At 47.6% G+C, this 72,089-nt stretch overlaps 3 pseudogenes; 1 reads left to right on the top strand and 2 right to left on the bottom strand.

The window, feature by feature from the left end:
- Positions 1-25,771: 25,771 nt before the first annotated feature.
- Positions 25,772-29,482, bottom strand: LOC149353941 (uncharacterized; annotated as a pseudogene).
- Positions 29,483-42,583: 13,101 nt separating this feature from the next.
- On the top strand, positions 42,584-49,029 carry LOC149353940 (uncharacterized; annotated as a pseudogene).
- Positions 49,030-52,956: 3,927 nt separating this feature from the next.
- The window catches only part of LOC149353939 (uncharacterized), a 22,383-nt pseudogene continuing 3,250 nt past the window's right edge, over positions 52,957-72,089 (bottom strand).

Here is a 72,089-nt window from a genome sequence, read left to right as displayed (position 1 = left end):
CCGAGGTGGTTGAAATTTCCGGTGCCCTCCACTACGGCGCCCCTCATAGCCTCTGTCGCTTTGGCACGTTAAACAGTATAAACTAGCCAACCACAAACACATCCCCGCACCTCAAGCGAATGAGCCCCATCAAACCCATCATGTGCAAGAGATATGCAGAACTGAAGCACTTTATACCTCAGCATCCGGGTACATACCTAACAATTCTGGTCAAAAGCATTTTTGAGCGAGAAATCTTTTATGAAGCCAATTTCTTAATGGACGCAATTTTTTCACAATAACAATCAACATATCCGCAGGCCACACGACAGCAGTCTTGTATTTTTTTTTCTATTGACGTTTTACTATCGTCAAAAGCATTCCCCATTGGATTTCTATTGCATTCTTAACTCTTCGATGTGATCAGTGGAACAAACACTTTAAAAGAATCAGTTTGCTACACGTGAGAAGACTGGAACATTACCTTCAACATTTCTACAGCAGTATCTTAGAAGTTTACAAATTTTCAAAATTTTTGTCGTAGAATATTGGACACGTTCCAGCTCCTGTCAAACACCGCTCCAAAAACATCACACTTGACCGATAGGGTTGGGGGACTGCTTTGCTCAGCTAGAATGCCAAGGACGCCATACACCGCAGCAGACACAGGACAGTGGGAGGCGACTACACAGGGCGGTCGTCAAGGGCCAACCCCATTTGGTCGCCAAGGTCGGCTACGCAACGACCTAAGCGGTCCTAATGGCCGCGAGATCGAGCAGAGGCGCCACCTCGCGGCGCAGCGGCAAACCCTCCTTACTGTGGACGCCAGCTCGCGTCGTCTGCTAGTCAAGTTTATTTACGTGCGCGCGTGCGGGAAAAATTCCTCGTGACTGTTGTTTGTTTCGCGTTTCGGTTTGCGATTACTTACATGCCTGCCTCTTACGCTGCAATGAAGACAATAATTTTTATGTCGAGTAGGTAATGCCTGATCATGACATGCTCCGTCGGTCGTCAGTACTGCAGGTTCTTTGCCGCGCGCCGCCTCAACACAGCGACGATTGCGTTAAGTTCCGTGCCAAACCACAACGAACAGGTAGCTGCCGTCTATATAACTGAATGCAGCGCCAAGCGATTGCACATTGCCGTCAACAGTATAATGGGGCCATTCGGTGCCCTCCACCTGCAAGGTCAAGTTGAGTTTCTATTTTATGCGAAGCATATTACTAGAGCTACACTACAGCCCGTCGAGCGCGGCGGTGGAGCTACCATTGACCTTGAGCGTGACCACGTGACACCACGTGACAACATGACGTCACAGCAGAGGAGAGATGGGGTGCCGGCTCGCGCGGTGGGCCGCGGCGGTGGAGGCTCAACATCAGAGGCGCGGCGGCTGACCACGTGACAACATGACGTCACAGCAGAGGAGAGATAGGCTGCCGGCTCGCGCGGTCGGCCGCGGCGGTGGAGGCTCAATATCAGAGGCGCTGCAGGTGACCACGTGACGCTACAGCAGCGGTATAAAGCTGAGCTCGCCTCGCTCTCCGGGCACTTACGAGGCGGCCAGGTGTGGGGATGCCGCCTAGAAGCAGGGCTGATTTGAACGAGAAGCGAAAGCTTCATCGTGCCACAGAGACCGATGAAGAGCGGGATGAACGTCAACCAAGGAAAGCCATGTATTACCAAGCCTAGCCATCAATATGCTTCGCATCTGATTAGGCTTAACCTTAGCTAAGCCTCAGCCATTTTTTGCTACGTTAATCGGATTCGGAACACGTTTATATAAGTTAGCAAATTTTGGAGGTGCGTGGTCGCACCTTCTCCCTTTGCGTGTGTGTCTGCGCGCGCTTATGTTAACGCGTGTGTTTGCGTGTGAGCGATGTGTGTATGGCACTTGCTTGTGTGTGCGTGTGTGTGTTTGTGTGTGTGTGCGTGTGCGCAAGTGTATCTGGTGTGCATGTTTGCGCACATGCATATGTGTGTGCGATTGTGTGCGTGTTCGTGTGCGCGAGTGTTTGCGTGTGGTTGTTTGTGCGCGGAGCGCGTGTCTGCATGTATGCGCGGGCGTGTGCGTGTGTCTGTGGGCGCTTATATCTGTGCCTGTACGCGTGTGTGTGAATGCCTGTGTGCGTGTGCATGCGTGTGCGTGCGCACGTATTTTGAAGGTGATAGCTTCGTTACGCCAGCCACTTCGCATCGTCGAGTGTGGTCGCACCTCAGCCGTATGCCCGTGGCTGCAGCTGCCTGCCGGAGCCGCCACAAGAGCAGTTGCCCAGCAACCACTGCAGCTGCGCTTCCCCGCTCCGCCACGCCGTCTGGTTTGACGTCACCTAACCGTTGCGATCGCCATGGGGAGAGCATTGGGTGCGCTAACTGGTATGACGTCATCTAGCCGCCTGGTGGGGGTACTTATATACAGAGGCAGTCGATTTCTCTGTAGACGAACCGTTATGGAGGATGATGGGCCGTCAATGGCACTTAAGCGCTGGAATGAAACCAAGCGTCGACGGCGTGCCGAGGAGACAGCAGAAGAGCGCATCGAACGCCTAGAGAAATGCCGTGAAGGGGATGCAATTAGGGCTCTTACCGAGGGTGAGTTCGTGAAGGGAGCCAGACGTGTGAACCGTAATAAGACCCTGAAGAAGGATCGAGCTTTGGCGGCTCGAGAAGCGTCGTAATAACGACATGGTTCCGCGAGCATGTGTAGCCCTGGAAATTGGATCAGCGACGACAGAGGACGATCTGCCCAGTACGGTAGTGTTCACTCCACCCACCATCTCAACCCCTCTAGGAGCCTCCTCCTATCAGAAGCCGATGCAGCAGCAGAACGGAAAAGCGAAGGCGAGTTCAAGCCTCCACCCATCAGCCACGCAGCCACCTTGTAGCCTTCAGGCGCCAGGACCGACCACAAACACTCGGACCATCACCAAAAATTGCGACGGCGAAACAAAATTTAAACACAACATGGGAGCCGATCATTCTCGGGGCGAAAATGAAATAATTAAATGTGAAATCAATGCCGCTAGAACTGATTTATCAACTCGCATTGCACCACCACTAATTTTTTTCATACGGATATTGCAGACCCAGACCCGTTAGAACGAAATTCCATTTTGCTAACTTCTTAAAGATATTCCAAGGGCCTCGGAGGCCAGACTTGCCAAGTGACGCTTCTACCAAGTTGGAGTTATACCAAAGCTAAAAATGTTATCGTCCCCAAAATACCACCAGAAATCGAGCGATTTTCAATTGATGTTTCTTTGAATGAACCTGACCGGAGAAGTGTTCGATGTCAAAGCACCGCGGTGGTGGATGGGGTGACGGCTGACGGCCCTGCGAGGCTGGAGGCTCTCCCGGACATGCAGCCTCCGTGGACATCGGCGTGCAGATCGGTAGCAGTGGCCGGCACCACCTCCCTGACCCCCGTGTTTGCTGTCACAGAGCCGGACCGAGACGACTAGGCCCCTGTGGGGCTCGGGCCGCTCAGGTGGCCTTTTCGCAGAGTCCGCGTTGCAGCCGCGCCTCTCGAGGCAGGAGCCCAGTCCTGGCTTGGCGCCGCCACGCAGAGAAGGAGTCGCGAAGTGCGGCGAAATAAGTGAAGCTCCCACAGAGGGTCCAGGCGGAGCGGTCTGCAGAGTCCCTCTACATCAACGTTTTTAGATCCCTTTCAGTTTGCAAGCTCCCCCGCGCCGCGCCCGAGAAAGCGGCCCCCGTCCGCTTCCACTCACCACGCGGCGCTGCTGTCGCTGTCGGCCCGGAGGCGCCGGAGCGCTCGCGCTTGGCAGTTGCTGTGACAGCCTGTTCTCATCCGCGATAACATTGGGAGCGAACACGTCGAACTCAAATTTGCTGTACTTTTGGAGCTGTCACGTTGAAACTTCAGCCTCATGGTTAAAGAAATGTTTCACCTGGCTAGTAAGGGTGAGATAAAGAGCAGGCTGATGCCAGTTCGCAAAAAACCAATCGTATGCACTGCGCTTTATCGCATCACGTTTGCGACGTTTAGCGCTGATGATATGCGTATGTTGGAGTTGAGCTATCAATAATTCTTCGGGAGAATGCACGAAACATTAATGAAAGGATAAAACTAGCGATGTTCCGCTTCTAGATCAGTCACGAAATTCCGCGCTATATTATCAACGAAGCACCGCACATGCGAGCAGCATTTTGCATGTTCTTTAGAATTCCAATTTCAGAGAACACAAGTATAAATGCAGACACACTTAGCTAGATGCAGGGAGGGAATAACTATAGAAGAGCTTTTTATTTGCAATGATAGCACAGACAGGAGCAGCGTACTGCACTTTCATTTTTAGAATGTTAATTTCATTGAACACAGACAAGCATTAAATGCAGACACACTAAGTCGGAAGCACGGAGGGAATGGCTACTTGAAGGCGAGCTTTTTTATTTGCAATGACAATATTTCTCTGTTCTCTAGCCGACGGTTCACGTCTCTCGCCTAGAAGTAGATGCGTGTCACTATGACAAAATGCAGCACTTGGCATGTAAAAGTGGTCATATGCTCTGCACATCCAAGCCGAACAAGGTTTTGCAATTCAAGCTCGTCTAGCAGCTCCCAAGAAACGTCCCTTTCAAAAACGGGACCTTTCTTCAAAGAAATCGGGATTGCTTTGTTTACAATGTTGGTAAACTCTAGCATCCTTTTGGTGGGATGCTTTAAGCACCCTTGCTTGAAGCTTTTGTATACTGTAAGATAAGCGTCACTGCCAACAACTGGCACAGGACAGCTGATATCTTCCATGCTGATATCTGCTGGCTGCTCCAAATCAGGCGGCGGTGACCATGGCGTAGACGCGAAGGGCCACGCTGGTCGGGCAAACAGCGTGGCGAGCGCCACCGCACGGAAGGAAACGGAAAGGCGACAATCCGCGCACCGCAGCTTTCAAACTGAAAGGGATCTAAAAACGTTGCTCTACATGGCCACTCGTCGAGAAAGAAGGAACGCTAACTGCAGTGGCTGCTTTCGAATCGGCGAATCCTGAGCGTAGAAGCCGCACCGCGTGCCCGCGAGCGATTCTAACTGCTTCTCTTCCTCCTCTACTTCGTGGCGCTTGCGCGAAATGGAGCAGTGCAAGTCTTAGCGGCACTCAAACGATCGACGAGCTACGAAAGAGCCGTACCTACGGCAGAGAACACGGTGTAAAACAGTGAAGGTATTTTTTGCAGAGGTTACAAAGTACTATGCCGGCCTGTTTCCTGTAGGTTCCATCAGGAACGTAAAAATAGCCCCCCAAAAAGCCGTCCCAATAGCTTATACACGTAGAAATCTGATATTTTGCATGTTATTTTTGTCGTTCAAAGTATGTTGTTGTTGTCCCCTCTAGGAATAGCGCATACTTAAAATAGTAGATTATTCCCAAGAGGGAAAACTTAAAACGTAATATTTGCGAGCAGAGTGACGGAGAACAACGCCACCAAAATAACTTACAATACGCTAAAGATCTTTGCCTGCACACAGTGACGACGACGGAAGCTGAACCACACGCCTATACAGGGAGGCAAACTGGGCTCACATTATGGTTTGTTACGCTGCGGTTGCGAAACAAGAAAGTAAGAAGTAAAATTGGCGTTTATGCCCGTTGCGTAAAATGTCGATTTAAGTTATAGGAGTGGGTCGTCGCACCACGCCGTCATCCGTAGGTCACAGTTGCCGCTTCCTGAAAGCCGAACATAGTCACCGGTTGCAATTAGTACTGTCTGTTCAGACAAATTGTTATCGTGATAAACGTTATTTAAAAGATATTTTTTAAGTAACAGCTAATTTTTATAATGAGACCGTCGCAGAAAATTATCTTTCTTTGGTATAGAGGGATCATGCGCGTGGCTGATTTGAGAGACGCCTAGCCCCGGCAAGGAAGATGGTTTGGACTCCGCTTTAGGTTAGCAGGAAGAAGAATATATTTTGCCAACACGAGAAGAATGTGAGACAGGTAGCACAATGCCTTCCTCCAGTTTCAGCCGACTCGTACGCAGGAATGACGACAAATAGAGGCCAGAGGAAAGAGGCGCATCTATGTTGCGTATCTTATTGGGGGGCATTCGCCGTGGAAAGGCCTATCGATGTGTAAATAAAAGTTTTCTTTTTTTGTCTCTTCTCTTGCTGTGAGAACTCCTATTCCCACCGAGGGCGAACCGTCCGCTTTGGTTCGATGCCAGAGCAGCGAAACTCTAATCGAAGCCTCCAGTCTGCACCGAAGCCAGTTTTCGAGTCATAGCAGAGAGGCCTGCGTAAACTTGTGGCCCTTGTGATTATGAAGAAAACCAGCTTGCGTGGATGTTGCGTTCTGTATATGTGTGTTTATTTTTCTCTGTGCGTGCGCGTGTGCTGCAAGTAAGTTACAACGTATGAAGCGTGGAAGACGGTGAGGAACTGTGAGCGAACCAAGAGAGGTGATTTTTGGGGATATGTGTGCGGATGTTGGACTATGCGCTATAGCTATTAGGTGAATAAGTTCACGGCTTATGTTCGGCCATTTTTGTATTCGGTTACTGTTAGTCAGCGGACATTGAAACGCCATTAAAAATAATTTGCCGCTGGAACACTAACAGATGAAACCAAGAGAAAATAAGATCGAACGTCTCATGTTGCGATCATGTTCCCTCCGCGGCGCAGCAGCCCTTGTGATCATTTTGTTATCAGTTTCTGCCCAGCGTTTCTTCTTCGGTATTCCGGCTAGGTACGAATTCAAGGAGCTGCGAACGGAGACACAGTCGCGCATAAAGGCACTTTAGCTTCATAATGAGATATTCGGTACGTTTTTGGAAACCAAACATTTGCGTTCACGGTATTCAGAAAACTGCATATTCTTATACTGAAAAGGGTTGGACTCCGAGAATTGCCAGCAGGAAGCTCAACTTGACCACAAAATAGGACCAAGCTTACCCGATGTCATTCAGCAAAGAAAGTGCACAAAAATGTCAGCAAAGCTCACCTCACTCCTGTGTAGATTGTTTTTATCCAAGCCGGCTTTCAGGTTTTGCATTCTCAGGCGACTAGTCGACATGCGTCGTTTGGGTCAGCTCTGCGGACATTGTTAGGAGGATATCAGTTTAAGCTTTGGAAATCTATTTTATGCCTTTCAGCTTTGGCGGAGGACTCCCCACAGACTCTGGAACGCCTACTATTTCCATTTGTAGGGTATGCGGAAATTTTTAACCCTAACGTTGTGGTCATGCACAACACCCGCTGGCAGTGCTGATGACTTTTTTAAAGAGTCGTGACGCTGAAGGCGTCCTAATGCCAGGTGACGCGAAAATGACTTTACCTTGGTATTGGTAGTTTTGACTACCGTATTTAAGCTCACAACACACGCTGTTTCTGATAAGACACCTCAAAATGGCCTAGGACATCATTCATGGGCATGACTGTTTATTATTTGAAGTATCATCTTGTTCAAAAGTTTAGGAGACCACGGGTCTTGTTAATTGACTCTTCAGTGAAGCTCGAACTGCAGCGTTGGCATTTCAGAAACTGAAAGGAGGAGGTAGAAGTCATTTCCACCTTGCAGAGATTGGAGGCGCTGGCTTTGCTATCCAGCCACCTTGTAAGACGCAGGTGGAAGACCGGCATCTGGAAGCTTTTGAAAAGGATTTTGGACTTCAGGGTTCGTCCTTCAATCGATGCTGTTCGAAAAATAAATCAGTAAAACAGCACTATACGAAACCACGCTTTCATCACGATTAAAATTTCATTGACATGCCTGCTTGCACCGAAATAAAGTTTGGTATTACTCTAAGAATTTTCGCTCCAATGCGATAAAAATGCAAAAGGCCTCAGGAATTCCATGTTTTAGGCAGGTTAAGGAGCCTTCTAAGCTTTCGACTATATTCAGGCTCGTAATTGCCCCGCAATACTTTAGGGCGCAGATGAGGCAAAGTGAACGTAATCTTCGAGACCCAGCTAGAAGCGTAAATTTCTTTCATTATAAAGCAGGCCATTTTTTCTTAGCCGAACCCTGTGGCCAGAGCATGATTTCAGCTGCGAAAAATATAATATGCCTTACTAAAGGAAGCCTGAAAGCGAATAAAGCTCATACGACTAAAAAAACCAAACTAAAGATGGTAATCAAGGGCAGGCGGGGAGGATCACGTGAAAGTGTTCATCCTATGCCGCAAACGCACTATTGATATCCACATCGGCGCTGACAATGGCGCCGATGTGGACGTGCTACGAAGCAGTCTTTTTATTACGTGTTAAAGCCCCTATGCTAGGAGGTAACATCATGCAGCATTGTCGACCAGGTGCAGCGCCCTTTGCATCACGAGCCACCGGCCCGGATTGATCACTTGACAGCAGCAGAAAGCCAGCATTTTCAAAGCTAAATTTGAAGCTGTAACTTTCAGCAGCATCTAGCCGGCCCATAATAAACAGCACTGATCTACTACTGCACTATAAAGAAGGCTGCGGACAATTGCACCTTTTCCTTCTCAGCGTGCCTTGTTTCCTTTCTTTCAAAGTGGTTTACTGGATTCCCAAGGCTGTGTAGTCTGTAGCTTTTTGGCAGTAACCAAACCACTGTACAAATAGTAATGTTATAGGGAAAAAATTTATATTGTGAAAGCTTAATATTTTACACAAGGGTGTGGCGATCCGCCGTGGAGCGACTAATAAATCAGGTATTTGGTGCATAGCACAAAGAAATTTTTATAATTTGTAACTTCGCTACAATAATTGAGCTCATTTTTAACAGTTATCAGCACAGGAAACAGTCTTCATTTCTTGTTGCTGCTTTGCTGAGAGAACGAAAGCCAATAAAATGCGTGAGCGCAGTGCTCTTCAAGCATGTTTTCTGCATTTTCACAAAACGCCGTCATGTTACCACTTAAAAGTCGAGACAACTGATAACCAAATACGTCACTTTTAATAAAGTACAACTCCAATTCAAAATACGCTATTTTTAACAGAAAATTAAAGGTTGTGGAAAAAAAATGCTCCAAAGTACCGCCTTCACCATACGGGCGGAACATGGCGGCGCGGAATCCAGAGTGACCTGCATGAAAAGAAAATAGAGAAGTGCATGAGATGAAATAAAAAGGGAAACAACCACTGCGAAATCTGCTTCGCCTAAGTCTGGAATTATAATTTTTTTTTATTTACTAGAGATACTATCAGTCCGGTCTGGACCAAGATAGGACTGATACAAGGGTAGTACACATTACAAAGGCGGAACACGACAAACAAAACACCAGCACCATCCTGTCGGTGCGAAGTTTTAACATTTCAAAAAATTGGAACTGACCTCTAAGCAAAAAACAAACATGCGCCCGACCTCTTTAAGTCAATTCTACAATCTACGTGCAGAGTAAATAAAGTTTGCTGGTAGGAAGGAAAATAAAATTGCAGGGAATATTTGTATACTGCAGAGTAGTTTTTATGTGAGGCGCACACACAGACCACGTACTCATCACCATTAGTCAATTTCATTCGGCTTCAGGAAAAACCGGAATTCAAAATCCCGAATGCCAATGGTCACGAAGATTTTATATTTTTATTTTAAAATCAGGAGATCGTCAGGTCAAAGTTGATGATGTCAACTGTTAACTGCAGATACCTCCTCACCTGAATTCTAAAAAAAGGGTGTCATGTTGTCCCCTCTTCCGATGCATAAAACACGGAGGAGGCTCTCATCCACCAAAAATAAATGCCGCTTTGGCGATATGTTTGCCTTAATTCCATCCGGCATAGTATATTTAGTTTTGGAAATGTAGCGCGAGCGATGATAGTCTTGGCGTTTACACAATGTTCGCATATTAAAACAACGTGCTAGAAATACCCCCCCCCCCCCCAACAGACCATTACAGGGACGCACGTGACTCTAGAGGGAACGTAAACGCAATCCCGTATAGCTGGCAGCATAAGACGGAATGTAACCGACGATAGGACAAATGTGTGTTCCACATGGTTCATAGTTTTCCACGCTTCATTACGTGGGAGAAGGAAATACGTGCCTCATACTACCTCTGCCCCAGATCCCGCATAGCTTCTGAAAAAAGTGCGAGTCAATGCTATTAAATGGGCTACTACAGAGAAAAGCGAAGAGCGCTCGCCAGAAAGTGGCAAGCAGGACGAAGTACAAATAACATTAGAAATACCAAAGCATGCAAACCACATTTTGCAGAGAACCAGAAGTTCAAAATGTAATCTAGTTTCTTTTACTAGTGCCTATTTTTAAACATGTGACGTCGAAAACGCCATTTAAATCTGGTAATTTTACATTACATTTTTCTGTGCCTAATCTATTTTTCCTTCTTAAATCCAGACAAAAAGAACTCGGCGTCTTCCTTGTCGCCTATTCAGTCGAATAAGATACTCTAAACTGCGAGAAACTCCGTGTCGGTGGAGCACCCTAGTCAAACTTTGGGCAATGCAGGACGTGCGCTTGGCGTTTCTCCAACTGATAGCAAAAGTTCAGGGGCACTTTGGCTCTCTAACGTGCTGCAAGGCAAAAGCCTTTCCTTGCGCACTGGTTTGCAATCATTTCTTCCCTTTTTATGATTTTTTTATTTTAGTTTTTTTACCTTTTCTCTTTTTAATGCTTTAAATTTTTGCATTACTTTGTTTAAACGTCATTTTATCTTTCCGTTAGGGAAGGGAGGAAGATGGGAGTGAACGAAGACATCGTATTCACAAGATGCGCCTTTGTTTATTTCAAAACATCGAGCTGGCATGGCGGAGTGGTTAGCGTGCTCGTCTCGCACTCCGGAGACCCTGGTTCTATTCCCCCAACTTGACGAATTTCCTCCACGGCTTTGTTTATTTATTTTACTTGGAGCATCCCTATATCGTTCCTTTAATCGGTTTCATGGTTACTAGCCAAAGTACCACTGGCCATGTTTGAACTTCGCGCACTGTGACGTCACGACCATTTCAACCAATTGAGAAGCGGGACATTTCTGTCGACAAGGCCGGCTTACAACAATGATGCATTAAACACTTCCGCCTTAAAATGTTAGGAAGCCACCGCTGCTGACGAGCCGCCAGGCTGGCGAAGAGTGGGAGAGTTGTCATTTGTTCCCTCTCGTAGGTTTGTCACTGTAAGGTTATGGTCGTTATGAGAAGGATGCAGGCGCCTGCGAAATGCCACACACGCAGGAGGGCGGGGGAAATCAGTCGAGATCACCGTATGCCACGTCCCGCGGGACCGCTCTGCCACGTTGCGCCCGTTCGAGCACTGTCAGCACCTTGGCAATGGTGGTGGTGATAGAGGCGGTGCACGGCCCAGCCCATAACGCCTTCCGCGTGGGTGACTACGCGGCAAGGCCAACACACACGTCGCTTTCCACGTTTGCCGTGCAACGGAGCCTGGGCCCGTTAATACACACGTTAATAAATCACGTCCACTCAGATATTTCCGAAGAGCAATGTCCTGGTGAACGAAAAATTAAAACTGTCCGCTAGCCGGATTCTTAAGCACAACCTCTTAATGGCGGTCGTAGAAAAAAACGCTAGTACCATTATATGGCTTTCACCGTAGCAGAAGCAATGGAGTGGCAGGTTTTTACACATTTGAAAAAAGAATAAAGAGAATCTACCCGTCCTGACAGGATATTTCTTCTTAATCCGGCACTAAGAAACGAAAACGAACATTGCCGATGTATCACAGGCACTGACTTCCTCATTCTTAAATCATCGCTCACAACTCGAAGCCATCGCTTGGCACATTGAACTTTCATCGGTTGTCGCTTATCACTTATTGGTTCCCAGTTCTTTACTGATCCGTTTTCATTGTCAGCGTCTTTTTTTCTGCCACATAATCTAATAGGAGCTGATCCTCTCTAGAGCTATACGAAAGTACTCCTCCTAGATAGTACTGCTGGGCCATGTCCTGGTGTCGTGCCCAAAATTCAGAATGTCACGGAGGTCGGCGCTGAAAAAAAAACTTCTTTTCCGCTACTTTTGTTCAGTACTTTTCTTCCGGTTTCTACATTCCTAGTCCTGTTCGTTGATGGCATGCGCACCGTCGGCTGTCATTTTCCGCCTTTTCAAATGTCCACGGCTCCTTAGTGACTCTTCTCTAATCTGCCCACAACGCACTGCAGATGTCCCACTAGCCCCTCATCGCTTATTCATCGGCATGCATGTCGGCAGCATCCAACATAACATTACACTTAACAAAGGAAAATATGCTTTTGCAAATAGCGCCGCATGCTCTGTCTTCAAGCACTCCGAGACAGGCGATAAATAAGAGCGCTGGTGAAAGGGCACAAACCGAAGTGCTCGAATTGTCCTGCGGAGTGCGAAGTAGTGCAGTGAAGTCTGCGCAGACCAGCGGAAATTCATGGTTCAAAAGACTGCCTGCCAAACCGCCCCGCTGTTTCGATTAGGTTGACCTGAATCTTCCGTCCTCCAGACTAGCATTTAACGAATGAAACACCATAGCATCGGTTTCTCTGGTTGTTCCCTGTCCATTACAGATTTTGGTTCCCAACACCAAGACGTGTACTTTCTGCGAGCGTGGCTGATCGGCCAAGTTGGGAATTCACGACAACTAGGAATACAACACTGCGCAAATTTAACACGGAAAGACGGAACACCACCCTTAAGAAAACATCTACCGACTCTGCTTACAAACCCTAGTGACTTTCGAAATTATGACCTTATACCTGTCTCAAGACTTTCTGGTGATTTTCCTAATGAAGTCCTAATGGCTTTCCAAAATGAATTAGTCATCGTGGTTCCAGAGTGTTCTTAATTAATTCTTTTCTGATTCTTGGTTCATGACTCTGTCATGACCGACCTGTCTCGTCCAAATACTGAGATCAGTATTGCAAAACAAGTAGAAAAATAAAAAAGTCAAGAAAAAGCAAAAAATGAAATAAAAACTTGCGACAGTATGCAGATTCGGACCGCCGACCTAAAACTCTTGATCGCACCGCGCTAACAACTACACCACACCACATTATTTCTTTATTGCCTGTCTTTGGCTCATGACATTGCACAACAAAAATACACATAACGCTATATACATACGACACTGTCGTGGTCAGCCAGCACGAGACTGGCTTCGTCAGCTTAAAATTCCCGCAACATACACAACGGCTCCAGTCTTGAGAGCCACTCGGGAGGCTTCGCAGCTGCTTTTTGGATTGCAAGAAACCAGTCCATGCTTTCCCGAAAATAAATTCGGGCCGGTCGTGCGTCTTTGTCACAATGGTAGCCTGCCATTCTGGAGCGCCATATACAGTGGAGGCCCAAGAGCATTATGAGATCAAAAGGTGCCCCATCGTCATTATCAGTGCTTAAATAGCGAATTCCGTGCGCGTCAAGTGGTAGCTATTTCTTTATGGTCCTTTGTAACACGTCCCAAAAATAAACCCATTCCCAGCAATGCAAAAAAACATGGTCTATTGTTTCAGGCTGTTTACAAATTAAGCAGTTCGATCCCCACGGTAAAAAGAAATCCTTTCCCTCTAGAAACGTTTTAACTGGTAACGTCCCGGTGTGTAACTTAAAAAAGAAAGTCTTTACTCCTGCTGGCACCGCATTTTCTTCACCCTTTTTAAAACATCCCCTCCCGGGCCTCCACTGTACAGGGCCCTGTACATGGGCTCTGGGAAAACAATATCACAAAGATCATTGTACAACTTTTTCCTTTTGCTTTTCACAAATAATCGGTGGAAAAACGTGCCGAAAGAAACCGAACGCTTGCTACAATCTCTTTGTAGTAACCAAAAGTTCCACCAGAGAGCTCTTCTGTGGATACCACAAACTCCGGCAGCAATCGCCGCAGCTTCACTTGGCACACGGTGCGCAAGAACGGGTCTGTGACGTCGCGAAAAAAAAAACGGTTCACCAGCTGCCTTAAAAAGAGGTGCCCTAGCCCTAGCCCCCCGTCTTTTACCCGCCGGAACAGGTTCGTTCTGCTACAACGTTCCCATTCGGACGCCCATATGAAAACTGCAAAAATCCTGTGTAGCTTCTGAACGTTCACACGCGAGCAATGCAAAACCAGCATCACATACCAGAGTTTGCTAATAAAAAAAAGATTGCAGACTGTAGCTCTGGCGAAAATTGAAAGGCTGGTGCCTTTCCATTTCCCAGCTCGGTCACGTGCGTCTTTAGTTTGCTCTTTCCAATAGTCCTCGCTATCGCGATAAGCATCGAGCGGAACGCCCAAATACTTGCCCGGGGTCGTCGCCCACGGTACGTTGGCGAAATGGTCCGGGTGGGATGGCCACCATCCATGCAAGAGCCCAAGGCACTTGGACCAGTTAACCCCGCTACCTGTGACTTCGCTGAACGCGCGTACACACCCGACAGCTTCACTTATGCTCCCCTGATCAACCGTAAATACTGCAACGTCATCTGCATAGGCCAGCAGCTTAACTTCAGCTGCTTGTAACCTAAAGCCATTAATACTATTGTTTTCTATGATTTTCATGCGCAGCGTTTCGATGTAAATACAAAACAAGAGAGGGCTGAGGGGGCGGCCCTGACGCACCGAACGCTGCACGCTAATGGGGGCCCCCAAACTCTTGTTAACAATCAGTCTCGTCGTGCAGTTTCGATACGCCAGGGCTACACCCTTACGGATAACTGAAAAGACGTTCACATGGTCTAAAACGGTAAACAAAATTTCATGAGAAACACATTCAAATGCCTTTTCAAGATCAATCTGAAGCATCGCTACTCGCCCATTGATGTCGTCACAGCTTTCAAGCACACTGCGCGCTTTGTGAACGTTGGAAAAAATTGAGCGCCCTTTGATTCCACATGTCTGGTGGGGTCTAACAATATCCGATATCACTGTCTGCAGTCTACGCGCCAATACCTTCATAAAAATTTTGTAGTCCACATTAGTGAGTGCTATGGGTCGATACGCTGTAACCAATTGTAATTTCTCTATATCATCCGTTTTAGGTATGAGCACTGTATGGGAGATCCCAAAAAATGGAGGCAATACGTTTATTTTATAGGCTTCATTGAAAATTGTACACAGCACTGGGGCAATTTCGTGCTTAAATTCTTTATAAAATGCCGCACTGAATCCATCTGGTCCCGGTGATTTTCCTTGGCTTAACTGATCTATCGCGTGCTCTACCTCGCTGTGAGTTATTGTTAGTTCCATTTTCTTTTTGCTTTCTTCGTCAAGCCGTGGCATTGCACCAAGAAACTGATGCGTAAAGGCTACTGCGTCTACAGGAGTCGATGAAAAAAGCCTCTGGTAGTATTCATTAAAGGCTTCTTTGATGTGCTCAGTGTCTGCCGATAAGATACCCCCCCCATTCTATTTTATCGATGTGATTTCTTTCAGCGCGCGCTTTTTCTAGACCAAGAGCACGTTTCGATGGCGCTTCGCCAGCAGCTGTGTCTTCCGCCCTTGCCCTCACTAGTGCTCCGCGATAACGCCGTTCTTCCATAAGCTCTATGTTTTGTTTTGTTTTCCTGACATCTTCTATTCATTTCCCAGGCTCTTTGCATTCCTGCTTCATCAGCGTTTGAAGCAGTGCCCTTAGCTCAGCTTCGTCTTGTTTTTCCTTATAACGGATACATGTCGCCCTTTCTATTGCTTTGATTTTTAAAGATTCTTTACTTAGCTCCCACTGTTGCCAAATCTTCAGGTTCTTGCGCGGGTTAATTTTCCCTATTTCATCTTTTACTGCTCTGCAGTAGATTTCGTCTTGAAGAAGCGCGTTGTTTAGCTTCCACATTTCCCTCGAAAATTCCTTGCTTCGGTTCACACTTCCCAGGCAGCACTCAACTGAACAGTGGTCTGAGAAGGAGACTCCCACAACTTCATAATGGTTGCAAACAGGGGCAAGGTCGACTGATGCGTAAATGCGGTCCAGCCGTGCATGGCTTGAGCCCTGGAAATGAGTGAACTGCACTGTCCGCGCACCCTCAATAAGTTCAGCCACATCCTCAAGGTTTCCGTTCTCGATCATTCGCATCAACACTTCAGTGCTCCTGTCTCGAAACCCCCGGATGCTTGACCTATCGCGCGCATTAAGAACACAATTGAAGTCGCCTAATACAATGAGCCGCCTCTCCGTACAAAGGCGCTCTTGGAGGCTTTGGAAAAAGGCAACCCTTTCCTCAACCACATTCGGCGCGTACACAGTAACAATGCGCCACTCATTGCCGTTCAGACAAAAATCAAGCACAATACACCGGCCATACACACACGAAAAATAAGCCTGCACCTCTAGCCCCGGCATCTCCTTTACAAAAAGCACGCAGCCCAGCCGATGTTCCCACTGCTTGACTGACGACAGCATAAAATCTAGTCGTGAAACGTCACACCATGCTGTCGGTTCCTTCGTTACCGTCCACTTTCGTCTCCTGCACGGCCAATACATCTATATCGCGCTCCGTAATAAGTCGGTACACCTGACCTTGTTTTTTCCTTGCCGCCAGGCCCCTCACATTCAATGTAGCGACTCTAAAGGCGGAGGCGGGAGCCATTTTTACGCAAGAGGAAGGAACCAACAGCATGGTGCTTACCTTCCACTTCTAGCGCGCCGCTAGACGCCACTCTTGCCACCGGTATCATCCGGCGCAAGAACATCAGTCTGCTCGAGTAGTACCTTGCCTGCGGAGGAGTACCCTTTGTCAGCCGCATGGTTTGGGCGTGGCCGTAACGACGAACGCCGGGCTTGAGTCGTCTTTGCAGGGGGCTCCTCGACGCCGGGTGCTACCACTTTGTCCCCTTCAGGGCTCGCCTGGTCATGGGAACGCTTCGCCGGGGTGTTAAGGGGGGGGCGTGACGCTTGTTGTGCGGGCGCCGGTATTCTCGTGGTGGTCCTCGTTCAGGTCCTTTCCCTCGACGACTACGGGCTCTGATGGGCACGCCCCGTTCTCTGGAGTCTCGTTAGAGACGCCGAGGGTGCCTCCTGTCGGCTGTTGGCTCTCTGGTTCGTCGGCCGCTTTGGTGTCGTCACTGGGAGTCCCTGACGTCGCAAGTGTGGAAGCCGACTTGCCCGCCTCGTCCGTACCAGTGGCTGCTTCCTCCGCCTCGGCGATGTCCATGAGTTCCGCAGTGTCGTTCGCCTTTCCGAGCCCGGTAGCTGACGTGTAGGTACGGACGCAGTCCGCGTCCATGTGTCCGTAGCGCCTGCACAGGGAACACCTGGGCACCTTGCAGTCGCGGCGAACGTGACCCGTGCCGTGGCAACGCAGGCACTGCATCGGTGGCCCAGGGACAACAACGAGGGCCAGCTCACCGGCTACTCGGACCTGGTGTGGCAAATCATCCACCTTAATTCCCGGCTTCAACTTCAGTAGCACGGTCCTGGTGGTCGAGCCTTTCTCCTTCAAGCCTTGGACACGCCAATGCTCCCGCGTCACCTCCGTCACGTTGCCGAACGCCGCGAAAGCAGTCCGGATGTCGTCGTCCGCCACACCGTGCAGCATCCAATGCAGGCGCAGCTTTACCTGCTGATCTTCAGGGTCGAAAATAATGCACCGGCGCCCTTTCACTTGTAGCTCTTTGCAGGCAGCAAGTTTCTTCGCAGCTTCTGAGGTGCTCATCGTCACCGCCCACACGTGGTTAATCTGATACGCCCCCAACGCCACGACGTCGGGGAGCGCACCAGCGCTGGCCAGGGCGTCTCGAAAATCTTCCACCCTGTAGGGCCTCGCTCTCACGTCTCCGTGAAGAAACACCATGTTAAGAACAACACGTCCTGTAGGCAAGGTAGGCAAAACAATTTCGTACTCCTGATCTGCGTCGGCAGCTAACCTGTTTCCGCGGCCAGCAAGTGCCGCTATCGCCGCTCCGCCGGAGCTCATGATCCTGCGTCCGTCACGCTCGGTGGCCGGAAGCTCGAACTACACCACGCCACCACAGGCTCATTAGCCAATTTATCTGGCGTGATATATGTGGCCACACTTATTTCCTGCTCTTTCCATTCTGTGTAAATGTAGCAATATGCTCGCACAGGAAAACAACGTTGTTCAGAAGCTCCTTTCAGGCCTGTTAGGCGTGCCAACGTATTCCGAGCCTTGACGTGCAGCGAGCTGGCCACATCAAAGCGCTTGGTAAACTGCAGGTATCAGAACGACAGCTGTCCGTTCTATCTTAGCGCTCCTTATCCTTGGTACAGACCACACCGTTGTGCAAACGGCTCTTCGGGGCATTAATTACTGGAATAATGCGCTAGATGCCTTCACAACCTGCGAGCATGGTAGCTACACAAATCTTTCTAATCCAGTTGAACATTTGAATACAGTAAACACACATGATGGGGTCACTGAAGATCGAGAGACTGCGCTGTCTTATTTTTTTATCTCGCACATTGGTACACCGCATGCTTCTCACTTGGGTTTTATTTTGTTGTGCTCATTTTGCACTGCTCGGAGTTGTATTGAAAACAGCGCTCGCTTACGCTTGCAGCTTGGCGCACTATATGGAGCCTGTGATTGTGGGAACCTTTCATATTACGTTCTTCGTTGCTGTACCCGAGTGAGTGTCTTCCAGCCTATATTTTACATTTTGCAAAAAAAAAACTTGTTCCCTTCACTTCTGCTGGTAACACGTAATTCAGTCACTCAATTTAACGTCATCACGCGATGCGTTCATCGCATCGGATAGCGATTAGAGGAAATGACCACTCATCTCGACACTAAAGCACGAAAAGAGTCGAATGTTTTGTGCAATGTTTAATAGCTGTGGAGAAGCATAATTTATTTTTTCAAGAAAACTATCACTAGCCAATGCCCAACATCTCTTTTTGCACAATTCCGACACTGCCATAAAATCACAAATTATAACCCCCCCTCACCAATTGCCTCCTGCGCTTGATCCATTTATTTCATGTATGTCTATGCGCTTACCACAAAGGAATGCATGAAAACAACATGAGAGTTCTTGATGTGTAATGGCATGAGAGAAATTCGTGTGAAATCACATCCGCATCTTCTCTGGTATATTTCTGCATATGGCTTATCGGCAAGGAAGGACACTTGAGATGGCTGATCGCCGATGACATAAGGAAGTCTTCTGTATTATTGCAAAAGTGTCTCTGCAGTGTTTTTATTGTTGAAGCACATCAGTACCTAGCTTCGTGGTGACTCTATAATGCGTCACAAGGAATGCAAGAACATGACACCAGAAACTGAACGCTCTTCGTCACCTCCGACTTATACAAGGAGGATTGATAACCTTGTTGTAGCAGCGTCATTCCGCCCCGTAACCGCACAACCACGTTTCACAAGACATTCTTTGTGCGCAACGCTAGCGAGTGTAATGGCCTTCCCAACCATCTGGGGCTAACCGGTGATCCTGCACTACTGAAGACTGCCATCCAAGAAGCTGTCTCATCATAACCATGTATATCTCAATCCTGTCACGATTTATTGCCGTCCAAACGCCCAGCCCTCATGTAAAGTCCTATATGGGGGAACAAATAAGCAACGTATGTGCTAACATGGCCTGTAAGTAACATCACTGATGAAATGTTCATATTTGGTTCTTATAACGCTAAGCCGCCACCACAGAAGCACCGTGAAATCATATTTCACCAAGAACATATTGGGCACCCGAGGAAGAGGTAACCGTGGTTTCCAGGAAAAAGGTTTGGTTTATTAGCGTTTAACGTCCCAAAGCAACTCAGGCTATGAGGGACGCCGTAGTGAAGGGCTCCGGAAATTTCTGCCACCTGGGGTTCTTTAACGTTCAATGACATCGCACAGTACACGGGCCACTAGAATTTCGCCTCCATCGAAATTCACCCGCCGCGGCCTGGATCGAAACCGCGTGTTTCGGTCCAGCAGCCGAGTGCTATAACCATCGAGCCACTGAGCCACAACATTTCTTCATGCCAACACAAGGAACCCTCACGAATGCCGTGAATAGGATACAGTGGATGGTAGAGAAAATCCATGTCAGTCCATGCATCCTTGTTAACATGTGCCAGCGTGCCGGCAATTCATGCACACCGAAACACCTACACACTGTCCCTTTTTGCAACATCAGCTTAATGTGCGTATACGAAATCACATGCTAGGACATGAGTAGTACCATGCAGGTTATTCTGCTTCTCACCAGAAAGGCTGGAGCTGTTGGGAGTCCCGGCATGGAGGTAGGGAGTGATGGAAGTGCCGCTGGGAACGCTGGCTGCAGGCTCGTTTGAACATGTGTGGGAAAACCCTTTCGTTCGACGTCTGGAGCTGGTTGGTGCTGATCCCAACTCCTCCCGAAGAGCACCTGTGCTGGTCGTCTGCGTGCACCATGTCAGTTTACATAACAAGGAGCATAATGAATAATATTGACAACTATAATTTTAATCTATTATTCGATAATGTTTGAGCACTGCGATTGTTCGGAAAAGTTAGTGTTTCAACTTCTGGCTTCAGGGAGGTTGAAAATTCTAATAAAAAAACAAATGGAAGGAGTTTTTGCAACAAGGAATGCTTTCAGAAAGCCTGCTTTTATAGGAGCTAGATACTTATTTAATTGGGAAAGCCAACCCCCTCCGCCGCGAATTATAAAACTGCCACGCCACAGCAGCGCTGCCGTACGCGCTTTAAAATAACTAATTAATTTCAAGCGCCATAGCTGCTGCCGAGGAGCGTAGTAGTAGGACTCGCAAAGTCCAAAGGTCGGGAGTTTGATTTCCGAGAAATTATTCCAATTTTCTTTAGTGCGAGCCCTTCACTTCATATACATCGATACCTTAATGGCATAGAGTCATGTTGCCACCTTGTATTTATCAGTTGTTCTAATGTTTTAAGGAATATACAAACACAACGCATCAGGCGTGATTTAGCCACCTTTTCGATCAATTCAAATTTTTCGCTGCCTTTTCTTGAGAGCGGAACCCTAAAACACAAAAGTTACCAAAACTGTCACGCCGAAGAAGCAAACCCGTACACCCCTGTGCGTGCTTGTGCGTGCATGTGTACGTACGTGCGTACGTGCGCGTGCGTGTATGCACGCGTGTGTTTGTGAGCTCGTTTTGCGTGCACGCCTTTGTGTGTTTGTGCGTGAGCGCGAATGCGTATTACGTGCCCACACGTGGAAAGCTTTGTTTTGGTTTGGTTTCTTGGGGTTTAACGTTACAAAGTAACTCAGGCTATGAGGGAAGCCGTAGTGAAGGGCCCCGGAATTTTCGACCACCTGGGGTTCATTAACGTGCACTGATATCGCATAGTACACGGGCCTCTAGAATTTCGCCTTCATCAAAATTCGGCCGCCGCGACCGGGATCGAAACCGTGTCTTTCGTGTCAGCAGCCGAGCGCCGTAACCACTGAGCCACCCCGGCGGACGCGTATAAAGCCTCCACGCTGAGGAGAAATTCATCTCGCACCAACGAGTCTCCACTCGCCCAAGCACGTGCCCCTCCGCCCCCACATCCCCCCTCCAAAAGCTGCAACCACCCATTCTACCTCTCTAGGAGCCTCCCATGAGAAGCCTATGCAGCAGCGTAACGAAAAAGCGAAGGCGAGTTCAAGCCTCCACTCATCACCCACACAGTCACCTCCATCCTGCAAAAGCCAGGACCCAAAAGAAGAACTTGCAGCATCACAAGAAAATGCGACCGCCGAAGCAAATTTAAAGACACCATGGGAGGCGATCATTTTAAAAACGTAACAGAAGAAGTAAATGTAAATTCAATACTTCTGGAAGAAATATGTCATATCACATTGCACAACCACCTTTCGAATTTTTTTGCGGATATTGCAGAACCAGAGGCGGTAGGACGAAATTGAATTTTTCTAATTTCTTAAAGCTATTCCCAGTGCCTCGCAGGAAAGACTATCAAGTGGCTGTACTTCAATATTACAGTAATAAAGAAGCTAGAAATAAGATTGTGACCAAAATATCAGAAGAAATCGAATGATTTTCAATTCTGGTCTCTTTGCATGAAACTCACCGGAGAAGCCTTTGATGACAAAGCACCGCGGTGGTCGATGGGTGGTCGCGGTGGTCGAAAGAGCCCGCCAGGCTGGGCTCTTTCCCCGACATACAGCCTGCGTGGACACGGACGTGGAGATCGGTAGCAGCGGCCGGCACCACCTCCCTGACCTTGTGTTTTCTCTCGCAGCACCGATAAGCCACCGATACGAGATGGCTAGGCCCCTGTGGGAGTCGGAGACCGGTGGCCGCTCAGCTGGCTGCTTTGCAGAGTCCACGTTGCGGCCACAGCTCCCAAGACAGGAGCCTAGTCCAGGCCTGGCGGCGGCACGCCAAACAGATGTGAGGAGGCCCGGCGACACACGCGACGCTCCGACTAAAGGTCCACGTGGAACGGTCTTCAAGGAGTCACTCTGCATGGCTACTCGCAAAGAAAGAAGGAACGCCCAGTACAGTGTCTGCGTTGGAATCGCCGAATGCTGAACGAGGAAGGTGCTACGCGTGCGGACGAGCGATTCTAATGCTTTTCTGCCTCCTCTTCTTCGTGGCGCTTGCGCAAGGTGCCGCAGCGGCAAGTCTTAGCGGTGCTCAAATGAGCTAGGACCTACGAAAGAGACGTGCTTACGGTAGAGAACATGGCGTAAAACAGTGAAAGCATGTTTGCAAAGTTTACCAACTACAATGCCGGCCTATCTCCCGAAGATGAAATTGTGCACGTAATAATAGCAGATCAGAAAGCTATCACGATATCTTGTACCCGTAGAAATCGAAAATATTTTGTTATTTTTGTCGCCAAAAGTATGCTGTTGTGTTCTTTAGGATTGGCGCATACCTAAGATGGTGGTTTGTTCGCAAGAAGGAAAATTTAAAGCGATATTTGCGAGCAGATTAAAGAAGAACAACAACACGAAAAAATAACTTGCATTAAGCCAAAGCACGTTGTCTGAACACAGTAACTGGCACGCACGCTGAACCACATGCCTGTAGAAAGGTCTGTGAGAAAGGCCAGAAAATTTCAGTGAGGTAAACCGGGCTCATGTAACTGTTGGCTACGCTGCGGTTCAGAAACAGGAAAGGACAAAAAAAAAATGACGCTTTCGCTCGTTGCGCACATTTCGAAATTTAGTTACAGGAGTGGATCATCAATCCAGATCGTCATTCGTAGCTGACTGTTCCCGTTTCCGCTACGGCGCGCGAGCGCACGCACGGCTCCAGCGTCCTCTCCTTTCATGTCCAATAGCAGATAGACGATACGCTAGCGCGGTTGTCCTTCCGCTGGCTGACTCCGCATTGGTCCTGCACAGCCGAGCTGAGCGTCCTCATCGCTTTAATGACACGAATAAGCAATTATGCCCGAATCTAAATTTTCCCCACATGATGGGCTTGCCCTCAATACAATGGTCTAACATCATTCCCGCTGAGAGTTGTTAATCGATTCGGTCTCGCCCCACCATCAACTGGCGGGACTGATAAGCATAGTTTGCAGACCAACCGCCTCTTACAGGCAATGGTCCCGTGTCCAATCAGAGAACATGGACTATTTCTTCTCCAAACGCGAAGCTTCCCTAAAATCTCTATAGTCTGACCGCCTTCGGGTTGTTAAACCCGATGAGACAAACTTATCTTTTATAGCTGTATCGTTCCGGTCGATTGGACGCTAATGAGGAATTGCTCCGTAAGTAACAGAGGTTGCGTGAAAACGCTGCGCATCGTGGGTAAGTAAAACACCGGCTTCGATCGAGCCCTCTTTACGTAGCGCTGCACCGTGCATACCTTTCGTGCCGCATAAAGAATCGAAACGTGTAGAATGCACTGCTGACAATGAACAGTTCTGTCCTTACGCAGAAGCTAGCCATATAAGACAAACAATTCAAAGCTAAGAATTGTGTCGTGCGGAGATAAACCATTTTTACACTCTAGAATTCTTTGTGCTTAGCAAGCGAGAATGTGCTGATTTTTTGGACCCTTGCTGTAAGCTAGGTGTGTTTTAAGCGCAAAAATCACGCTTCCTCACGGGATGCCTAACGTTCACAAAGCGTTAGCGAAGGCAATTTTTTGAATGCTTGTTTTAGGCGTGCTGTGCTTTCGGCGGTGAACGATTGCCATCCATGACTGCCGATATACCGAACGCTAAGCACGAAACAGAGTAATTTTACTTTATGCGGCACTCTCCTGGTGTGTAGGCCGTCCGGCTTCGTGAGCCCGTTTGAATGCGGGTGGTATGCAGTAGTGTTGCGGTGGGTCGTGTGACTCAGCTGGAACACCTCGTGCATGAGCTGTGCTGTAAACGCGGTGCCTCTGTAGGGGATTACGGAGGACGGGGCGCTGTGTCGTAAAATGATGCGGTGTATGAAGAAATGCGCGATTTCCGAGGATGTACTGCGGGGCACCACCTTGGTTTCCGCATAGCGCGTCAAATAATCAGTCGCAACTATAATCCACTTATTGCCAGATGGTGATACAGGGAATGGGCCCAGAAGATCAATGCCGACTTGGTCAAAAGGTGTGCGAGATGGTTCAATTGGATGGAGTAATTCTGCCGGCTTTAACGGTGGCTACTTACGACGCTGGCACTGACGGCAACCTCTGACGTAGCGATGGATGGTCGCTGCCGGTTTAGGCCAATAAAAGGTCTAACGCACTCGAGCGAGCGTGCGTGCAAATCCTAAGTGACCAGAGGTGGGCTCATCATGACACGTGGAAAGGATGTCGTCGCGGGGGTCTGATGGCACGACTAGGAGGTAGGTCCGGTCACCGTTACGTGAGTTTTATGCGAAGCATATTGCTAGAGCTACCACTCACGCCGTCGCCGTGGGACCCCCACGTGACACCATGACGTCACACCACGTGACACCGTGACGTCGCACCACGTGACACCGTGACGTCACACCACGTGACAACGGATGAGAGCCGGCCTCCACCTCGCGCCGACGAACTGTGTTTCAACCAGTGCGGACAGTGGTGTATCGACTCTGGTGCAAGAGTTAAACTGTGCTTCAATCAGTGTGGACGGTAGTGAGTGTAGTAGTATGTCGACTCGTTTGGAGCGTCGGAATGCCTATAGACGACAAAGGCGCGCCATGGAATCCTCCGAAGAACGAGAGCACCGGCTGGAAGAGCGTTGTTTCTAATACAACCACTTGAATGTCCTTGTGTCTCATACTATAAAGAGAAGTTTATTGACTTCCAAACGATCAGGACAAAAATCTCTGCCTCTCCCGTAACCGAGAGTACAGTAAGCATGAAATGTTTACGGGCCTAATGTCATCTCGGAGGACACCCGAACCGCACCGTACAGGAAGGGAGGAACGCCACCACCCGTTCGGCGCGATGCCTTGCCCTTTGAACGCAGCGCTTCTCCCCCGGGCCCCTGTGCGCCTGCGCGGCTTTGCTTCGATGCGCGAAGCCCCTAAGAGATCACGTATGACAACGAAGTGTATCATGGCATTTATGTGCTTTTATGCGAAGCATATTGCTAGAGCTACCACTCACGCCGTCGCCGTGGGACCCCTAGCCGTGACACCACGTGACACCGTGACGTCACACACGTGACACCGTGACGTCACACCACGTGACATCTAATGAGAGAGCCGGCCTCCACCTCGCGCCGTCGCCGTGGGACCCCTAGCCGTCACGCGACGTGACACCGTGACGTCACGCCACGTGACATCGGATGAAAGAGCCGGCCTCCACCTCGCGCCGTCGCCGTGGGACCCCTAGCCGTCACACCCGCGCATTCCCGCGCATTTCGAACGCGCGTTCACACTCGGTGTAGGTGAAACGCTCGCTCCACCGGGCAGGCAGACGCGGCTTCCGTGGCAATCCAGGCGCTCACCCAACGCGCGTCTCGGGGTTAGTCGGCGTTCCGCTGTAGCCATGCCGTTGTCTTCCCCCACGACGAAGGCTTCTAGTGGTTGTATTAAAATGACCAAGTATTCAACCAAGGAAAGCCATGTATTACCAAGCCTAGTCACTAATATGCTTCGCATTCCCCAGGCTTAGCCAAGCTGAGCCTCAGCAATTTTTCTTGTACAGTACGCCATTGCGAATGCAAAAAAGGAGAAGTGGCGGGAAATGGGCCGAGGTACGTTGCAAGCATGGCCCTCTAGGTGATCCATGACAGACCCCAGGTCAGCGTCAGCACGCTGCCTTGCCAGCAAGTCCGAACTGCTGATCACGCATAGGAAACGATTGTCGTCCTCTGTGCTATCATCTGCATGCTCGACGGGTGCGCGCGACAGCGTGTCGGCGTCTTCGTGTTTACGTCCGGACTTATAGAGAATTGTATACTCAAATTCCTGAAGGCGAAGGCTCCAGCGTGGTAGGCGGCCTGATGGGTCCCGGAGGTTGGGCAGCCAGCACAAGGAATGGTGGTCTGTGACGACTTTGAAATGGCGACCGTAGATATAAGTCCGAAATTTCATCGTGGCCCAGATGACAGCGAGGCACTCCTTTTCTGAGATGGAGTAGTTGATTTCGGTGCGCGAGAGTATGCGACTCGCATACGCGATCACACGTTCCGCGCCTTCTTTATGTTGAACGAGGACGGCACCAAGCCCAATATTGCTAGCATCGGTGTGTATCTCGGTAGCAGCCTCCTCATCAAAATGAGCAAGCACAAGGGTAGTGTGCAGCCGTCATCGCAGCTCTGTGAAAGTAGCCTGTTGCTCGGCAGTCCAGACGAACGGTGTATCTTCACGCGTTAAATGGGCCAAGGGTTCAGAGATCTTGGAGAAGACTGCGATGAAACGGCGGTAGTAGGCGCACAAACCCAAGAAGCGCTTGAGCGCTTTCTTTGTAGGAGGACGACGAAACTCGGCTTCGGCGGCAGTTTTCTCGGGATCGGGTCTTACACCGTCGGCGCTGACAACATGGTCGAGAAACTTGAGCTCTCTGTAGCCAAAGTGGCATTTCTCGTTTTTAAGTGCCAAGTCAGCCAACCGCAGGGCATCCAGCACGGTCCGTAGGCGTTCAAGGTGTTGGTCGAAGGTTTCTGAAAACGCCACCACGTCATCTAGATAAACTAAACAGTTTTGCCATTTGAGGCCAGCCAGAACAGTGTCCATCATGCGCTGGAACGTCGCCGGCGCTGAGCAAAGGCCGAAGGGCAACACCTTAAATTCATATAGGCCGTCGGGTGTGATGAAGGCAGTTTTTTTGCGGTCACGTTCATCAAACTCAATCGGCCAATATCCGCTCTTTAGGTCGATCGACGAAAGATACTTGGCGCGGTGAAGTCTGTCGAGTGATTCGTCGATGCGAGGCAGTGGGTAGACGTCCTTTTTTGTTATGGCGTTCAGCTTACGATAATCAATGCACAAGCGCAATGTCCCATCCTTCTTCTTTACCAGAACAGCAGGCCACGACCACGGACTCTTAGAAGGCTGAATAATGCCGGCTGTAAGCATCTCCTTCACCTGCGTTTGGACGAAGTCGCGTTCCTTCGGAGAAATGCGGTACGGCTGCTGTCGTAAGGGGCGAGCTTCATCGAAAGCGATGATTCGATGCTTCGTGACCGCCGTTTGCCGCACTTTCGAGGAGAATGCGAGGCAGGTTTTGTATTGGAGCAGTAGGGCGCGTAGGTCGTGCTGTTGAGTCGCTGATAACCCGGAGCTAATATCGATGCGATCCAGGGACGTGTCTGGTTGTACCATGGCCTCGGTCGCAAAGCACTCAGTAACATGTGCCAATTGGTCTGCCCACGCGATGGCAGTAGCTCGGAAAAGGCGACGAGGTTAGTTCGTAAAATTGGTAATCAGGAGCTCCGACCGACCGTTATGGAGGTGGGCAAGGCTTCGGGCCGAGCAAATGCCGTGTGTCAGTAGCAAGGAGAGGTTTGCTCTCGGCGACTGCAGGTCCATCACGTCGTCTATTACCGCATTCAACGCTTGCAAAAAATTCAGGAGACACTTCGACCGTCAAAAGTGCGTAGAGGCGAAAGCGTTTTCCGCTCCACTTTGACTTCCTCTGTGACACTGGGGACGTCACCAGTGTCACTTAGGCAGTCAAAGTGGTGCGGAAACACATAATTGATGACGAAGTAATGACAAATTACTAATTAGTTGCTAATTACTGATTAATGACTAAATGCTAATTAAATGATAATTAATGACGCTTAAACTTCGCGTATAGTAGTGGAACGCGACAGCGTGTTGTAGCGCTTCCAGGCAGTCCACGGAACGGAAGGCCACCACCCGTTCGGCGCGATGCCTTGCCCTTTGAACGCAGTGCTTTTTGAGGAAAGGAAATGGCGCAGTAATTCTCTGTCATATCGGTGGACACCCAAACCGCACCGTACAGGAAGGGATGGAGTGAAAGAAGAAAGAGAAAGAGGGGCCGTAATGAAGAAAGGGAAAATTGTATTTGAGGAAAAGAAATTATACGCAGTAGCTGTCTCGCATATCTAGGTGGACACCCATCAAAACGCGGACACATCTGCCGACACGGCTGTCGATACGGCTGCCGACACGGCTGCTGACACGGCTGCTAACGACAGTATGAGGCATTCAATGCTTTCGCCTTAAAAACACTGGCGCACGGCGGGATCAAAACACTCTCAGTGGAGGTGTCGGAGGTGTCGTCGGCTTTCGCTGTAGAAAACGTAACGATTCTGTTCCGCAGGTCGATGATGGCACCATTCTCACGGAGAAAATCTACGCCCAAAATCAGGTCACGATAACAGTCGCGGAGCACCAGGCAGCTCACTATGAACGTCGAGTCGGTGATCTGGACCCTAGCCGTGCAATGTCCAAGCGGAGTAATGATACGGCCCCCCGCCGTCCGGATCTGCACACCAGAGCAGGGAGTCGTTACTTTCTTTAGAAGCGCTGCCAATTTGCCACTAATAATTGAATACTCCGCTCCTGTGTCCACCAACGCGCTAATGCTGTGACCATCGATAAGCACCGTTATGTCCTGTGAGAATTGGTCCTTTACTTTACCCAGTGTCGTCGACGTAGTCAGAGCTCTACCATCGGATGTCGGCGGCGTCAGGGGGTCTTTACAGCGTCGATATCCAGCGACCACGCCCCCAGAGGTCGCTGTCTTCAGTTTTCCTGGCGAGGGCTGGGCGAGCGGTCCGCCGTCGCTCGCGAGAAGTTATCAAATTCTGTGAAAATAATGATCGGCGAGGCGACGTTTATCGGGACTGACGGCGCGCCGTGGACCACAGGGGCTGCTGGGTCACGCACTCCTCAATCTCAGGGGGCCTTTGGCCAAATCGGGGTCGTGGCGCATCGGAGGAAAAACCCTGCAGGCCAAGCTCTCGATATGGGCACCGGCGGAACAGGTGGCCGGGCTCCCCACAATGGAAGCACAAACGCCGCCGGTCAGGGCAACGCAAGACGTCTGCTCTGCGCAGGGATCGTCGATCACTACTCGGGATGTGCTGCACTGGCTGCACGGAGGGTAGCGGGACGTCATGCGGGGTTTGAACAAATGCCAGTGGATTTGGGGCAGGGCGTCGTAGAGCGTCAGCATATGTCGGGCGGCAGTAGTCTGTCTGGATGGGTTGTGGGAATGCCGCTGGATTTGGGGCAGGGTGTCGCAGAGCTTCAGCGTACGTCGGGCGGTAGTAGTTGGTCTGGATGGGCTGTGGTTCGCCGCGTAGTAACGGAGTCCTGATAGCCTGCTGCTCCTCTTCGTGGATAACGCCCATAAGGGAGTTGGCCGTTGGCTGCGACATACCACAGATATTCGCTAGCTCTTCCCGGACGACAGCGCGGATCATGTCACGGAGGAAGTCGGTATTGCTGTTTAACGCCGGGAGAGACTCCGTAACAGAAGCAAAAGGAGTGGCCGGTCGTACGCGGTGGAACGCTGCCGGAGGACTTGCTCCATCGTGACAGCCTCCGCTATAAATTCGGCAACAGTGCTTGGGGGGCTGTGCATGAGGCCGGCAAAAAACTCTTCTTTAACACCACGCATTAGGTGGCGCAGCTTTTTGGCTTCCGTCTTGGCTGGGTCAGCCCGTCGGAAGAGACGCGTCATGTCTTCGACGTACATCGCAACCGTTTCGTTGGGCATTTGCATGCGGGACTGCAGGGCGCGTACAGCTTGCTCCCGGCGATCAGCGCTGACATACACGGCGAGCAATTGACGTCGGAACTCATGCCATGATAAAAGAGTGTCCTCACGGTTCTCGTACCACGTACGAGCACCGCCCTCCAAACTGAAGAAAACGTTCCTCAGCTTGGCGGCGTCATCCCATTGGTTAAAAAATTCAGGGGGGCATTTTGTTGACCTAAAGTGTGGTGAGGCGAAAGCCTTAAGCGCGGTGTTGCTTCTTGCGTCACTGATGTGTTAAGATTTTAAGCTTCGCATCTAAGAGTTAAATGCGACAGCGTCTTGCAACGCTGCCAGGGAGTCCATAGAACGCCATCACCCGTTCGGTTCTACGCCTTGCTCCTCGGTGAATTGGTTTTTGAGGAGAGGAAATGTATCTGTCTCGCATACCTCGGTGGACACCTGAACCTAGATGTAACGGGAAGGGAGGAAAATGGGAGTGAACGAAGACACCGTATTCACTAGACGCGCCTTTGTTCACTCCAAATCATCTAGGTGACATAGCGGAGTGGTAAGCATGCTCGTCTCGCACTGGGGAGACCGGGGTTCGATTCACGAACTCGACCAATTTCCTATTTGGTTTTATTTATTTATCTGGCCTGATTAGAAAGAATAATTACTCCATTTGGGTGATTAAGCAATTAACCGAACCACTTACTTACTTTGCGCTTATTTTGCTTATCTTGCTCCCACTTACTTTGAGCATTACTATACGCTCCCTTTAATTAGTTGTGTGGTTACTAGCCAAAGTACAATTGGCCCCTGTTGATATTCGCGCACTCTGACGTCACGACCGTTTAGACCAATTGAATGGCGTGACATTTCTGTCGACAACTCCTGCTTACAATGATGAGGCATTAAAGGCTTCCGCCTTAAAAGAGGCGACACGTTCAAACTGAAGGAGCCAATCTTCCACGTCTTCCAGCTGAGTCCCGTGAAATGACTTTTTTAGCCGTGGGTTCTGGACGGTGTAGTACGCGACGCCTTGCATGACTGGTCGAGGGGCAGGCGCCGAGGTAGAGTCAAATAGTCCATGCTCAGGGGACAGTCCTAGATTTCGGCGACTGACCCGATGCACTGGCGTGTCGACAGGGAGAGGTCTGGGGACCTCGGTGTTAGGAGGGGTGTGCGACATATTCCAGGGCGATTTACCCAGCGCACTCCACCACAATATTATCGGATAGTTGCGACATGTGTACTTACTGCTGTATAAGACTGTTTCTTTAAACTTCCACAACTTTCCGCCTGAAGGTGATGAGATGCGATAGGGTTAGAAAAAAAATTTGAATATTTGGAAATGTTGCATAAATTGCGAAATTCGCTGAGTGCTAGCGAAACATTTTCAGTTTTTTAGCAGTCTGTCTTTATTTCTCCCGCTTTACACTTTCCTTCCCTGTCCGAAATTCGGCAACGTTCCTAGCGCGCTGTCGCAGTGTGCCATTTTTGTAACCGATTATCACTAAAAAGTTCTACTCAAATTTATAATTCGTTTTACTCCGCTTTCGTATTGTAGCCCTGAGCTTTGATCCTACATGTAAAGCCTGACAACATTCTCCACTTAATTTTCTTTGCAAGCGTATATGTGATGACGCGGTAAAGTGCACATGAGAGGGTTAGCTGTAGGACTCGTTAGGTGATCTTGAGCAAGATGCTTTTTGAAAGTTTATCTTGTACTGTCTTAAACGGTGCTTGGGTTCTTCAGAAAAGTACTAAACAAATTTCGTGCTTTATAAGTTTATTTTCTGGTAAAGCTAACAACTTTACGTACTCAATATTATTTCATAATGCAAATGCTAAAGGATGTTAAAATAAGCTGACGTCGTCTTCTCCTACTTTCATTAGCTGCGCTGTCCATAGGTAGCAACACGTTATTATGAAACTAAAGTGTGTCAACGGACACAAATGATTAACTTTTATCTTACAACTTTCAGGCCCATGGTAAGATTGTAAAGGCGACGACAGTGAACAAGCGCATATAGGCCACTTTTTGGGACTTTCAAATCCGCTTCTTATTTAGTATACACATGATAAAGCGTGTTGTTGTGGAGGCGTAGTCGTTCCAGGCAACATAGCGCATAATGCGATCTGGCGGCATGTAGCAGTGCGTAAGCACGCACTACGAGCCGTTAAGTACGAAATGGTGAGAGTAGCCGATCAAACAATCGAGGGATTTCTTAATTTTTTGCATACTACTTGTACTATAAAGCACATTCCAAATTTTCAAAAAAGCTAGCTATTCTTTGCGGCACGTTGCTATGCTTTACTGCACGTTCTTGGTGAAGCATGATTTTACGGTGTTTCTGTGATGCGGGATTAGCGTTATAAGAATCAAATATGAAGCTTTTATCTGTGATATTACTCACAGGCCCTGTCAGCACATACCTTCTTTCTTCATTCCCCGATATAGGACTTTACATGAGGGCTGGGCGTTTGGACGGCAATAAATTGTGACAGGCTTGTGATATACATGGTTATGATGAGACAGCTTCTTGGTTGGCAGTCTTAAGTAGTGCAGGATCACCGATGAGCCCCAGATGGTTGCGAAGGCCATTACACTCGCGAGCGCTGCGCACAAAGAATGTCTCGTGAAACGTGGTTGTGCGGGCACGTGGAGGAATGACGCTGTTAGAACAAGGTTATCAATCTTTCATGTGTGTGTCGGAGGTGAACATGAGCGTTCAGTTTCTGGTCTCATGTTCATACGTTCCTTGTGACGCATTATTATGAGTCACCACGAAGCCACCACGATGCCAGGTATTGATGTCTTTCAACAATAAAAACTGAGCAGAGTCTCTTTTGCACTAATACAGAAGACTTGCTTACGTCAATGGCGATCAGATATATAAAGTGGCCTTGCTTGCCGATAACCCCCATGCAGAAATATACCAGAGAAGATTCAGAAGTGATTTCACATGAATTTCTCTAATACCATTACACATCAAGAACTCTCATGTTGTTTTCATGCATTCTTTGGGGTACGCGCAAAGACATACATGAAATAAATAGAGCAAGCGCAGGAGGCAACTGGGGGGGGGGGGGGGGGAGTTATAATTTGTGAATTTATGGCAGTGTCGGCAGTGTGCAAAAAGAGATGTTGCGCATTGGCTAGTGATACTTTTATTGAAAAAATAAATTATGCTTGTCGACAGCAATTCAAATATTACACAAAGCATTCGACTCTTTTCGTGCTTTAGTGTCCAGATGAGTGGTCGTTACCTCTGATCGCTATCCGATGCGATGGGCGCATCGCGTGATGATGTTAAATTGAGTGACTGAATAACGTGCTACCAGCAAAAGGGATGGGAACAAGTTTTTTTTTTTTGCAAAGTGTAAAATATAGGCTGGAAGACAGTGGTGTAAAGCAACGAAGAACGTAATATGAAAGGCTCCCTCAATCGCAGGCTCCATATAGTGCGTCAGGCTGCAAACGTAAGCGAGCGCTGTTTTCAATATAACTCCGAGCAGTGTAAAAAGAGCACAACAAATTAAAACCCAATATTCCAGCATGCGGTGTACCAATGTGCGAGATAGAAAAAGAAGACAGCGCACTCTCTCGATCTTCAGTGACCCCATCATGTGTGTTTACGTTATTCAAATGTTCAGCTGGATTAGAAAGATTTGTGTCGCTACCGTGCTCGCAGGTTGTGAATGTATCTAGCGCATTATTAGACTAATTAATGCCCCGGAGTGCCGTTTTGCACAATGGTGTGTTCTGTACCAAGAATAAGGAGCGCTAATATAGTAGAACGGGCAGCTGTCGTTCTGATACCTGCAGTTTGCCAAGCGCTTTGATGTGGCCAGCTCGCTGCACGTCAAGGCTCGGAATACGATGGCACGCCCAACAGGCCTGAAAGGAGCTTCTGAACAACGTTGTTTTCCTGCGTGAGCATATTGCTACATTTACACAAAATGGAAAGAACTGGAAAAAAGTTTGGCCACATGTATCATGCCACATGAGTTGGCTAATCAGCGTGGGGGGGCGTGGTGTAGTTGGTAGCGCGGTGCGATCCACAGATTTAGGTCGGCGGTCCAAATCCGCACACCGTCGAGAGTTATTACGCTTTTTGCTTTTGCTTGACTTTTTTATTTTTGTACTTATTTTGCAATAGTGATGTCATTATTTGGACCGGATTTTCCAACCGCAGGTCGGACATGACAGAGTCAAGAACCAATAATCAGAAAAGGATTAATTAAGAACACTCTGGAACCACGGTGGCCAATTCATTTTGGAAAGCCATTATTACTTCATAAGGAAAATCAACAGAAAGTCATGAGAGGTATAAGGTCCTAATTTCGAAAGTCACTAGGGTTTCTAAGCAGAGTCGGTAGATGTTTTCTTAAGGGTGGTGTTCCGTCTTTCCGTCTTCCGTCTCCTAAATTTACGCAGTGTTGCATTCCTAGTTGTCATGAATTTTCAACATGCCCGATCAGCCACGCTCGCAGAAAGTACGCGTCTTGGTGTCGGGAACCAAAATCTGTAATGGACACGGAACAACCAGAGAAACCGATGCTATGGTGTTTCATTCGCTAAATGCTTGTCGGCAGGACGGAAGATTTAGATCAACCTACTCGAAACTGCGCGGCGGTTTAGCGGCCAGTCGTTTTAACCATGAATCTCCGCTTATCTGTGCAGACTTCACTGCACTACTTGAGAACCAGTAAGTGATAAGCGACAACCGATGAAAGTTCAACTGGAGAACAATGTGCTACGCGTCGGCTTCAAGTTGTGAGCGATGATTTAAGAATGATGAAGGAAGTGCCTGTGATATATCGGCAATGTTTCTTTTCGCTTCTTAGTGCCGTATTTAGAAGAAAAATCCTGTCAATATGGGTAGGTTCTCTTGATTCTTTTTTCTAATGTGTAAAAACCAGCCACTGCATTGCTTCCGCTACGGTGAAAGCCATATAATGGTACCGGCGTTTTTTCTACGCGCGCCTTTAAGAGGCTGCGCTTAGGAGAATCCGGCTAGCGGATAGTTTTAATATTTGTTTCACCAGGACATTCCTCACGAATAAAAGTGTGACTGCATGAATCCTTTTCTATCGGCCCATAAATAGTGGCTAATCTGTTTTGGGCAGGAGAGTGTTGGGTATACAGGCTTTGCTCTGAATTGCTCTTCGGAAATATTTGAGAGGACGTCATCTATTAACGTCTCTTTTAACGGGCCAGGCTCCGCTACCCGGCATGCGTGGAGAGCGACGTGTGTGTTGGCCTTGCCGCGTAGTCACCCACGCGGAAGGCGTTATGGGCTGGGCCGGGCGCCACCACTATCACCACCACCACTGCCAAGGTGCTGGCAGTGCTTCAGCGGGCACAACGTGGCGGAGCGGTCCCGCGGGAGCCGGCGGTCGGTGATCTCGGCTGCTTTCCCCCGCCAACCTGCGTGAGTGGCATCTCGCAGACGCCTGCACACTTCTGTTCACGACCTTAAACTTACTGACAAACTTACGAGAGGGAACCAACGACAACTCTTCGACTCCTGGTCAGCCTGGTGGCTCGTCAGCAGCAGTGGCTTCCTAACATTTTAAAGCGGAAGCGCTTAATTCCTCATCGTTGTAAGCAGGCCTTGTCATCAGAAATTTCCCGCTTTTCAATTGGTTGAAATGGTCCTGACGTCACAGTGCGCGAATTACAAACATGGTCACTGGTACTTTGGCTAGTAACCATGAAACCGATTAAAGGTTCGATATAGTGATGCTCCAAGTTAAATAAATGAATAAAACCGAGCAGGAAACTGGTCAAGTTGGGGGAATAGAACGAGGGTATCCGGAGTGCGAGACAAGCACGCTAACCACTCCGCCATGCCAGCTCCATGTTTTGAAATAAACGAAGGCGCGTCTAGTGAATACGATGTCTTTGTTCACTCCCATCTTCCTCCCTTTCCTAACGGACAAATGAAAAGAAGTTTAAACAAAGTAAAGCAAAAATTTAAAGCATTAAAAAGAGAAAAGGTAAAAAAAAACTAAAAACTAAAAAAATAATAATAAAATAGAAAGAAATGATTGCAATCCATTGCGCAAGGAAAGGCTTTCGCATTGGAGCACGTTAGAGAGCCAATGTGACCCTGAATTTTTGCTAACAGTTGCAGAAGCGCGAAACCAATGTGCTGCATTGTGCCCAAGGTTTTACCAGGCTGCTCCATCGACACGGATTGTCTCACAGTTTAGAATATCTTATTCGTATCTTATTCGACTGAATAGTCGACAAGGAAGACGCCGAGTTCCTTTTGTCTGGATTTAAGGAGGAATAATAGATTAGGCACAGTGGAATGAAATGTAAAATAACCAGATTTTAAATGGCGTTTTCGACGTCACATGTTTAGAAATAGGCACAAGTAAAAGAAACTTCTGGTTCTCTGTAATATGTGGTTTGCATGCTTTGGTATTTCTAATAATGTTATTTGTACTTCGCCCTGCTTGCCACTACCTGGCGAGCGCTCTTCGCTTTTCTTTGCAGTAGCCCATTTAGTAGCATTGGCTCGCACTTTTTTCAGAAGCTATGCGGGATGTGGGGCAGAGATAGTATGAGGCACGTATTCCCTTCTCCCACGTAATAAAGCGTGGAAAGGTATGAACCATGTGGAACACATATTTGTCCTATCGTCGGTTACATTCCGTCTTATGCTGTCAGCTATACGGGATTGCGTTTACGTTCCCTCCAGAGTCACGTGTGTCCCTGTAATGGTCTCTTAGTGGGGGGAGCGGTATTTGTAGCTCGTTGTTTAAGTATGCGAACAGTGTGTAATTGCGGAGACTATCATCGCCCACGCTACATTTCGGAAATGAAATATACTATGCCGGATAGAATTCAGGCAAAGATATCGCCAAAGCGGCATTTGTTTTTGGTGGATGAGAGCCTCCGCCATGTTTTATGCATCGGAAGAGGGGAGAACAAGACACCATTTCTTTTAGCATTCAGCTGAGGAGGTCTCTGCAGTTAACAGTTGACATCTATAGCTTTGGCTTAAGGATCTCCAGATTTTAAAATAAAGATATAAAATCTTCATGCCCAATGGCATTCGGGATTTTGAATTCCGGTTTTTCCTCAAGCCGAATGAAATTGCCTTATGGTGATGAGTACGTGGTGTGTCTGCGAGCTTCACAAAAAACTACGCTGCAGTATACAAATATTCCATGCATTTTTTTTCCTTCGTACCCGCAAACATTATTTAGTCTGCACCTAAATTGTAGAATTGACTTAAAGAGATCGGGGCCTCTGTGCCTGTGTTAATTATATTTACAGACTTAGGCGAAGTGGATTTCGCAGTGGTTGTTTCCTTTTTATTTGAACTCATGCACTTGTCTATTTTCTTTTTATGCAGGTCGCTCTGGCTTCCGAGCCGCCATGTACCGGCCGTATGGTGAAGGCGGTACTTTGGAGTTTTTTTTTCACAACCTTTAATTTTTGTAAAAAATAGCGTACTTTATTTGGAACTGTATTTGATTAAAAGTGACGTATTTGGCTAGCAGTTGTCTCGACTTTTAAGTAGTAACATAACGGTGTTTTTGAACTTGTAGAAATCTTGCTTGAAGAACAATGCACTCATGCATTTTATTCGCTTTCTCTCTCTCAGAAAAGCAGCAACAATAAATGAAAACAGTGTCCTGTGCTGACAACTGTTAAAAATGAGCTCAATTACTACAACGAAGTCACAAATTACGAAAATTTCTAGGTGGTATGCACCAAATACCTGATTTATTAGTCGCTCCACGGGGGATCGCCACACCCTTCTGTAAAATTTAAAATTGCATAATATTAAATTTTATTTGCTATAGCATTACTATTTGTACAGTTGTTTAGATAACGCCAAAAAGCTAGAGACTACACTGCCTCGTTAATCAATTCTAGTGAAGCACTTGCCAAAGAAGAAAGCAAGGCAGACTGAGAAGGAAAAGCTGCAATTGTCAGGAGCCTTGGTCAAAGTTTAGGGGAAACCGCCAAGGTGGAGTAGATTTATGATAAGAGAGTAATTATTCATTGGCATCCACCCGAGCGCAGCCATAAGGCTACAAAGAAAAGCTATACAGCTTTCTCCGAAACTTTGTAGTTAAAGAAAAATTCGTCCTGGTCCGCGGTTCGAACCCGGGACCACCGCTTCACCGGAGCAGTCGCTCTACCAATTGAGCTAACCGGGACGGCAAGCTTATGGTAGGGCGAGAGCGAATTGATCAATAACTCGAAGTGGGAACAGTGTTGGTCAAATGTTTAGGGGAAACCCCCAAGGTGGAGTAGATTTTTAATAAGAGAGTAATTACTCATTGGCATCCACCCGAGCGCAGCCATAAGGCTACAAAGAAAAGCTATACAGCTTTCTCCGAAACTTCGCAGTTAAAGAAAAATTCGTCCTGGTCCGGAGTTCGAACCCGGGACCACCGCTTCACCGGAGCAGTCGCTCTACCAATTGAGCTAACCGGGACGGCAAGCTTATCGTAGGGCGAGAGCGAATTGATCAATAACTCGAAGTGGGAACAGTGTTGGTAAACTAAACTTTTGACCAACACTGTTTCCACTTCGAGTTATTGATCAATTGATCAACTTTGTGTCAGCAGAATACATGTTTTCACGAAGCTGCTGCGGTGCTCTCCGTGTACGGATAATGAAAGAAGTTTATGTCTGTTTACAATCAAGCAGAATTAGGCGGGTGCCTTTAGAATTTGGAAAATGTCTGGGACATAGAGGTATTGCGGAAGGATTTGCATCACCGGAGGATGCATACCGGCAAGGTAGCCAAAGCAAGACGCGATCTTCGGTGCAGTAAAGTACCCCGTGAGGACTCCAGGCTGAAATTGGTATCCTGCATAACAAATCTTGTTTGTCACGTGACACCTATATTTTAGCTGCCGCTCAGAGATGCACTCGGCCGAACAACTCCAAAGTACTGCGCCCATATTTCGCCAGGACCAAATTCGAACCGTGCTTGAAACGGGCAAATCTGGAACAAAAAACGGAATGTTGAACAAAAAAAACTTTGTGTGTAAAAAATACTCAGTGGGAAGATTTGGTTCCCATGACGCTTTCTACATTAAATTACTGAATGGCCATTAAGTGCTGGCCACTAGGCTACGTCCTTTCCATCCGACTTTAGGCAAAAACCTACACTATATTCAAGCTCAAGCTTGGTAGATGACCGTTACAATATATGGACAGTGGAAGCGCACGATTAGCTCGACCAAACCAACGCGCACACCACATCTGTCGCCGACCATGTTCGAATTCGCGATTTCCGATTATAACGCTTGGATATGTGGTAGTCATTTGTTGTCTCCCTCTCTTGCATAACACATGGCATTCTTGAGGCCTTTTGCATTTTTATCGCACTGGAGTGAAAATTCTTTGAGTAATACGAAACTTTATTTCGGTGCAGGCAGGCCTGTCAACGAAAATTGAATCCTGATAAAAGCATGCTTTTCTATAGTGCTGTTTTACTAATTAGTTTTTCGAACAGCATCGATTGAACGACGGACCTTGAAATCCAAAGTCCTTTTCAAAAGCTCCCAGATGCCGGTATTCCACCTGCGTCTGACAGGGTGGCTCGATAGCAACGCCAGCTCTTCCAATCTCTGCAGGTGGAAGTGATTTCGACCTCCTCCTCTCAGTCTTTGAAATACCAACGCGGCAGTTCGATCTTCACTGAACAGTCAATTAGCAAGACCCGTGGTCTCGAAAATTTTTGAACAGGATGGTATTTCTAATAATAAATGGTTATGCCCATGAATGATGTGATAGGGCGTTTTGTGGCGTCTTGCCTGAAATATGGTGTGGTGTGAGGTTTAAATACGGTAGAAAAAGATGTCCGCTCCTGGTTATACTACCAATACAAAGGTAAAGTCATTCTCGCTCGCGTCACCTGGTATTCGGACGCCTTCAGCGTCACGACTCTCTAAAAAGGCATCAGCACTGCCAGCGGGTGTGTACGTGACTACTACGGTAGGGTTAAATATTTCCACATCGCCTACTGATGGAGATAGTGCGTGCCCCAGACCCTGTGCGAACTCATCCATGAAAGCTGAAAAGCATAAAACAGATTTCCAAAGCTGAATATGATATCCTTCAAACAGAATGTCCGCAGTGATGACAGAAACGACGCGTGTCGACTAGTCGCCTGGGAATGCAAAACCTGAAAGCAGGCTTGGATAAAAACAATCCACGCACCAATGAGGTAGGCTTTGCTGACCTTTTGTACACTTCTTTTGTGGTCAGGTTGAGCTTCCTGCAGGCAGTTCTCGCAGTTCAGTGTTTTTCAGTATAAAAATATGCAATTTTTTGAATACCGTGAATGCGAATGTTTGTTGCAAAAAACGTACCGAATATCGCGTTATGACGCCAATGTGCTTTTAAGTGCGACTGCGTCTCCGTTCGCAGCTCCTTGAATTCCTACCTAGCCCGAATCCGGAAGAAGCTGGGTAGAAACTGATAACAAAATCACCGCAATGGTTGCTGCGCCGTGGAGCGACAATGAGCGCTACAAGAAACGCTCGATCTGCGCACCACGATGAGGTGGAACTCGGATAACAGACCTCCTTTCTCCAGGTTTTGTCTGTTAGTGTTTCGGCGGCAAAATTATTCTTAATGGCCTTTCAATGACTGCTGACTAACAGTAACCGAATACAAAAATGGCCAAACATACGACCTAAACTTATTGACCTAATAGTTCTATCACAAAATCCAACATCCGCACAGATATTCCCAAAAATCAGCGCTCTTGGTTCGCTCACAGTTCCTCACCGCCCTTTGGGCTCCTGGCCGCAGGGCTCCGCAGGGCTTACGAGGTAATGAGGCCGCTGACGCGGCTGCCCGAGCGCTTACTCACCGGGCTCCTCATCCCAGCTCTTCTAGCTCGGAGACTAACCAGCCGCTGCTGCGATTCAGGGAAATATTAGCACATTATAGCGACAACCACCGTCTTTTCCCGGCCCCTGCAAAGGGGCTGAGTAAGACGGAGGACCGAACTTTAAGGCGCCTGCAGACAGGCACTCTACTCTGTCCTGCAATCATAAAACATTACGATCCGAACACGGATGGGCGATGCCCGCACTGTGGGGAGACCTGTGATATCTTCCACATGGTGTGGGCATGGACTCAAAATCCCCACCTCCCCCCTTCCCCTGCCCCTTCCAGAGAGGCATGGGAGACTGCTATCCTCCACTGCTCCTCGCTTGAGTCCCAAATGGATCTGATGAAACGGGCGAGAGACGGGGCCCCGTCATGCGGTTTCCCGGACTAGGGAAGCAGACCATGTAGCGGGGCCACTCTGTGGCTACCAAACTCTATTTCATAAAGTAAAAACTTTCACCACCAACTCCACCATAACCGCCCTTTGCGCTTCTTCTATGGTCAATTACTTGCAGCTCATGCGCAGGCACAAAGAAAAATAAACACACATATACAGAACGCAACATCCACGCAAGCTGGTTTTCGTCATCGTCGCAAAGGGCGGCAAGTTTACGCAGGCCTCGCTGCTATGACTTGAAAGCAGGCTTCGCTGCAGAATGGGCGCTTCGATTAGAGTTTCGCTGCTCTTGCTTCGAACCGAAGCGGTCGGTTCACCCTCGGTCGTAATAGGAGTTCTCACACAGGGAGAGGACGCTAAAAAAATAAAACTGTTTACGAATCGATAGGCTGTTCCAAGGCGAAGCCCCCCAATGAAATACGCAAAGTAGATTCGCCTGTCTCTTCTGGCGTCTATTTTTCGTCATTCCTGCGTACGACTCCGCAGAAATGACGAGGCATTGTGCCAACTGTTTGAAATTTTTGCCGCGTCGGCAAAATATTTTCTTCTTCGTGATAACCCGGAGCGGAGACCAAACCATCTTGCTTGCCGGGGCTGGGCGTCTCCGAATTCAGCCACGCGGATGATCGCTGTGTACCAAAGAAAGTTGATTTTCTAAGATAGTCTAGTGTTAAAATTAGCAGTAACTTTAAAAATAGATCCCAAATAGCGCTTATCACGATAACAGTTTGTCTGAACAGATAGCACTAATTGCAACCGGTGACTATGTTCGGCTTCTAGGAAACGGCAACTGTGAGCTATTGATGACGCGTGGTACGACGACGCACTCCTATAACTCAATTTAGGATTTTTTTCTTTCTTTCTTGTCTCTGAACCGCAGCGTAGCGCACAATAATGTAAGCCTGGTTTGCCTCCGTGTAGAGGTTTGTTATTCAGTGTGCATCGCTGTTACTGCGTGCAAAGAAAGACGAATAGCTTATTGTAAGTTTTTTTTTTGTGGCGTTGTTCTTCCTCACTCTGCTCGCAAATATTACGTTTTAAGTTTTCCCTCTTGGGAATAGTCTAATATCTCAGGTATGCGCTGTTCCTAGAGCCGACAACAACATACTTTTAACGACAAAAATAACCTAAAAAATATCCAGTTTCTACGTGTATAAGCTCACGGGACAGCTTTTTGAGGGGCTATTACTACGTGCACAATGTAACCTTCAGGAAACAGGCCGGCATAGTAGTTTGTAATCTCTGCCAAATTACCTTCACGGCTTTACACCATGTTCTCTACCGAAGCCACATCTCGTTCCTAGCTCCTCGATCGTTAGAGAATCGCTGAGAATTGCCACTGCTCCATCTTGCGCAAGCACCACGAAGAAGAGGATGCCAAACAGCAATTGGAAGCGCCCGTGCGCACGGGTAGCACCTTCCTCGTTCAGAATTCGCCGATTCGAACACAGACACTGCTGTGGGCGTTCCTTCTTTCTCGACGAGTGGCCATGCAGAGTGACTCTTTGAATACAGCTCCGCCTGGACCTTCTGTCGGAGCGTCGCTTATTTCGCCGCGCTTGGCGACTCCTTGTTGGCGTCGCGGTGCCAAGCGAGGACTGGGCTCCTGCCTCGGGAGGGGCGGGTGCAACGCGGACTGTGCGAAGGGGCGAGCTGAGCGGCCGACAGTCCCCGAGCTCCACAGGGGCCTAGTCGTCTTGGTCCGGCTGTGCGACAGGAAACACGGGGGACAGGAAAGTTGTGCCGGCCGCTGCTACCGATCTGCACGTCGTTGTCCACTGAGGCTGCTTGTCCGGGAGAGCCCCAGCCTGGCAGGGCCGTCAGGCGTCCACCCATCGACCACCACGGTGCTTTGACATCGAAGGCTTCTCCGGTGAGATTCTTCTAAAGAAACATGAATCGAAAATCGCTCCATTTCTTGTGGTACTTTCGTCAATATCACAATTTTAGCTTCCCTATTACTCCAACATGGAAGTACGCTCGTTTAGCAAGTCTGGCCTGCGAGGCATTTGGAATAGCTTCAAGAAGTTCGCAAAATAGAATTTTGTACTAACGGGTCTGGGTCTGCAATATCCATTGAAAAAAAATTCGTGGTGGTGCAATGGGAGTTTACAAATCTGTTGTAGCTGCATCGATTTTACATTTAATTACTTCCTTTTCGCCCCGAGAAAGATCGCCTCCCATGTTGTCTTTAAATTTTTGTTTCGCCATCGCATTTTGTGGTGATACTCCAAGTGTTTCTGGTGTGTCCTTGCTCCTTAAGGCTGCGAGGTGGTGCGTGGCTAATAGGTGGATGCTTGAACTCGCCATCGCTTTTCCGTTCCGCTGCTGCATCGGCTTTTGATAGGTGGAGACTCCTAGAGGGGTATAGAGTGTGGGTGGAGCTTAGGGCGGATACATTTCTCCGTAGTCTAGAAGCTGCACACGCGCGGGAACACACACACACACACATACACAGCCGCCGCGGTGTCTCAGTGGTTATGGTGCTCAGCTGCTGACCCGAAAGACGCGGGTTCGATCCCGGCCGCGGCGGTTGAATTTCTTTGGAGGAGAACTTCTAGAGGCCCGTGTACTATGCGATGTCAGTGCACGTTAAAGAATCCCAGGAGGTCGAAGTTTCCGGAGCCCTTCACTACGGCGTCACTCATAGCCTGAGTCGCTTTGAGACGTTGGGGTTACCCCAAAAAACCACACGCACACACGCACACACGCACACGCGCACACACGTGCACACGCGCACACGCGCACACGCACACACACACGCACACACGCACACACACACACGCGCGCACACGCGCACGCACGCACACACAAATTGGCTGTGGTTTAGCTCTGGTTAAACACAGCTGGGAGTGATAGCTTTGCACCACTGGCTACGCCTAGTGAACATTGCCGAACTGGCACATCATTCTCTGTCGTCGCTGATCCACTTTACAGGGCTACACATGCTCGCGGAACCGCGTCATTATTACTACGCTTCTCGAGCCGCTTAAGCTCGACGTTTCTTGAGGGCCTCATTACGGTTCGCACGACTGGCTCCCTTCACGGACTCATCCTCGGTAAGAGCCCTGATTGCATCCCCTTCGCGGCATTTCTCCAGGCGTTCGATGCGCTCTTCTGCTGTCTCCTCAGCAAGCCGTCTACGCTTGGTCTCATTCCAGCGCGCATGGGCCATAGACGGCCCATCATCCTCCATAACGGTTTATCTACTGACGAACCAACTGTCTCTGCATATACATACCGTGTACCCGGCGGCTAGATGACGTCGCGCCAGATAGCGCACCGTACGCTTTTCCCGAAGGCGAGCGCAACGGTTAGGTGACGTCATACCAGACGGCGCTGCAGAGCGGCGAAGCGCAGGTGCGGCGCTTGCTAGGCAACGGCTCTTGCGGCGGCACCGGCGCGCAGCTGCAGCCAAGGGCATACGACCGAGGTGCGACCACTCTCGACGAGGCTAAGTGGCTGGCGAAGTGAAGCTATCGCTTCAAAATGCGTGCACACACACACACGCGCACACGCGCACACAGGCATTCACACACGCGCGCACAGGCACAGATATATGCGCCCGCAGACACACGCACACGCACCGCGCACACGGGCACAAACAACCGCGCGCAAGCACACGCGCACGCGCACGCGAACACGCACACACACACACACAGTCGCACAAACATATGCATGCGCGCACACACGCACACACAGATACACATGCGCACACAAACACACACGCGAACACACACTCGCGCGCACAAGCACGTGCCACGCGCCCATAGCTCAGACGCAAACACATGCGTTACATACACACGCGCAGACACACACGCAAAGACGTAGACACATACGCACGCTCATGGACACATACGCGTGCACACGAGCACGCATGCACACGAAAGCATGCAGACATAGGCACACACGCTCATGCGCACAAACACACGCGCACACACAAAAAATAGGGCTCGAGCAAGCTTTGCCAATTAAAACTTCGTGCGTGAGGAGAACTATAGTAATCATGTTTAGAGGAATGTTTGCTGATGGTCACAGCTTGCTTCCTTTAGAAATGAGTGCTCCTCGTTTTGCACGCCGCATCAGCAGTTGGTGGCGCATATCTTGGGGCCGCGGCAAGCACCCAGGCCCATCGCGGCTTCTGTTTAAAGAAATTCAGTTTTTAGATCACCTACTGTTGTGCTGCTTTGGAGTGGTAGTTTTGCATTTGTGGTCTTTTAAAGCGACAACTTTAAGGGTCCCGTTCTGCAGAAAGCCCAGTGAAAAATACGGATTGGTCGAAAAGGAGGCTACTTCACACTTGTTGCCGCGGGTTTCCGTATTGCTTTAAAGTTTTGAAAACTGGTGAATACAAGGTGGCAACATGACTCAAGCGCCAGTAGCGTATCGAAGTATATGAAGTTAAGGATTTGCGGCAAAAGAAAATTGAGGTAATTAGTCGGGAACTGAGCCGCTAAACATTCGACTTTGCCAATACCACAAAGTCCTAGGCCTATCGGGGGCAGCTAATCTTCTTGCAATGATTGCTGTTTTAGAGCGCGTACAGGAGCGCTGCTATGGCATAGCGGTTTTTTAAGGGGGCTTTTGTCTAACTCCTTTAAAATTGAACCTGTCTCAAATCGTTCCTTGTTGCAAAAACTCCATCCATTTCTTTTTGAAGGATTTGCACGTTTCCTGGTCAGAATTTAAAAAGCAAACTAATTGTTCTTAACTATCAGACTGGTCAAACAACACCGAAAATCAATGAAAACTATCGACGAAGGCACTCTCAGAGTTTGTTGCACTATTGCGTAGTGCGCTCGTCCTTCCGGAAAGCCCCAGTTACCTTTAATAGGGATGTCCCATATATTCTTGGTGAAATAATAATTTACAGTGCTTCTGTGAAGGTGCCTTAGCGTTTTGAGAATCAAATATGAACCTTTCATGCGTGGTGTTGCTCACAAGCATCGTTAGCACTTACCTTGTTTATTTATTTAACTCCAAAAGTGGGACTTTACATGAGAGTTGGGCGGGTGGATGACGATAAATTGTAACATGCTGGTGGTATACACGACTATGATGAGGAGCTTCTCTGATGGCAGTCTTCAGTCGCGCAGGGTCAACGATGAGCTCCACATGGTTGGGAAGGTCATTCCAGTCATGAGCTATGCGCAAGGACACTGACTCGTGAAACGTAGTTGTGTGGGCACGTGGCGGAATGACACTGTCAGCGCAAGGTTATCAATCCTCATTCTCTAAGTCAGAAGTAACGGTCAGTTCGGTGGTGTTTCGTGTTTCCTACTGCCGTGCGTTAAACTTGCGTACTGTTGTATTCCTAGCTGTCATGAATTGCCAACTTGCCCGATCAGCCACGCACGCAGAATCTACACGCGTTGGTATGAAGAACCAAAATCTCTGATTGACATGGAGCAGCGACTGCAGCCGATGTTATGGCGTTTCCCCCTCTAAACGCTAGTCTTGAGCACGGAACATCCAGGTCAATGTAGTCGAAGTTGCGCGGCAGCTTGGTGGGCATACTTTTCAACGGTGATTTTCCGCCTGTATGCGTAGTTTGTGCGGTGCTACTTCCGTCTCCACGAGACTACTCGCGCACTACTATATGTGCCTATCAAAGAGCCCTTTTATCGCCTCTCTCGGAATGCGCGAAGGCAGAGCATGCGGCGCACATTTACAAAATCATATCTTGCTTTGTTCAGTCTAATGCTATGCTAGATTCGGCCAACATGCATACCGATGAAAAAACGATGTGCGGCTACTAGGACAGGTGCAGTGATTTGTTAACTGATTAAAGGAAAGACACTTAGGTGCCGTTTACGTTTGAAGAGGTGTGAATTATTTCCAGCGCTGCGCATGCCATTGGTGAACAAGACAAGGAATATGTGGACCGGAGGAAAGTTAGATGTAGCGACAAAAAGTTCCTGAAGAAGTTTTTTGCAGCGCAATCCACCCTGACGTTCTAAATTTCGGGCACGACACCCTTACATGACCCAACACTATTGCCTAGGAGGCGTACTTATGTATAACTCTAGAGAGGACAAGTTCCTAATAGGTTTTGTGGCAGAAAAAAAAATACTGACAATGAAAATCGATCAGTGATATACTGAGAACTGATATGTGATAAGCGACAACCGATGCAGGTTCAATTGGAAAAATATGTGCAAAGCGATGCTCGTTGATTTAAGAACAATGAGGAAACCGAACTGCGATATATGATACGATGATCTATATTAGATGTTTAATTTCTCTTCGTAGTGCCGGATTTACAACAAAAAATTGCCGGATAAATTGCCTTAGCAATGGCCACCTCGGTAATCCGCTGTTTTTCTAGTCTTTGCGCGCGTTCTTCTCGCGATTCTTCGGTGCGTTGCCTTCGACTGGTAGCACTGCGGCACTCCTGAGCAGTCAGGTGTTGAGATTCATCGGTGAGCGATGACGTGGAACCACTCTGCAAGGTAGAACGTTGTCGCCGAGCTGCACCCTTAGCACGACGCTTTGCAAGACGTTGTTCAGGCTGTTAAGGCGTCTCTTGTGCACGTTCTCGCTTTCTGGCTTGTTACTGTCGCTGCCACTTCTCCTTAGAGGGCTGCATAGCAAAGCATTCACGCCAAAGCAAGCGGGCATTTATAGACGCTTAACAGCGCGGAAGGATGGGCACCGCCATATTTGGTCACGTGACCATTCCGTCACGCTACCAGGGAGTCCACAGAACGTCATCGCCCATTCGGCTGTACGCCTTGCTCGTAGGTAGATTGGTTTCGGAGGAAAGGAAAAGTCACTGTCTCGCATATCTCGGTAGACACCTGAACCTCGCATTAACAGGAAAGGAGTAAGATGGGAGACGCCCCTTTGTTCATTCCAACCCATCGATCTAGCATGGCGGAGTGGTTAGCATGCTCGTCTCTCACTCCGGAGACCCTGGTTCGATTCCCCAACTCGGCCAATTTACAACCTGGTGTTAATTATTTATATGGTCTCGCTAGAGATTAGGCTAATTGCTTAAGTATTATTACTCAATTATTCATTAAATATCATTCAAAACAGCTAAATTAATTCAACAGTACGCATTACATCCGTATCACAGCTGGGTTGTTTAAGAGTCACTTGACGTTCGTACACAAGCTGCGCAGCAGCGTTTCGCACTGCGAGGCAATGCTGCTAACGCCGGCTTCGAAGGCCAGTAGTGGCTGACCTTCTAGGGGCACCATCTGTCGTAGACAGAGCCAACTGCTCTCGCCGCTGCCGTGCGCTGTCGTGCTGGCGGAGCGCGGCTGAAGCAACCGCGCGCTACCTGCTCGGCTCAGCGGCTGTTCAAGGTGATCTGTCAATACCTTCTGGGGCTACGCGATTGGGCGAAACCTACAGTATTATTGATAACGCAATGAAATGCGGTCAATTCGAGTATGTTTTTTTATTACTCATTCGAGTGTGTTTTACCTGGCCACTCAGCTGCTTCTGCTACGGTTAAAGCCACATAATAGTAACATTATGGTACTTAATCGTATACGGCTAGCGCTGTTGAGGATGGTGTACAACCTTTAATCTTTATTTCACCTCCACTGTTCCAGTTTTAATAATTCGTTCACCAGGACATTCCACAAAAATAAAAGTGTGACTGCATGGATCCTTTTCTTTCGGCACATAATTAGTGGCTGATCTGTTTTTTTTTTTGGCACGAGAGTGTTGGGTATACCCACATGGCTTTGCATTTCTCTTCGGAAGTACCTGAGTGGACTTCGTCTATTAACGTGTCTATTAACAGCCCAGGCCCGGCTACCCGGCATACGTGGACAGCGACGTGTATTTTGGACGTCCCGCGTATTCCCCTATGCGGAATGCGCTATGGGCTGGGCCGTGCACCGCCTCTTTACCCACCATCACTTCCAAGGCGCTGGCAGTGCTTCAGCGGGCGCAACGCACCGGAGAAGTCCCGCGGTAGTCGTCGCTGGGTGATCTCGGCTGCTTTTCCCCGCCCGGCCTGTGTGAGTGGAATCTCGCAGACGCCTGCACACTTCTCATAACGATCTCAAACTTACACTCGGAACACTACGAGAGAGAACACCTCGCAGTTCTTCCACTCCTGGCAGCCTGGCGGCTCACCAGCGCCAGTGGCTTCCTAACATATTGCTAACAGTTGCAGAAGAGCCAAACGCATCTGCTGCATTGCGCCCGAAGGTTACTACGCGGCTCCACTCACGTGTAGTGTCCCGCAGTTTTGAGGATCCTATTCGTATTCTCTTCGACGAAATAGTCGCCGGCAATGACGCGAGTTCTTTTTATCCGCATTTAAGGGGGTATTGTACAGTCTTTGACAAAAATTTAGAGCCCAGGGGGTTTGCTTCTAAGCCCCGCAGTGGGACTCCTGTAACATCCACGGTAGTCCTACTCATTGGAGGAGGCAGGACCAGAAATCTTCTTGCCTTCAACAAATTTTGAGCGCTTGAGATGCATTACGAACCAGACAGTGTGCTTCAGAAGCAAGCCCCCTGGGCTCCAAACTTTTGACAAAGGCTGTACATTTGGCACAGTAGAATATAATTTAGTAAATATGTTTACTAGCTTAAAATCGCATTATGGACGGCACATGTTAAGAAACAGAGTAGTAAAACAAACTGACTTATATTTTAAACCTCTGCGTCTCTGTAAGATGTGGTTTGCTTGCTTACTTGCCTTCACTAGCAGGTTTTATTTGTACTTCGTCCTGCTTGTGGCTTTCTGGCGAACGCTCCTCGCTTTTCTTCTTAGCGGCCCGTTATTAACATTGGCCGGCAATGTTTTCAGAAGCTATGCGGAAGCAGAGGCAGAGATAGTTTGAAACAGGTATCTATCTCTCATGCTTAATTAACCCTTTCAAAAATCTGTGCTGAGTTTCTGATAAAATGTCAATAATTTCAGACAACGCACTCATCGCTCTGATGACTTCTGAGTTCACTTTCTGTTGCATTGGTGACGAAAACTGGCCACCGATTTTCTGATTAAGACGTGATGTATGTTTTCCTGTAAAAATTCTTATGAATTTCTTTTGCATACACCTGAATACATGACATATTTCTGAATGGTTTATGATGCAATGAAAGCAGTCTTATGGCAAAAAAAAAATTAAATGTCATGAATTCCATTTTTTTTACCGTCTCTTTAACATCACACAAAAACCGCTGCGGTGAAGCTCTCCTACATGTAAACATTCGCTAGACTATTCTATGTGCTACTTTTGCTGAAACGTGGAACAGCCCAGGACCATAATCTGCCAGTCATTGCTGCAAACCGTTTCCACCGTTCTCTGAAAGAAGCAAGTATCACGGTCGAGAATAGGACTTACAATCTCCGGAAATGCATGGCGCACCGGTACATTAACCTGATCTGTACATCATAGTGCAGGCTCATGCTTATATAGTGGCAGTAAGCCGCCCCCTAACAAGTGCTAGTGCGACGCGGTTATTGGTTTAGTTTTCTACGATAATTTTGCCGTCATAGACGCAATCATCGGCTGCAATTTTTGTTCGTTGAAGTGCATCATTGCAGCATGAGAAATTTAAAAAAGCGTCTGGTGTGGTGCTAATATTATGAACCATGTGGAAGACTCTTTCATCCAATCGTCGGTTACATTCCGTCTTAGGCTGCCAGCTATACTGGATTGCGTTTACATTCCTTCCAGAGTCACGTGTGTCCCTGTAATTGTCTTTTAGAGGGGGCGGGCTTATTTGGTAGTTCGTTGTTTTAACTATCCGAATAATGTGTAAACGACCAGAGTTTCATCACTTGCGCAACGTTTCGAAATTTAAATATACTGTGCCGGATGGAATAAAGGCAAACGTATCGCCAAATCGGCGTTTGATTTTGATGAATGAGATCTAGGCTCCTCCGTGTTTGTTTCATCGGTAAGAGGAGAAAATAGCTTTTCCAAGTATCGTCCTCCCAGACACTTTTGTTAGCATTCAGATGAGGAGGTCTGTGCAGTTAACAATTTACATCAGCAACTAAGACTTGATGGTCTGCAGATTTCAAGGAGAATATAAAAAAAGCTTCGTGACCAATGGCATTCGTGATTTTGAATTCCGGTTTTTCCTGAAGCCCAATGAGATTGCCTAATGGTGATGAGTACGTGGTCTGTCTGTGAGGCTAACAGAAAAACTGCGCTGCAGTAAACAAATATTCCGTGCTATATTTTTTTCTTTCCTACCCGCAGTCTTTACTAACTCTGCACGCAGACTGTAGAATTGATTTAAAGAGGTCGGGGCCTCTGTGCCTGTATTAATTGAAGTTGACTTGCAGTCTTCAATTTTTTTTGTTTTTCCTGACGCAAGTCTCTATATTTTTTTCTTTTTTACGCAGGTCGCTTGCGCTTCCGGGCCACGGTGTACCGCCTGTATGGTGAAGGCGGTACTTTGGGGAATTTTTTCCCCCAACCTTTAATTTTCTGTTAAAAATTGCTTGTTTTAATTGGAAATGTACTTCATTAAAAATTACGTATTTGGCTATCAGATGTCTGAAGTCTTTTAAGCGGTAACTTTACGGTGTTTTGTGAAAATGTGGAAACATGTTTGAATTGCAATGCTCCCATTTCATTTGCTTTGTTCTTCTCAAAAAAGCAGCAATAACAAATGAAAAGTACTTTCTGTGCTGATGACTAAAAAATGAGCTCAATTAAGTGAGCAAAATTAGAAATTACAAAATTACAAGCAACTTTAATGCACAGGCTTCGGAATCAATTCTAAGAGAGCTGTTTTAGAAGGAAACAAGAGAGGCTGGGAATGCAGTGGTGTAATTGACAGGGGGCTTTTTTGAAGTGTAGAACTACGTCAGTGTTATTTAGCATGGGTGGCCTGGCTGCTGACAGTTCCTGTTTCAATTTGAGCTTTGAAAATGCAGGCTGTCTACTGCTGTCAAGTGATCTATACGGGCCGGTTGCTCGCGCTGAAAAGGGCACTGCGCCGCTTGGAGAATGCTGCATTATGTTACCGCTTCGCATAAGAGCTATAACACGAAATAAAAAAAGACTGCTTCGTAGCACGCCCATATTGGGGCCATTGTGAGCGAGCACCGCTGGCTCTCTGGCGGTGACATCACCAAAGCACTACATTCACACGTGTCACCCTGGAAGGAGGGTATTAACTGTGCAATCCACAAGTCGGCGCAGCGATGGTATCGAAGGCCGAGTCATCTGCGCCAAATTCAATGTTGCAAGAGTTTTGCGCATCGTCAAGAACAACTCAATCCGCAGAAATAATGACCATCAACAGGGTATTGAAGACACTGTTGCGCCGCCCCTTTCTGCACTTCTGGCTACTACAAACCAGTATATACAACCACCACATGAGCGGCTTCCGACGTCATAAGCCTACGGGTGGGTAAGGGGAACACCTCTCCCTGCAGAAACCCGGCAGCAATGGAATAACGGGTGAACAAATGTGCATGGCCAAAAGCCAGTTCGTGCTCTTCAAGACGATTGGGTGTGTGCGGCATAGGAAGAAAACTTTAGCGGTCCTCCTCGCCTGCAATTCATTACCATATTTGTTTTGCTTTCCTGAGTCGTATATTCCTTATTGGCTATCAGGGTTGGATTATGAAGCCATTTTTTTCTGTGAAGTTGAAATTGGGCACTGACCGTAGGGGTCGGCTACGAAAGGGTGGCCTTCTATATAATCAAAGAAATTAACGCTTCTTGATAGGCATCGAGAATTACGCTTACTTTGCCTCATCTGCGCCCTAAAGCATTCACAGGGAAATATGAGCCGGAAAATAGTCCAACAGTGAAAAGGGTCCCTGGAGGCGCGTTTTGAAAACAAGCTTAACGGTCGTTGGTCTTTTTAGTACCTTCGGTATTTTGGGTCAGCGAAAATATTTTGAAGAAGACGTTGCAGTGCTCTCAGTGTGCGGATAATGATCGAAGGCTCCTTATGTCTGGTGGAACAAACAGCGCAAACTAAGACAGAAAACACAGAAAAGAGGGGAGACACTTGTAGTGTCTCCCCTCTTTTCTGTGTTTTCTGTCTTAGTTTGCGCTGTTTGTTCCACCAAGAATTCACACCAACTAGCCCAAATGTCTGCTTCCTTACGTCTGTTTAGATGCATGCTGAATAAGGTGGTGCTGTAAGCCTTGAGCAAATGCCTGATATATAGAGCAATTGCAGGAGGATTGGCTTCACCCGAGACGGCATACTGGCAAGGTAGCGAAAGAAAGCCGTGATCTTGTGTGCAGTAAACAACGCGGTCAGGTATCCAGGCTGACATTATTTCAAATTCTGCAATAAATATGGTTTGTCACGGGACACCTATATTTTAGCTGCCCCTGAGAGATCCACTAGACTGAACCAATCTAAAGTATTAGGCCCATACTTCGCCAGGACAATACTTTACCAGGATTCGCACTTTCCCCTAACAACGCATCAGTGGAACTATTTGTCTTCATTTATTGTTGAATGTTCCAGTGAAAATATGTTTCATGAATTGTTACTGCAAAACATGCAACCCCCTCCTGCTTGAGGAGCGCTGCTGCCTGCAGTATTATAAAAGAAATCAATGGCCTGCCGAGGAGGCCTAGTGGTTACGGCGCTGGGTAGCTGACCAGAAAGACTTTGGCTCGATCTTCGCTCCTGGGGTCGAAATTCTATGGAGGTGAAATTCTAGAGGCTTGTGTACTGTGTGATGTCAGTGCAGTGCACGTTAAAGAACCCCAGTTGGTGAAAATTTGCGGAGCACTTTACTATGGCGTCCCTTATAGCCCGAGTCCCTTTGGGACGTTAAACCCCCCATAAACATAAGCCAAATAAAAGCAATTATAAAATAGAAGCAAGGTTCCCGACGCATCTTCACGAGCAGGCATTGAGCCTTGTTCCGGAAAGCCAAGATGGATAGAGGTGGAATCATCCTGTGAGGAGCTGCCGTAAAATTGGAACTTTTTTGCGTGCAAGTGTGCAGGCATGAAATTTAAGCGATCTTCATGATTTTTTTTTGTGTGGTGCATACAGGGTCTGTTCTGAAAGTAGTAGGACTGGTTTTTTTCCTGGGCGAACGGGCGGACGAGAGGCAGTCTTCGCGTGCAGGATCGTTGAAGGGGGATATTGGGAATGCTGGGGAAAGCCGGCAGTCGGCTCTCGGCCGTTGAGGAGAGCAGGTCGCTTGTACTGTGAACCCCTGTCGAAACGTCTCGTCACGCAGAATCATAGAGCGTTTACTGGATCCGCGATACGCGATCAAATTTTGTGTAAATCTTGGTAAAACCAGGCAAAGAGACTCCCAACATTATTAAGGTGGCATACGGTGACGCTGCCATGGGTAGATCAGGTGTTTTTTGAGTGGCACAAGATGTTCCGAGAAGGTCAGGAAAGAATGGAAGACGACGACCGCTCTGGACGCCCTTCGACCAGCAAGGCCAACGAAAATGCGTACCGAATGAAACATTTACTGAACAGTGATTGTAGCATAAATGTCAGAATGATTTCTGATGACTTGAGCATTCCTCAAACCCAAGTTTTCGAGATCAGGACAGAAAACTTAGGTATGAGGAAAGTGTGCGCGAAGTTGGTGCCGGGAGTATAGCAAAAGGCCAACCGGAAAGCGACCTGCCAGGATCTTGATCATGTGAATGAGGACCCCGATTTTTTCCCAGCACAAGGCGGCAACGCTGCCTCAGGCCCCCTACAACCCCGACTTGGCCCCGCCAGACTTTTTCCTATTCCCGAGAATAAAATCGACGCTTAGGGGCAAACATCACGGATCGCTGGAGGCGGTTCAATAGGCCGTGACGAGGGAGCTAAACAGCATTCCAGTCCAGGCGTTCCTGGAGGCGTACGAAAACTGGAAAACTCATTCGCAGCAGCGTGTAGGTGCGGAAGGGTGCTGCTGCGAAAAATTCTAATCGTTTGTACTAATCCCTTGAATAAATTTTATAAAAAAAATGAGTCCTACTACTTTCATAACAGACCCTGTAGGTACGTCGCTATATTCGTGTGTATTGCTCAGGTTTCCATCTATTCCAATGAGGAGAGTCACGTCGAGTGACAGCTGGTTGAGCGGGCCGGGAGTGTCGAATGTCTCACTGTGAGGAAAATGACACAACTATTGCACGGATCGGTTGAAGAGGAGAAATTTCATACACATGACGAACATAAAACCCTGCCGCTGTCGGATGATACTTTGTTATTTACATTGCTATTAACGTCCACCATGACTGTTAACCGGCAAGAACACCACAGGAAATCTGCTGGTTTTGCAATATGAATATGCGAAGTACATGGTCTTTGCCAAAGGTGACCAAGGAACAAAGTTTGCTTCTCAGCCACATAGTGGAGCCACTACAACATCCTTAAAACCAACGCGTGTCGAAAGGTGTGCACCAAGGTTCTTCTGACCTTACATATATTGTGAACTAAAAGGGCGCCATGAGTGTTCCGTTTCCCGGCTAAGAAACAAGCCCCTTTGCTTGGTTACTTCTAGTCCAGGAGTCGGACACCAACCTCAGCGTAGCTTGGAGTTTTGTTTCATCCCGGAGTACATGAATGCATACGACTGTCTCGCTTGATAGCAGGCGTCTATTTGAAGGCACAACGAGACAGAAGTTCAGATGAAAATATCTTCCGAATGACCACATCCACGCGCTGTGTCCAGGAGCTAAGGAGGTAGGACAGGGAAGACAATGTTGAACAGGGAAGAAATTTGAGCTTATCCCTGGGGAAGGAGCAAATGGTAGAAACGGCGGGAGTGACCCTAATAATTTGAGAAAGATTGAGGAATTTTTAGCGCCACGTAAAATAGTAGGCGCAATGAGATAGCTCCAACTGCTGAGAAGAAACCCAGGAAGCGGACTGCGGCACTTCCAACTCCTCGGTCGATGAGTAGCGGTTTGCTACACTGAGATTATTCTATTTCTATCTGAAGTCATCACAGAGTCTCCCTGATAATACGGCGGCGTACTGAGCCTTTTGCTCCCGTACTTTATCTTTCTCAATAGTTTCCGTGGAACAGGTTTTAGTTCCGCATAAAGGCCTACATATAGATCCACTGAACAGTAGATTCTCAGCGCGAAAACAACACTCCTGGGCTCATTATTAATTTTTTTTATCCATGGCTGTTGCGGCATGTTTTTGTTGCTGTCCTTGTTCCAGTTTTCGCATTTGTGCGTGACCATGAGCCGTTTTGCGGGTGCGATTTTCTCATTGATGCCGATTTGTTTATCAAGAGGGGTTAAAGCTAGTGTACCCGAAAGCACTAAGATCAACTGCATCCAAAGAGACCGCCGCCGAAATTGGAGGAGGCCATCTTTTTTGGCGCATAATAACGAACTCTTCATTCCGAAATGGGGATTTATTGTGACGGGGAGCAGTTATCCCGTTGTATTGACACACCTCTCTTTTTTTCGTGAGCAGCCGTCAAAGCAGTACCTAAAAAAGAAAACTTGTTCTACAGCTTTTTGTTTTGTCGACTGTTAGTGTTGTGGTTCTGCCCGTGCAGCACTTTTATTTTTCCGTACTGGTGCCATTTTTCTACTTTCTCTCCTTTGGTAAAGCTTGAACCTGGCGTATCTCGATTAAAGAAAGATTGTTGAACAATAAAAAACTTTCTGCCTAAAAAACTGTTCAGTGGAAAGCATTGTTTTCCACGGTGCTTTCTCTGTCAAAGGACTGAATTGGACAGAGACAGAGGCTACGTCCTTTCCATCTGACTTTAGGAGACAACCTAACTTAAATTCAAGCTCAAGCTTGACTGGTTATCTTTACAATAAATACATTGTGGCAGCACACTGTTAGCTTCACCTAAGCAACGAACTCGCCACATTTGCCGGCGACCGTGTTCATACTGCTGATTTCGGATAATAGTGCTTGGATGTGGGGCGGCCCTTTGTTGTCTCCCTCTCCTGCTTAGCATATGGCGTTCTCGATGTCTTCCCTGTTTTTACCGCACTGCAGCGACAGTTCTTAGACTTGTACCCCAATTTAATTCGGTACAGGCAGGCCTATCAAGTACCTTTAACCGCGATAAAAACATGCTCTTCTATATTGCTGTTTTATTTATTTGTTTTTAGAACAGCATCGATTGAAGTATGGGCCATGAAGCCCAGAGCCACTTTCGAAAGCTCTCAGACGCCGGTATTCCACCTGCGTCTCACAATGTGGCAATGCCAACGCTTCCAATCTCTGCAGGTGGAAATGATTTTTCTCCTCCTCCTGTCAGGATTTCAGGCTTTGAAATGTCAGCGTTGCTGTTCAAGCTTCACCGTAAAGCAGTTTAGCAAGGCCCATGGTCTCGTATGCTTTTGAACTAGGTGCCACTTCCAATAATAAATGTGGCGCCCATGAATGACTTGATATCGGGCTTTGTGTTGTCTTGCCGTAAATATCGTGTGGTGTGATATTTATATGTGGTAGCTAAAGATGTCCGCTGCTTGCTAAACTTCCAGCACCAAGCCAAAGTCATTTCCGTTCGCGTCAGCTCACATTCGAACCCTTTCAGCGTCACGACTCTTTAACCTAAAGGCATCAGCACTGCCAGCGGGTGTTGTGGGTTACCTCAAAGGCATGGTTTAAGTTTACGACATCGGCTACGAATGGAAACAGTACCTGTCCGAGACCCAGTGGGAACTTATCCACGAAATCTGAAAAGCATAAAATGCATTTTCGCAGGTGAAATTGAGATCTTTCGAAGAGAATGCCCGCAGAGCTGACACAAACTTCGCGTGCTCAATAGTCGCCTGAGAAAGAAACACCTGAAATTACGTGTTGATAAAAACGATGCACGAATGAATGAGGTGAGTTTTACTGACCTTTAGCACAATTTATTAGATAAACCACGTCGAGTAGGCTTTGTCATATTTTGTGATCTGGTTGAGCATCATGCAGCCAATTTTCGGTCTTAATTCCTGCTCACTGTCACAAAATGCGCGTTTTTTAATACGGCGAATGCTAATTATCAGTTTTGTAACAGTGGATTAAATATCGGATTATGAATCCCTTGTGCCTTTATGTGTGACCGTATCTCCGGTACCAGCTCGTCATGCCTGGACACACACCCTTTGTGCTCCGAACGCCCAGCTTCAAATAAGTGGATGGATTTCTAGGTGAAAACTTGTATCGAAATGAGCACAATGCTTTCTCCGCCCTGGAACGAACATGATGGCAACATGAGACGCTCTTTCTGCTCACCGCAAAGGGATGAAACCCGAATATATCCGTCCGATCTCCCGCTCTTCTCTGTTAGCGGTTCGGAGGTGAAATTATTTATTATGGCATTTTAATGCCTCCTGTCTAACAGTAACTGAATACAAAAATAGCAAAATGTACAGCTTTAACTTAATCTCCTTATGGTATTATCGCAAAGTCGCTGATCCGCACAGATATTCCAAAAAACGGCGCTTTTGGTTTGCTCACAGTCGCTCGCCGTCTTCTGCGTTTCTTCCATGGCCAACTGAGAAAAAACCAGTCACACAAGACGACGGACAAGAAGAGAGTACACACCACAACGACTGGACTAACAACTGAGGCAGGGAAAGAAACCACGTTTGCACAACGCAGCATGAGAATCGCTTCACGACATGTGTCGCACAGGTGGTGTACAAGTTCCCCCTCACATGCGAGAGAGTTTACATCGGCCAAACTGGCCGGTGTATTAATGACCGGCTTCGTGAGCATCACTCCTCCCTGGGGTCCGGTGGCGGTGCAAACTTGCCTCGCCATTGCAATGAATGTGGCTGTTATCCTTTGTTTAGCAATGCCACCATTCTTGGTAGAGGCAAGGGAAAACAGGAGCGGGAAATACTGGAGGCATATCATATCGGTTTGTTAGGCTCTGATTGTATAAGCACAACTTCGGTGCGCCTACTTGAAAAAGAATTTGCTTTTTTAGATCGTCCACGATAGTTTAGATTTCTTGTCTTTGTCTCTTTTGCACAGTGATTAGTGATGATGCTGTTGCGCATGCTCTGCTGGCCTTGCTCGGACCATGTATTTTCCAATAAACTTCAGTTGTTAGTCCAGTCGTTGTGGTGTGTACTCTCTTCTTGTCCGTCGTCTTGTGTGACTGGTTTTTTCTCAGTTTACAATGTACCAACTGGCCCGCATTTCAACCCTTTTCCATGGCCACTCATTTGCCGCTGACACGCACGCGCACAGAAAAAATGAACTAACATATACCGAACGTAACATTCGCGCGAGCTAGTTTCCTTCATCGTCGCAAAGGACCGAAAGTTTACGCAGGCCTCTCAGTTAGGACTTGAAACCAGGGTTCGCTGCAGAATGCCTGCTTCGATTAGGGTTTCGCTGCTCTGGCTTCGAACCGAAGCGGTCCGCTAACCCTCAGTCGTTATAGATTACGAGTCCTCACAGCGAGAGAAGGCACTAAAAAAGAAAACTTCTGTTTGCACATCGATAGGTGGTTCCACGGCGACGACCTCCGATCAGGTACGCAAAGTAGAGGCGCCTGTTTCCTCTGTCACCTATTTGTCGTTACTCCTGCGCACGACTTCGCTGACAGTGGACGGGGGCATTGTGTCTCACACCTCTAACCTCACCTGTATCACTTGTCTCACATTTTTTTTTCGCTTCATGAAATATTTTCTTCTTCCTGAGAATCTAGGGCGGAGGCTAAATGCCATTTTTCTTGCCAGGGCGAGGTCTCTCCGAAAGCCGCCACGTGCAGGAGCTCCTAAAATCCTGTCTATTCAAAGCAAATATATTTTTGGCGTGAGCCTCATGCTAAATAATTTCTAGTTATTTGGGCATACGTAATAGCCACGTTTCCCTTCCAATTAGAGCACTGTTGTGGACGCAGCTGCTGTACGCCACCAGCACAGGAAAGCCGCGTGCGCAAGTAGCAGGCAGTCTTCGTCACGCTACAGGGCACCGGAATGAAGGGCAGTGATCGCTTATGCGCCATTAAACCCAACACAACACAAAAGGGCAGTGTGGTATGAGGAAAAACAGGTTTCTCGCCACAGTTGCCGTGGTGCCAAAAGAAGTTCCCACAGATATCACTGCAGAGCATCCAACGTATCGTTTGGGGAGTCCCTAATATTTTTTTCTAATAGTGCAGGCAGAAGCTTTACACTTGCTGTGTGACGAAGCAATAACGCGCAGCGTCTAACTGTGTACTTATCATAATAAAAGTTTAATTTCTTACTTGTTTGCAAAGAAAATTAGGTACAGATATCTTAACCAAAACCTAGAGTACAGTCACGTTCTCGACCATCATATGGACCCCAGTAAGTGATCAGACGGAGGGACCGAAGGCGCTCACGGCACAGCCTGCGCATTACTTTCCCAGGAATCCATGAGCTCCGACGATACCACACTGGAACCAGTTGTTGGTTACAGGGACATTCCCTAGCATCACAGATTAACTAGAAAACAATACGCCCCACCGCATTTCAGCCGAACCAGGGAACAAGAAATAAAATTAAGATGCCAACAATTAAACCCATACCTAAACCCAGCTCGACCAGCCTATATGCACAAACAATAAATACACCTCACAGTACATTCTGTGGAAGGATGTTCTCCCTTTACTATATGATGCGAGAGTGCAAGGAAAATCCAGAGCAACAAAGGGAAACACACCCAACGATAGAAGACTGGCGGACAGCGGCGTCCAGCTGCGAACGTGAGATGCAGCTATTATCTCTGGCAGCCTTAAATTTTAGATTTCATTTTAAATGCCATCAAATCTACCGCATGGCAACAGAAACACCTTTCTGAATGCGATTAGTCTGAAGCCGAAGGTCTGAAGGTCTGAAGCCGATGAGTATCAGATTCCAGATGTTCGTCTTGTATTTCCAAGCAAACGATTCTGTACCACTGCAGTCTACGAAGTTACATACAGTACGAACTAAGCCTTCAATGCGGGAGTCAAATTTAGCGTATAGGCATATTTAAAAGTAAGGCGGGTGTCACGAATTAGTGCATCCAGCTCCAGACAACTTTCACGACAAGTCTCAGTCCAGATTCAGATACGGAGGCCTTTAGATCGTGACCGTTGCTTCAACTTACCCCACGTTCCATATGCGTCATTCTTGTTTTGCTCAAGCACCCGCCCGGGCATCTGAGCGTCTCTCTTCGACTGTTACTGGGCATAAATTGGAAGCGTCGATAGAAGCTACAACGATGGCAACTCCTTCGAGGCAGCACAGTCAAAAGATTACTGTCGTCATGCTTACGCGGACGTTATAAAATAGTAAAGAAACAAAATAGTGCGAAGCTAACCAGTGCGGCTTGCGCTGTCATGCCGGTGCACTTATGGCACTAAAAGTATTGACTACTGCTCTTTACTTCCTGAAATGTGCTTCATATTCTCTCAACGTGTGTCGTGCAGCCATCCACGTAGGCTTCGCCTCCTGTCGTTTGTGGTGGGAGGCATCGCCATTACGCTCTACGCACGTCGGGCTGCGTGAAGAAGGCAAAAGCGGAGCTGATATGGGGTGACCGTATCGCTGTGCCCACCAAGCTGCCGAGGCGGGTGCGGCCTGGAGAGCGTCTGACAGCAGCTTGCTGGCTCAGGGACGGGGCTGTCAGCTTGGATGCTACTCTGGGCTTTCGCATCTGCTAGCGTGAGCGTTCATTCGCAGGCGCCGGTGCAATAAGGTTTATGTAAAATAGCACAGTGACTCCCATTGTAACCAAACGCAGAAAACATGGCGACATCTGGGGCGCATAAGACCGGTGTGGAGGGAGGGTGGGAGTTCATTTTTGCTGGAAGAGATGCAAAATGTAAGGTCTCGAGAGCGTGTTCTTTTAGCATGGGTTGGGAAATGTTTTTATGTGTTTGCAACGTTCACACAGCGAAGACATCAATCTCGTAGATCACAGTGTTTTAATGCGCGCCAGTATTCTCCCTCTCTCACGTGAACCAGCTTCGGCAGATTGTGCAGACCACGCCACAATGATTTCATTGTTCAAATGAAGCGCACAGAGTCAAGTCATGACAGTCACCTTCCGCCGCGGAACGCTAATAGACAATAGTTTGAACCAGAAAGCAGGAATTGAAGCAGGAAGGAAACGGGGGGTATTACAGCGACAATATTACAGCGGCCAAAGCTCAATCCCTTAGACTGGAACTCTGTGAAAACGAAAACTTTAGAGCTATTAAGCGCTGTAACCGGTACCGTGGCAGTAAGGTCTGCAAGCTCAAGCTAGTATTACATATACCATCGTCATGGAAAGGACAAGAGGGTGCAAAGGGCAACTGGTAATATTTTTCGTGAAAGCATGCATGTTGTTTTTTTAAGAACCTTGCATTTCATTGCCATCAAAATTGTATCTGAGCGTGGTATTTGTTTTAAGCATTGCAAAGTGACAAGAATATATCTTTAATGCTTTTGGAATATTACCGTTTGGACTGTTCTTATATATATATATATATATATATATATATATATATATATATATATATATATATATATATATATATATATATATACAAGCGCTCGTAGCACAACTCTTCAAACTTTCCGGTTCACGCTGGCTGCGCTTTCCTTCAGTGGCTGCGGAGCGAGGGAGACAAAGTGTGCGGTGCTTTTTTTTGTTCTCGCTCGTAAGATCCTGAATTGTTGCTTAAGTGAACTCTGTGCCCAATGCTACCAAGGTGCTTTTGTTTTTTCATGAATACGTTCACTTTTAACCTGGCAACAGAAGAAGCATTAATTGATCATAAAGAAGTTAGTAATTTTGCTGCCACTCGAATGAAACTCGTGGCGTCTACACTAAAAAGGATTTCGTGAGCCCCATTTCGAAGTACAGGTGAGTATGACCTAGCCTCCATGATCCGATACCAAGGAACTATGTCGAGGCACCGTAGTTTACCTTCGAAATATGTCGATTGTGGCGACACTGCATTGCATGCCTTGGCCTTACCCTACTTCAGAAACGCCGGTTTAAGTTTTAGTGCGGACTTTCTTCTTGAATGCGGTGATCGATCAATACACGATAACTTCTGTTTGTCGCTGTGTCCCTTTAATGTCTTTGTGTTGTCCAGCAAGGGGCAGTGCTAGAGGTTCAGTCCTGCTAAGCTTTATCGCAGTCACATGAAAGCGCCCCTGGGTTCATCCGTAGTTATTTGCTGATTCATACCTGCTTTCCCTGCTTTTAGCAGACGGCAGCGCTCTTCTGTGTCGCAAGTGAGCGGCACGTGAATGATGGCTTTTTGTCGCTTTATTAGCATTGCACGCAGAAAAGAATGAACAAATGATGCGCTTGAAAGTAGAAGGACGCGCTATGTACAGAGGGCAAAACACATGCCTAGAACAACCAAACTGTGTGTTCTGCCGCTGCCAAAGCCGCTGCGACCAAGAAGGCAAGAATTGACGATTAAATTCTATGAGTTTAACTGCCCATGTTTACATCCAGACCGTTTTTAACCAAATCTTATCGCTAGCTATCGCGTGTTGATCCCGAAACACGCTCGGAACGTGTTCTAGACATGCGTTTTGCCCTCTGTACCTCTGTTTTCTACTCCACTAATGTTGCCACAGTTTCGCAGGCCAATATATGAGCTTCTTGCTTACTGTGGCCGTCTGGTAAGCTAGTCTTTGGTAACAGTGATGTGTCGTCTAAGGGTATTCAGAAGCTAGTATGCCAAATCGTGAAAAGTTTCGAAATAGAAGGGGTATACAAGAGGAACACTTCATGATGCGATTGCTACTGTTATAAAAAGAAAAGCTAATGTCTCGCAGCTGCAGTAGGTACCTCAGTCGCTACGAGAAATTTTCTGTAGTCCAGTATTTCTGTCGTTTTATTTTTTTAATTTCTGATGAGCTCATCAATGTGCTAACTTTTACTACCTCTTTGTCAGCGAGCCTCTCTCTTCGCTTGAGTTTCTTGCGGTCGCTTTCGTTGACGGCGGCTTGTCGGTTTGCTCATACGCCCATTCCCGGTACGCTTTGTTAATTGATAAAATCAAGAAGCGCCATTAACGCGACCGTCTCGGAGACAATGAAGGTGAATTTTTAGCCGATAGTGAAGGCTTGGTTTTTTGCACAGCCTCAGAAAGGGCGCGTGGATACGCAGTGAACAAAGGCCGTACTTTCAACACACAAGAGCTGTACGGATGTGGGTCCTGAATATGCAGTCTATCGCTGCAAGAGATAGACTCCTTATCCATTTCCTATAACGGCACAGGTGTTGCGTGTTCAACGACATTGGCGCAAACCATGAGATATAGAGTACGTTCGGTGAAGGTACCTCTTGTGCTAAGGAACACTAGCTGGACGCAGCCATATCCTTTCCAATTCTGGCAGCGTAGAGGACAGATCTGCGGTAGGCTAGCAGAACCGGGGAGCCACGTGCACAAGTAGTAAGCAGTCTCTCGCGGCGCAGTTGATTCTTTCCGCTGCGGCTCGATCGAAACTGGGGAGCATATCTTGCTTTAGTGTCCTGCGTATGCTGACGAGCGTGCGCACTATGAAATTGGCATGGAAAAGCTCTCCCCACTGCCTCTAACAATGAATGGTGTCTTAAACCCCTTAGCCTGCCTTAGGCAACAGAAATATGCAAATAACTTTTTGCTTTAATATTTAAATGACATTGGATGCTTGTGTGCCGACAACGATGGTGGTTCAAGATATCGCCTTTGGCGTGCGGCATATTCCGGCTGCTAGCTCCTGAACGAATTGTTATTGCGTTTCCCGTCGTTGGCTGCCACGTGCTCCTCTCGACTTTGTTTCGAAAAGTAGTAATCCCACCTGTTCCTTCGATGATTTCCTCATGAAACTTCTTTGATTCAACTAGAGTGAATTCAACCGTGTTCCCCCAGCTCCCGCCTCCCCCTCCAATATCTCCACCTCATAGCATGAAACACCGCTAATTCTTTTGTGCGGGATGCACGGCGGAACTTACCCGACCGCCCGTGCCCTTTGTCCCTTGCGGGCGCAGCGCGCAGCCCGTGTTGGAATCGATGTATTCATTTGAGAAATTTCCAGTCATTTTTTATACACTGATTAATAAAGCTTGCAGCAAACAAAACGTCTGTTGACTTTTCACGACTCGATACTGCACTCAGGGGCCGTCGCTGCTTTTCGACACACGTCTCAGCACCTCCAAGATTCGTGGGATCCTTCCTGGTGCACGCAAGTTCACGTCTTTATCAACGAAGCTCTGGCAAGCCGTTCCCCAACAAAGCAGAGTAGCAGGCCAGATATTAATTTTTAAGGGCAACCTCTCTGCCTTTACAGTCAATAAACCACGTCCCTCTCTTCACGTCTTGCTTTGGCTACCTTGCTACTATGCCGTCTCGAGTGACGCCAATACTTCTGCAACAGCTCTGTTCCAGACATTTGCAAACAGCTCCTTGAAATCATATTTCCGTTGATCCAAATTTTCAAAGGTATTACAAGACCAACGACTGTAAAGCTTGCTTTCAAAACACACCTCGAGGAACCCTTCGCTGGTTTGGACTGGCATTGGCAATACTTTAGTGCGCAGATAAGGCAAAGCGAACGTAATTCTCGTTGCTTATTTAAAACAGTGTTAAGTTATTTTATTATAAAAGAGGACACATTTTCGCAGTCGACCGTATGGCCACATGATTTCAGCTGCGCAAAAAAATTGAGGCTTAATAAAGCCTGACTTAATCAAGCCTTAAGAAAGCTTGACGAGCATATAGGACTCAAGAAAGAGAATGTACAATGAATATTTTCTGCATTCGAATCGGAGCAAAAGCACGGATTTGTGCTACGTAGAAGACGACGGTGAGCATGTAGTGCCGCGGTACAGAGCAGATGGAAGCAGATGAAGAAGGCGCTCTCCAATGCACACCGCGAGAGTGTTGTGCGGTTTAACACGACGCGTGTTGGCTGCGGCGATAGCCTAGTGGTCTCGCTGAGTGGCCCTTGAAGATTTGTTCGCGCAGCCGCGGGTACGACTTTCAGTTATGAATATTGATTCATTTTTTTTCTCCCTTTTCCTTGGTTTGAGCTCTAACTCAACTGAAGGTTTGGTTTTTTTTTGTTTATTGGGTGTTAACGTCCCAAAGCAAATCAGCCTATGAGAGACGCCGTAGTGAAGGACTCTGGAAATTTCGACCACCTGGGGTCCTTATGTGCACTGACATCACACAGTACACAGGCCTCTAGAATTTTGCATTCATCGAAAATCGGTCGCCACGACCGGGATCGAACCCGCGTCTTTCGGGTCAGCAGCCGAGCGCCGTAACCCCCGAGCCACCGCGGCGGGCTGAAATTTACTAAGGTTAAATTTACACGATCTGAGATTGAAGCCCGAGTTGCCGTAGTGAATATTTCGCTTTCAAAACAAAGACGGAAACGGAGGGCAGGCTGGGAGGAGAGCGAGAATGTGTTCTTCGTATGCCGCACACGCTCGATCGTCTTCAATCGCACGAACTGGCTTTGGGCCACCCACATCTATTTTTTTTTTATATTGCGGCTTTCTGTCTGCAGTAGCAGAGGGAAGTGTTCCCCTAACCAAACCGAAGGCTTGTGACGCCGGAAGCCGCGTCTTGAACCTGTTATTGATGGGCGAGAGTTGTGTGGACTTGCACTCTTCTCGACAGTGCGCAAGAGTCATGCAACATTGAATTTGGTGCAGATGCCTCGCTTATTCAATGACTTTGCTGAATACACATGTGGGCGGCATAGTCAATACCCTCCTTCTATAGTGATGCATGTGTGGCTGCTCTGATTTTGTGGTGTCACCGCCAGAGAAAACCAGTGGCGCGCGTTGACCACAGCGCCGACGTGGGCCTGCTACAAAGCAGTCATCTTAATCACTTGTTAAAGCCCTCATGCTAAGCGATAACGTCACGGAGCACTGTCCAAAGGGCACAGCACTCCTTACAGCGAGACCCGCCGGCCTGATTAGATCACCAGCGAGCAGCAGAAAGCCTGAATTCTCAAAGTTTAGTGTGACACTACAGCTCTTTGCAGCCAAGTGGCCCATGATAAATAGCACTCAACTGCTTCTGCACTTTAAAGAAGGGTCCTGAAAACTGCCGTTTTTCCTTGTCTGCTGTCGTTGTCTTCTGGTTTTAAAACTTTTTGTTTTGAATTGACTCCGAAGGCAGTGTAGAAAAGTAGCTAGTTGGCGTTACCCAAAGCACTGTACAAATTGTAATGCTATAGTGACGAAATTTTAGTACTGTACAACCTTATATTTCCACACAAGGGTGTGGCGATCTCCCGTAGAGCGACTTTCAAATCGGCATTTTGGTTTATACCGCTAAGATAATTTAGTAATATCTAATTTCAGTGAGGTAATTGAGATGACTTTTCTTAATTACCAGCACATAAATCTATTTTGCTGCTTGCTTGAGAGAAAGACAGCGAATAAATGCGTGAGCTCATTGCAATTCAAACATGTTTTCTATATGTTCACAAAATGCCGCTATGTTACTTTTTAAAAGCCTTGAGACATCCCATAGACGGATATGTAACTTTTAATAAAGTAGATTCTCAATTAAAACATGGTATTTTTAACAGAAAACGAAAAGTTGCGAAAAAAAATTCCTCCAAAGTACCGCCTTCACCATGCAGGCGGCACTCGGTGGTCCGGAAGCCGGGGCGACCTGTGTAAAAAAAAATATAGAACTGCATGAGACGAAGTCAAATGGGTAATAACTACTGCAAAATTTGTTTCTTGGAAGCCGACTTTAAGACTGAGTTGTTTCACGGCCGTAGCTCTTGGCCAACACGTTTCTGGCCTCCAGTAGGAGTACACGATGAATGAAGCGCATTTATACACATTCTAAAATGCGCCTCCCGTTGTCGTGCTGTGTAAATGGCTGAGGCGCTTGGTTGCTAAACCGAATGACGCGTGCTCAATCCTGGCCGCGGCGCTCGCATTCGATGGAGGCGAACTGCTACAGTCCCATGTATCATGAGATGTCAGAGCATGTTAAACAATCCCAGGGGGTCGAAAATATCTTCAGCTCTGCACTGTGGTGTCTCTCATAGCCTAAGTCGCACTGGGACACTAAACCCGATGAAGCTCAAACTGCGCCTACGATACATTACACCTATTTGTCTGGGTAGTCGTCTTGTCCTTGCCTTTTGCGCTGTAACGATAATAATTGAGCGACCAGTCGAAACGAAGGCATTCGAAAAGGAAGAAAGTCACATGACAGAGATGTTCGTGAAGTTTTTCGCTCGTTTAAGTCTTAAATCCAACATCTACAAGCTCTCATCATGCCACAGATCAATTCCCCGGTTACTTGGTGAAGACTGCTCGGCGTCCCGCCTAGATACGTACTCCATTTTACTTTGTCGAAAGCACAGCAGTTTGCAAGCGACGAAGCTCTCTTTCGGACTACAATAATGTCACTACCGGAGGTATTGCAGGAATCATCCGTAAACAACAAATTAACTCTGACTGATATAATTACAACGGGTCTTTGGTCTATGTCTTCAAGTTTGAAGTTCTTGATGAATAGGACAGCACCAATTTCGCTTTTCTGCGCACCGCTGACGACTCAAGATTGCCTGTTTCGGCGCATGCAACGCATGCAGCCCCTTGCGACTGGTTGTGCTTAAATTGAGAAACAAAAATTGCATTCAGTAGTGCGACAGAATTAAGCTGCATGAAATTGGGGGGGGGGGGGGGGGACACATCCGCTCCGCCTTAAGGGTGTGACGCGGTAGCTTTAATGGGCTAAGGCCCATATATGCCGAATTTGTCATCCTCTACTTAACATTGATAGATCACCAGGAGTCCTCACACCACACCTGGCGCCACTGCCTCAAGATGGCAGGTGCTGCCTTGTGGTTGTGCTTCCCGAGCAACCTCTCGAGACCGAGCATTAAACTGCCACCGACCACGGTGCGCAGATTTGTCCCAATCCGGTGGGCCGAATGTATGGCGTTCCAAGGTTGGGTTGCGCAGCCTAGATAGGTCACCTGCCTCCAAGTTTGCTCTCTTTTACGACGCCAACCACGCCGACGGCGAAGCCGCATTTTTTTGCGACACGAGCACCTTAAACATCACAGCGTTCAAACGTTTCCAGTGGGTGGTTAATGCTTTTCAGGGCGGAGTTGTAGACTGAATGTGATCGCCACGGTTTCTGACTCAAGAATGCACCGTTTCTTCCTCCTTCTGGACTTCTGATTCGCACAGGCTTGCGAATAGTTCGGATTATTGTCTGTATCGCAGAGTGTGAGGTGTTGATAAATCCGCCAGCTTTATAAGTATCTCTAAGGGGGTAAGAGAAGGATTATTCAAAATCGTGTTCTCTTGAACAACGTAATAACGTTGATATATGCCAATGCGGTGATTTAAGTTTTCGCGGAAATTTCTTTGCACTCACTCAACGTGACGCGATAGTTCATTATAACACCACGTATGGTGTTCATTGGTATGCGTGAGCCAGCGGAACGAGCGGAGCGTAATATGAGATTGTCGTCATTTTTTTTTCCGCTCTATATATTTCTGCTAAGCGCCTAACCTGAGCGCGCGAAGTGCCAATAAAAAAGAACCCAAACAACACCCCTATTTGGCCAGTTGTAGTTATCCTGACTGCTATTTGTCGGCTATAACTATCCTGTTCTCACATATCAACAGGCTTTTTATGTCCAACACACTGAACACTGCACCAAAATACGCATCGCCTAATTCAGTATTGTGAATTAGAGACACAGAGGATGCGACCATTTTCAATCGATTCAACACTCTGCTTGCATTGTAAGTAAAGTTTGCTGCTAAGAGGGGAAAAAAATCGCATATTTTATTTCGTTGCAAAAGCCAGGCCTCGGAGTAAGCCTCAGAGACAGTCCACATACTCACTGCCAATCGCATTTTTACTCCGCTTCGGTAGTGCGCAGAATGCAAAATACCCCATCCCTCTGGTCCCGAAGCTCGTTTACCTTCACTTTGTAATCTGGGCACCATCAACTCTGAGTTGATGTCAACTGTTGACGGCAGACCCCCTCACTAAAATACTAGAAAACGGTGTCTGCGAGGACAACACGACATAAAGGTGTGGTCCCCTCATACCGATGCAGCTAACTTGGAGGATTTTCTCAGCCTTCAAAATCGAACGGCGCCTTGGCGATATATCAACATATTCCATCCGTCATAATAAATTTATTTTCGAAGCGATGATATTATGGGCGTTTACACACTGTTCGCGTAGTTAAACAAAGCACTATCATGTACCCTCCCCCCCCCTCTATAGGCCTTTAAAGGGGCACACGTGACTCTGGAATAAATGTAAACGCCATACTGCATAGCTCGGAGCATACAATGCACTACCATAACCGCCCCCCCCCCCCCCCCCACGTTACTCTGGAAGGGGCACACATGACTCTGGAATAAATGTAAACGCCATACTGCATAGCTGGGAGCATACAACGCTCTACCATAACCCCCCCTCTTCAGGCCATTACAGGGACACATGTGACTCGGGAATGAATGTAAACACTATGCCGCATAGCTGAGATTATAAGACGTTATGTAACCCAGGATAGGACAAAAAATGTGTTCCACATGGTTCATGCTTTTCGCACTTCATTACGTGCGAGAAGGAAATACCTGCTTCATGATATCTCTGCCCCTTTCCCGCATAGCTTTAGAAAAAGTTCCTGCCAGTGGTACTAAAGGGGCCGCTGTGAAGAAATGCGAGGAGCGCTCGCCAGAAAGCGACAAGCAGGACGAAATACAAACAACAGCTACTGGCGACATGCAAGCAGTAAACCGCATCCTCCAAGACCCAGAGGTTCAAATATAGTTGAGTTGGTGTACTAGTGCCTACTTCTAAAAATGTGAATTAAAACACGGTCCTCAAAGTGGTTAACATCTTTGCTAAATTACGTACTACTGTGCCAAATGTACTGCAGCTCTTATATCCAGACAGAAGGAACTCGGAATCTCGGTCGTCGGCTATTCAATCAAAGAGAATACTAATAGGATACACGAAACACCTGGACACTACCTATCCGTGGAGCCGCCCAGTGAAATCTTAGGTGCAATGTAGCAGAAGCGTTTCGCGCTCCAGAAACTGTTAGCAAAATGTTAGGAAGCGACTGACTCTCGTGGGCCGCCAGAATGCTAAGTAGTGATACAGTTGTTAGGTGTTTCCTTTCGCAATTTCGGGACAGTAAGTTTAAGCTCATTATCAGAAGTGTACAGGCGCCCGCAGAATGCCACTCACGCAGGTTGTCGGGGAAAAGCAGCCGAGATCACCGTGCGCCGAGTCCCGCGGGACCTCTCTACTGCGCTGTGCCTGCAGAAGCATTGCCAGCACCTTCGCAGTGGTGGTGGTGGTGAGAGAGGCGGTGCACGGCCCTGCTGATAACGCCTTCCGCGTACGGGACTACGCGGGACGCACAACACAAACGACGCTGTCCACGTATGCCGGGAAGCCCAGCCTGGGCCGTTGGCTCCATCAGACAGATTCATAGACGACGTCCACTAAGGGATTTCCGAAGAGAAATGCAAAGCAATATCGGGTTACCCAACACCCTTGTGCCAAGAGCAGATTAGTCACAAATTACCCACCGAAAGAAAAGGACGTATACAATCACATTTTCATTTCTGAGGAATATCCCGATAAATTAAATATTAACACTGAAATTTAGAGGCAAGAATAACGATTAAAACTGGTACACAATCCTTAATCGCACTAGGCGGATTCCACTGCGCACGACATCTTAATGATGGCGTAGAAAAGAGGGCGGTACTAATCTGTGGCCTTGGCCGTAGCACGTGCAGCGGAGTGCCTATAGGTTTACAACACTCGAAACAAGAATCAGGAGAACCAACCCTAACTGATCAGATTTTTGTTGTAAATCCGGCAGCAGGAACCGAAAATTAATGCTGCCACTATATCGCAAATGAGTTTCATCATAAATTTTAAATCACTGTTCTCCACTGGGAGCCGTCGCTTTTTACATCCTTTGGTGTTGAACTCTCGTGGGTTGTTGCTTAACTTATTGGTTCTCCGATTATGACTGATTAATTTTGACAGTCATCTTTTTTTCTGCCAGATAATTATTGGAAAGTACTCCTCTTCAGCAACATTTCTTGGCCATGTCAAGAAGTCCATGTCCAAAATTTAGAATGTCAGGGTGGTAAG

The sequence above is a fragment of the Amblyomma mixtum genome, chromosome 3, assembly GCF_055824585.1.
Source record: "Amblyomma mixtum isolate Tamu chromosome 3, ASM5582458v1, whole genome shotgun sequence".
Taxonomy (NCBI): domain Eukaryota; kingdom Metazoa; phylum Arthropoda; class Arachnida; order Ixodida; family Ixodidae; genus Amblyomma; species Amblyomma mixtum.
Note: the sequence above shows the minus strand (reverse complement) of the source record. Positions and strands in the feature narration are given on the sequence as shown.